The following is a 72,089-nucleotide window of genomic DNA, read 5'->3' on the forward strand; positions in this document are numbered from 1 at the left end:
TGCTTTTCTGCTTCTTTATTGGTAATTGTACCCTTAAAACTATTGATGAGTTGAGCAATAATATGAATTACCTTATGTTTTGCAACTTGATTGTAAATAATAATCTACTGAAACGGGCAGGGATGGATGTTAAGAATATTAAACCATATACAGTGTGTCCCAGATCGGGTGGCATGAGTAACTTTCTTATTATTAAAGATAGAGAATTGGTTAAATTTCCTTGTGGAAATTCAAAATGTCGAATGGTTCGACGTAAATTAAAAAAATTAAAATTAATTAATGTATTATATCATCGAAAGTATACGAGATATCTCGAGAGATATAAAAAAAAGTTTTATATAAAAGTTACTGTTTTTTTAGAATTGTGTAAAAAAAATTCAAGATGGCTACCTTTGAGGAACATTTACCAACTTTCTAAAGTTAAATAGGCGCCATATTGGATTTTTAAATTATTTGACAGGTTTTTTAATTCTCTTTTCAGCAAGCTATCATAGCATAAAATTGAAAATAAGATACCAGTTATATACTTAAACGGTTTTTAAATTTTAATCAAGTAGTCTGTGATGAATAAAAAAAACAAAACAAAATCTATTCCAGGCAACAAAACAATGAAAATAATTACATCAGATGTTTAAAATATCAGGGGCGCACTCACGGGAGGGAGGTTTGGACGTTACAACTCCTCCAACATTTTATATAAGTAGGCCTAGAAAAAAACTATCCTATTATCCAAACTTACATACCTCCAAAATGGTGGTATACAGGGTGGTGCCTAGCGCAACGCAGCATAGGGATTTCAATGGTAATTTTTTTATAGCCAATTACTAGCTCCCCTAATTATTTTAGAGCAAAAGTCCAAATAAGTTTTTTTTTAGAGAAAAAATACTGCATCTGTTCATACTTTTAGTTATAATTTTCCATTTTTCAAAACCGTAGAAATCGACAAAATAAAAAATTACATTTTTATACATCAGTGATGCTTTGGAATCTTTTAACAAATTAGAAGCGCATCGCATCTAAGTTATCGTTGTTTGACGTCGAACGATTTTCATATTTAATTCTGTTTCAACTAACCGACGCAATAAAAGGCATCTTAGGGTATAAGATCAAAATCATTGATGGCCAATTGATTTAACAGTATTATTTGGAGAGGTGATTTCATCTATTAAGTAAACAATTTGAAGTGTTTTTTTAGAGAATGTATGCTGCATCTGCATCAGATACTATCTGTTTATCAGAGAGAATTAGAGTACCTACATAATCGAAGAAAAAAAACTGATTTGAAGCAATTTGTTCCTAAACTTATATTCGGATTTTCCGCTACTGCAGCCAAAACGTTGAATGTATTGTCGTTTTGCTGATGGTTTTGACGGACATTTTGAACGTTATTGCTCTTGCAGTTCTTTAACTAATTTATAAACAAGTATAAATTTAATATACAGGGTGTATCATTAATATTGCGAAAAAATTCAGGGTGAGATTCCTTGCATAAAAATAAGAATAAAAGTTCATATAAACATGTTTCCAAAAATGCCTCGTTTCCGAGATACAGGGCGTTGAATATTATGCAATTGAAAATAAAACTTTTTTGTTTCCTCTGCATCAGCACTTGTCGGATCACTCTATCGAGAGTGCCATTGACTTTTTATATGAAAGTCGTTACTTTACAGCGATTTGACAGTTGTTAGGTTTCTTTTTCAAAATGAATTACGCAAATAGTGAAATGTGCGATATGCATTTTTGTTACATGTTTATATGAACTTTTATTCTTATTTTTATGCAAGGAATCTCACCCTGAAATTTTTCGCAATATTAATGATACACCCTGTACGTCAAAGGCAAATAATGAAACGTGATCGCTGTTTTTTTAGGTAATTCCAAGGCATATCTGATTTATTGTAAAATGAACCTTTTTATTTTGTCGATTTCTACGGTTTTGAAAAACGGAAAATTATGAGTAATAGCATGAACAGATTCAGTATTTTTTTCTCTAAAAAAAAACTTATTTAGACTTTTGCTCTAAAATAATTAGGGGAGCTAGTAATTGACTATAAAGAAATTACCATTGAAATCCCTATGCTGCGTCGCGCTAGGCACCACCCGGTATAACTACAAACTGAACAGTATTTTAAATTTCTAATGTTATTATTTTAATTGTTTTGTTGCCTCGAATAGATTTTGTTTTTTTTTATTCATCACAGCCTGCTTGATTAAAATATAAAAAGCATTGATATAACTAGTATCTTATTTTCAATCTTATGCTATGATAGCTCGTTGAAAAGAGAATTAAAAAATCTATCAAATAATCTAAAAATCCAATATGGCGCCTATTTAGAAAGTTAGTAAATGTTCCTCAAAAGTAGCCATCTTGAATTTTTTTAACATCAATGCTAAATGAAGAGTATCAAAGACAGTAACTATTATATAAAACTTTTTTTATATCTCTCTTATACTTTCGATGATATTAAAGGAAATGACCAATTTTTTTTGAATTTACGTCGAACCTATTCGACATTTTGAATTTCCACAAGGAAATTCTAAATAACCATCTAAGACTGCAAAACATTGTCCATTTAACCAGTTCTCTATCTTTAATAATATGAAAGTTACCATGCAATCCCACGCGATTTGTTGCGATTCTGTTGTCAGTAGCGGTTTTTAAGAATTATTTGCTGTTAACCCGTCAGCTTAACACGCCCTTTTAAATTCATCTTGCAAGATGGGTAACATTCCAAAGGTAAAAAAGACCCTCTATATTTTCTTAAGCTCCACGCTACCATTTCGAGCAAAATTGCTTCATGAACGAAAGCACCACAATGAATGTAGGCACATTTGGTACAAAATACGTTTGCGTGAATGTCAATTCAATAAATTCGAGATCGTTCCTCAAAGAATTCCTTTAAGCTTGAATAATTAATCGCTCGTCTTTTGAGCTAAAGTTTCCTTTTCAGTGTGCTCTTATACAAGTAACTATATATCGACTTTCACATGAATGAAAATACGCAAACAAAAGCAACATCCGGCCTCTAATCCTTTCCAATGAAACGTATAATTTAAATTTTCGAATTATGAAACCGTGACGAATTAACCGACGAACTGTAAACGTCCCATATTATTACTCTAGCCAGTTGTAAACAAATGTTGACTGGCTCGAAATGAACAATCTCATAAAACGTGATACGTGTCCGAAAAAAATTGATGATAAATGAAGGTAGATTACGTAGTTGATGTGTAGAAATAGCTTTACCGGAAAGGAACATGAAAAATGCAAGGGCAAGTACACTAGAGACTTGAGCGAGGAAAATCCCTACAAGAGGGACAAAAATTACATTTACCTTTTGTTATTTTAAAACCTACGTTTGGACATAGTCGACTCGTTTCTGATGCTACTCCTCACTGAGTACAAAATTTCAAGAAATCGAAGTTTCTTTGTTTATAAACTCTTTTATCTTAAAATCGAAAATCAATACTTGCTAATTAAACGGTTCTTTTGTTTCGGCGAATGCAAGCTTAATTACGGGTATTACAGTTTCGTTGATTAAATAAAACAAAGTAATTCTTCAGTTTAGTTGCCAATTCGTTTTTTTCCCCTAGAAATAAATTTGATCAAAATCTCACGTACACCAATGGCAATAAAGCCGGACGTTAGTTGATCATAGGGAAGTTGCGGTTGAAATTCAGAACGTGTAGGGACGCGAAACTTCGTCCCAAGTAAGGAAGGGATGTCACCTTCATTTGGCTTCGATTGTTCCCCACCGGCAACGGCGAAATTGGATTTTAAACAAACCTCTCGCCAAGATACCGCAGTTTCGTTGCAAATTTGGATTAACTGTACACGCTGCCGAATCGGTTGTATTATCAATTAAGCGAGGTATTTAAAACAACTATTATCAAACAGGCCCATGGAAGGAGAAATAAACGTGATTAATTCAAGTCTGCACTTGAAGACCCCAATTCAGCTTAGATGACGTATTATGAAGTCGAGTAGGTTGAATCCCACTCGAAGATTAAGGATTTCATCACTAATTAACTTTGCAGATTGCACTAATCAAATTCGAACAAATTAAAACTGCGTTATTTAACGAACTGTGAAATAGAGGGAGTATTAGCCCTTTGATGTGTGCGAACTCGCACCCCGTTCCTATATAAAACATATGTTTTGTAAAGTACAACATCTTTTGTTGCAGAGTTCTCTAGACAATTTTATTCTCGAACCGACGTGTTTTATATAAAAGTTGGAAGTTGAAAGCGTAATATCGCTTTGTTTACTAAAAATTTCATAATGTTATCTTTTCCAAAATCGCAGGAGATGAATTCTTAAATTTTAGGGAAAAGCTTAGATATTTTATCAAGCTTTATTAACAAACTCCGCATTCTTCGTCCTTACCTACTTTATGTTTATTATGTATTATATTGCCCTTTGTCCATCACACTCTTTTGGACACCCTTGAAATATAAAAAGGGAATGAATGCTGTTAGGTATTTATATACTTACTTTTCAATGTAGAATGCCAACTTTTTGTAAATTACTCTACCTTCTTTCTGTGTTATCTTTTATATTTGTACGATTCCACCTATTCATTTCTGTCTTATTGGCCACTCTTTTCCTCATATCTAGTACGTGGTATGAAACACGAGAATATGTCTTTTAGAAAATCGCAGGAAATGAATTCTAACATTTTAGGGAAAGACTCTTAGCCTCGCTCTTAGCTTTATTAAGCAACTCCACATTCTTCGTCTTATTTTATGTTTATTGCCCTTCGTCCTTCACGAATCTTCAACCGTTGATACATACTTTTTGTTAAATTATTTGACGTCTTCTATGCTATATTTTCTAGTTCCGTACAGTTCCACCTATCTATTTGCTTTTGAGCACTTTATCTACAATGGCGTTTTCATCAAATATGAAAGTTATTCCCAACTGCTTTGGTTTTTTGTTCGTAATTTTTAACGCATTTTCCAGCGAACTTGGGGTCGTTTTGGTCTCGTACCTGAGTCAAGAAAAATCTTGACGATGACTGTACGCATGCGCAAACTGCTCAATGTGAGCTTTCTTATTTATTGAGATATTTTTAAAAATTTAACTACTGTAGGCAAACGTATTCCTTATTGTAAAAATCAGAACAGGGCATCATGCACATAAAATTTTGAAATAAAGAGGTTTAAACCTCCCTTCTTTGAAATAAAAAGGCTCGACATTTTTATAAATTTTATTAAAGGACCGACGACTATAGCTCCGATGTTAAATACGGTTACTTACTTACTAGAAAATTGCCTCTTTCCTAGATTTTTCTGAAAATTAGCTTCAAAAATGTAATTTCGTGAATTACTTGCTTTCTAAAAATAAACGCCGGATTATGATAAAGTTTTAAATACAGGGTGAGTTTTTTTTCATTTTAAGCATTAGGATCTCGGAAACCGTAAGACATAGAGATTCGGTTAAATGAGGAAAGAGTTGTCGTTTTAAGAGCTTATTTAAGATATGCTTTTGTTTTTTGAAAAAAATCCACAGTGTACTAGATATGAGCGAAAAACAGATTTAGCGATTTTTTAAATGGCAACCATAGCTGGCTGTGACGTTTTTAAAAAGTGCATTTTTTTCTGTTTACGATGATATAAGGTTCATTGTACTTTGATAAATCAACATGATACAGAACTGTTTGTATTTAAGAGAAGTAAAAACAGAGTTTACCATGCGAAACATTTTTTTCTCTTAATTACTCAGTCTATTATAATATTTAACTTAAAACTTTAGGGCCACAAATAGAATGACAACGAAAATAAATTACGAGTACTAAATATTACATTTAAATTTCTACTTTGAAGTAATTACATGTAAAAAATGTTCAAAGTGCCCATCATTAATATTTACACACCAGCGGCATCTTTTCGCGATAGAATTTACAGCTTTCTGTATTATCCTACCATCTAAAACGCGAAAGGCTACTACTTTACTTTTAATAGTGTATTGAATATAATTGTTAATTTAACTTCCATAGTGAATTTTCGAAAATGGCCTTTAAATATGTTACATGTGCCATAGTTACACTATTACCTATCTCACTAGATGTTGTTTTCCATGACAAACTCTGTTTATTTACCTCTCAATAATACGAAAATTCCTGCAGCACGATTAGTAAGGTTTATTTCGTTATAACGAGAAAAATTTGTCCTTTTTAAAAATGTCAAAGCCAACTATGACTATCGTTAAAAAAATTAAAGTTTGTATTATAACTCAAAAATTGTAAAATATAGAAAGTAATGGAAAATGTAGTGTTTCGCAGGTGCATCCTCTGCATTCCAAGGAACCATATGTCCTAACTTTTCATACTCCAGCGTGAAGGACTGATTTTTCTTGGCAATTTGTCCTTGTCTTGTGGACAGTTCACCAAATTTCTTACAGGCTAGCAGAAGGTGATTTTCCTTGCAGATTTGGCCTCCTATAAACTTGCTGTGGTGGTATACTCGTGCCCATCGTTTTTTCGCCTGGCCTATGTTGTTATCCCTACCGAAATAATATTACTATTTTAATTTACGCCTCACTGGAGCCTAATTATGAACTAATTATGAGAATTTTAAATTTCGATTTCTACCCAGATCCAAATTTACTTTAGTTTTGAATGTCCCCTCCCCCCTAAAAATCTCCGAAATGACCACCTCCGAAAAAATTCGAAAAATTGAAATGCAAATTTTGAGCTACCGTTACAGTGGGTTGCGTATGTAGAGCAGTTGTGTCTGAATCTCTTTCCTCTTATAAATAATAAAGGCACAATAAATTACAAATAAAACAAAGTTTAAGAGTAATGGATTTGTTTTTAAGGTTATAAGAAGTGTAGAAGAGATTTGTTTTGTCGTTTCTTTGGCAAAATTGGTGTTAAATGATGCTTTTTTTACATGTATCTTCTGACTATTTCGTATTTTTATAGGAGCATTTCCATTCCACTAATAGTCCAGTCAAAATAGGAAAATCAGAGGAACTAAAAATACTAGTTCCAATTTTTTCAGAAATGTGTAGGGAGAGGTTCCCTGAACAAGAAAAGATGAAGTCCCTCCAAATTGCGGTGCCGCTGGGGGTAGGAGGGGGCTTTAAACGATCCATTTTTCAGTTTTTCGCTTTTAACTCAAAAATGGTGCGGTACAGTGAAAAAGTTCTTCAGTACAAAATGAAAGCTTATTAAAATTGCTACAAGTTTGGTTATATACATCTTTACGAAAAACTGAACCGTTTTCGTGCTACCGGTTCCGGAAAGGTGGTAATTTCTAAACAAAATTGTTTTTCACTCACGTTTTTCGTACTGAAGAACTTTTCCACCGTAACGCACCATCTCTCCCTACACATTTCTGAAAAAATTGGAACTAGTATTTTTAGTTCCTCTGATTGCCCATTTTTTGTCTAAATTGGCTGGGCTATACTAGATCAAAAGTTACAGCCATTTGAATTTTCTTTCGAAATTTGTTTCTAGTCTATAACTTTTGATTGAGAAGTCTGATCGAAAAAGTACGAATTGTTTTGGATTCTACGCACCAAATTTAATAAGAAAAAGTGTTTTCCCGAGAAATTTTGGTGTAGTCGATTTTTGGTAAAAAAAGAAGGTTATACACTGCCTTTTTTTGAGGCCCGAAAAAAAAAAATTGTCTCAGATCGACCCGGAAAAAAATTTTCTTATAGAATGTGGCCTGTAGAATCCATAATTTCAAACAGTTCCAAGATTGGGGTACTAGTTCAAAAGTTACAGCCCTTTGAATTTTCTTTCGAAATTGGTTTCTAGTCTATAACTTTTGATTGAGAAGTCTGATCGAAAAAGTATGAATTGTTTTGGATTCTACGCGCCAAAATTAATAAGAAAAAGTGTTTTCCCGAGAAATTTTGGTGCAGTCGATTTTTGGTAAAAAAGGAAGGTTATACACTGCCTTTTTTTGAGCCCCGAAAAAAAATTGTCCCAGATCGACCCGGAAAAAAAATTTTCTTATAGAATGTGGCCTGTAGAATCCATAATTTCAAACAGTACTAGTACTAGTTCAAAAGTTACAGCTCTTTGAATTTTCTTTCGAAATAGGTTTCTAGTCTATAACTTTTGATTGAGAAGTCTGATCGAAAAAGTACGAATTGTTTTGGGTTCTACGCACCAAAATTAATAAGAAAAAGTGTTTCCCCGAGATATTTTGGTGCAGTCGATTTTTGGTAAAAAAGGAAGGTTATACACTGCCTTTTTTTAGTTAAAGAGTTAAAAGCGAAAAACTGAAAAATGGGTCGTTTAAAGCCCCCTCCTTCCCCTAACGGCACCGGAATTTGGAGGGACTTTATTTTTTCTTGTTCAGGGAACCTCTCCCTACACATTTATGAAAAAATTGGAACTAGTATTTTTAGTTCCTCTGATTGTCCATTTTTGGTCTAAATTGACTGGGCTATTAGCTTGGAGTAAAAATCCAATTCTACTCCTAATAGCCAATCCTTAAAACTTTTCTTAAAAGCATGTAGGGTCCCGCAATTTTTTAAATAGATAGGCATTTTATTATAAAGCTTAACACCCAAGTATAATGCATGATGATGGGCATGAGAAGTACTCGTTTTAGGAATTATTAACGTCTTTTGGTTGCTTCTAGTATAATGTTCATGGGCAAGCACTTTATATGTATCTTTGTGCTCAAAAGTAAGAGTAGCAATCTTTTGCAGATACAATTGTCGAATCGTTAATAATCCCGATTCAGTGAACAGAAGATTGGTAGGGTAGCGATAGTCTTTACCCATAAGTATTTTAATAATCCGTTTCTGTAAAATTTCTAATTGATGCAAATAACAATCTGCTAGATAGGTTACAGGTACTGGTGGTATCACGTTATTAATTTCACTGAAATTTGCCTGTAATGTAGAAACTCATTCATCGATTGACGCGCCAAAACCAATCCTGGCGCGTCCAAATAAAAATTTCAATCTCATCCTCGTACTGCGTGGGTCGCAGTAATATATCAGGTAGATCAATGTACAAAGTAATCGAAAAAAAAGAACGATGAGAAACAGTAAGAAAACGATGAGGGAGGTTAAACTTGAGGGTTGAGTATTGAGTGAAAGTAAAACCCTAAAAAAATATATATATTAAGTCCAAATAAATTCAATAATATTGGAGATCAAAGTGGTGTTTTACCGGTGACATCTGTCTATGATTCACATGGTATCTAATTATTGAATTACCACCTTTGACTACAAACCGCGCCAGAACAGTTTCAATGGATGTGGTCTTGCAGCGTCATTGCGCGAAATATATTTATGCAATTCCGGATGGTCTACGAGAACTAATGAGTGACATATCGAGAGAAGTAAGGGTGGTAAGTATTTGCACGTATTGTATACTCATATTGTAATGGTAGGTGTTGAGAAGCCAACCAGAAGATATGTATACTTTTATAGCCGACTATCTAGATGCGTTGATGATAACGCGAGAAAATGCGCGAGGTTTTGTGTTTCAATTTTTATAATAGATACGACTTAAAAATGATTATAGTTGCTGCAAAAACTGTGGAAAACATTACAGCAATAGGGATTACTGTTGTAGAGTTATTGCAGGAAACTGGAATGTCGAGGGAGGAAGTGGATAATCTATCACTAACCGTTCAAACAGCATTTAAAAGGTATGTGACTGAGCAAGAAGAACATAGATTGGAAACTGACTACGGTAAGGTGGAAATTCGATACCGACTTTACCTTGTCAATAATCCATATCCATTAGAAATCATCCAAGAAACGGATTTGGTTACCGAAATAATAGAAGAAGCAAAAGTTCGAGTGGAGGATACTGATGCTGCAGCTGCTATTATACAAAAAGCTTACCGCATGTTTAAGCGAAGCCAGGAGCAAGCCAAAGATTTACTTTCCGGGATGGTCGATTGGAGAATTGCGGCACGAAGTACTATTAGATTGTATCGAAAAACAGACGTGTCGTATGAAGATGCAAATAGAGCGGCAACATTAATCAAAGTTTGTATTTCCTGTAAATCGACACCGTAATTTGAGTCCTTATTTAAGGCAGCTTATAAAGGGTATTACACTCGACGGACTATGAATCGTCTGTTAGCCAAAGGAAAAGAAATAATTGATTTCCCCGAAGAGGAACATGGCTCAGAGTACGTAACACATTCTCACTACATTGATGTTTTAGCCATATTTCAGAAACGAGTTGACCACGCTTGAAGAAGAAGAGGAAGAAGGAGAAGAAGCGAAAGAAGAAGTTGAAGGAGAAGGAGAAGGGGGTGAGCACATTTCTGGTTTTAGCGGAGTTCCCACAGGTAATGTATTTTTGTAATGATTCTTTATTCTTCTTATATTGTCATCAGTAGTAGATAGGTACGTGTGATTTTTTTGGTGAATTATTATATTGTGTCTTTTACCACTAGGCAATGCAGATTCGAGAACTGAAGAAGAGGATGAAGAGCAAATATCTCCCGACCAGTTTTCCAGTGAAGTCACGGCAGGTAATATATAATTCTTTTAAATAAGGTTGTTTAATTGCACAGTTGTCAAACAGAAATTCCTTCCGTGGAAACTGAAATTTCACAGTCGACGGGGGTTGATACGGAAAATGATGAAAGTGAATTAACCGATGCAGAAACAGGTAACATGTTTTTAGTTTATATTGTTGGTTGGCGCATATGTATTATATATTTTTTGTTTTTAGAAGTTGTCTCCAGTAATTTCATAGAGGAGGTCTATGAATCAGATGCTGATGAATACGCTGGATGATCTTATAGCCTGAATATAATTAAATTTTTCTACATTGTACAACTATGGGGATCTTATACACATACTACTACAAAAGTACCACATTAAATATGTATATTGTGAGCGATCGTATTGATAAATAATCAATATTTAACATTTTTATGCGTTTTTGAATTTTTCCCATAGGTAATACAAATTACAATACACTTTCAAAAATGTAATCCAAATTTCCTCTCAAATTTTAGTATTCTTAGTGGACCTGATTATGCGTACTCTGGGAACAATGTGGCAACCAACACAATCTTTTTAAATTTTTTAAATACTAAACGAGTATATCATGGGGAAGGGTTGTACAGTCTTTTTATAATACATGTACAGAACACATTAACTGTCCGTAGGACTTCAATTTTTTATATGGGTAGTTTTGTGGCGTCCACAATTGGGATCTGTTTGATACGTGTAGGGTTGGGAAAGCATAACCCTACTGCAGTGGACGCCTAAACAACTGCAGTTAGGGTAGTTAGTGGACTGAATGCGGAAGTCTTTTTTCGATGTTTGAAATACTTATTCAGATTAATTAACGCGGCTGGTTGGTGTGAGGATGACGATAATGGTATAATGGGAAACTGTCTAACTTAAAATCGTTCCTGCCAAAACTTTCGAACTCTGATAATATTTTTGATATGCAGTGTGTAACGGATGTTACCAATTTACTTTACTCCTCCATCTTCCTATATCTTAATTAAATTGGCTGTGGTTCTTGTCTTGTTATGTAATATAATTATTAATTATATTTAAAATGCCTCTGCTGCTCATCGGTTAATAACCTAAGTTACCTACCCCCAATTACAGACATAAGCACAAGTAGCCAAGAGGAAGAAAGCAGAGTTTCCTAAGGCAGATATTCCAGTGGCGAAGCTGTGGTCGTATCCGTTCGGGTTGGATAATACCCACTACAATGTTTGTGTGCATTATTCGTACAAAAGTGCATCTGATTTAAACACGCAAAAGTTACTGTAAAAACTCAATTTAATTTATCATGTGTATCTGTTACAGTACATTATGTATTCCTTGCAACTGCAAGGATATGGCAACTAAGAGTTGAATTTAATATTCTCTAAACATTCGTTATTGTTACTAGCTTGCATCAAATGAACTCGGTCCGCTTTCGTATCCAGGTCGTTTAGCTGCATCCAAAGGAAAATCATAGTCTGGTATTGAAAATAGTTTCTTTAAATTATTCCAATGATCATCGGTGGTAGCGTTTTCAATTTTAACAGTATTCTGCAGCTCTCCCTTATTGTTGACGTTAGGTTGTAGATCGCTGAACTGATTTCGATTAGACGACGCAGCAACAGTCGGTTTTTGTCTTTTAGAGGCAATTGCAACCGATTTTTTTGGCACTACTTCCTTGTGCTGCGGCCTCTTTACCTTTGGATTATACTTCAGAGCCGTTTGGGTTGTTGAAGGCACACCTTCATTGCTAAGTTTCGTAAACCAATGCGTAGGTAATGAGTAGTGTTTTTTAAACGTCATTGAATCGTTGAGATTATCAGTTTCAATTCCGACCAGATTAAGATTCGTCTTTCCATTTCGAAATAAGCTACCGTACTCGGGAGCTTTCTGAGATAATAAATTGGGTCGAGGGGTTCTATGATTATCCGAATCCCTGACAAAAGGTTTATCGCGCTGCCCTATGAGTAGATTGGCGTCATAATCAACTTCAGATTTGTTGCAATTTACCATGTACCAATGGTCACATATTAACATACGTTGTTGGAAAAGGGTTGCGTTGGGGCATGCGTAACTAAATTGTCTTCCTATTCCGTCGCACATGTGATAAATCTGAAACAGAAGATAAATAGTTGGTTAATTTCTCAAGTTTTCTCAAGCATCATAGAAAAATTCTGTCTGTTTTTGTGCGACAAAGTGGCAGGAAGCTATAACAGGTACATTCCCTACAATTTCAGTAATTTTTCGATGTCGCAATGGTATATTGTGAAAACCAGTCATGCTTGTCGAAAGTAAAACATTTTTAAATACAAATTGGTAGTTACCTCCCTATTAACAAAGAACAATGTACCAAACCTGTACGTGTACTCATTCCATAATACCTACACATTACCTACATTGAATAATATGTAATAGAAAGTTGCAAACAGAAGTTAAATAGCTACCTTGAACTTAGACCATCATTTTGATACACAAGTATGAAATGCAAATGATTATTGTTATTGGTGCCCATTCTTCGAATGTTTGATGCATCCGAAAGTTTCCCCTCGCTCTTCTTGAACTTTTTTTGTTTTTCAGGTTTTATTAAAAGTTCTCACTAATAATTCAATGGATGTTGAGAACAATATGATGCGTGGTACTTATGAAAGACAACTTCATTATCAGCTCATATGAAATACTGTTCTAATAACAAAATACAAAATTTAGTAAAATTTGCATTCCGATGGTCTAGCTTCCTCCCACGCTGCTGAAATTTGGCCTTCTCTAAATGTGCAGTGCATAAATTGTGCACAATTTTTGTGCGTGTCTTTTATGAGTATCTCCTCCGACACTCCGCTCTTGAGTTATGAGGAATAATAACCGATCACTATAAGGGTCGAGGGGAATTGCTGTGATTAGTAGAAATTAATTCCTTTCTTTAAGACCTTTCATTACAGTACCATGAAGAATAAAACTAGCCCCCTTCCAATTTTGGTAAGAAGTAAGAGGGTGAGTTCGTAGAAAACAGTTCTTTTCATTGAGACCTTTAATTAGAATACCTTGAAAGATAAAACCGGTGTCTTGTGCAGAGAAAACGTAGCTGAATGTTACAATAGAACGTTTTTTTTTTTTAAATTAAAAGTGTGAATATATACGATTTTTCTTCAGCAGTTTCGTATTTCAATTATAACCAATGGCTGATATCATTTTTATTAAATAATCTTCTATTATAATACAGTTCTTTCAGTGTAGAAAAGTGTAAACTACATACAAATGTTGTAGAATTATAAACTAGTGCAAAAAAAATTGAAGAAGCCGAAGGAAATGTTTTACGTTGATACGGTAGAAAATCCAATATAATAAATCTTTATTAACTCAACAGTGGCAGGGTATCTGTGTATTTTTTACTGTAATTGGTACCTAATGTCACAGATTTTGTATTTAATCTGTGCTAATGTGTATGGAATGATTTTCATACAGTAAGGCGTAACTTTTTTTTTTATTTATATTATTTATTATATTTTTTTATAACTGTTTAGAGGCACTTTAAGTTTTCATAATGCCAGTAGATACGTCTCGTCTAGACGTTCCACTAGCTCTTTATGAGTACCTTCCGATACTTCGTTTTCGAGATATTCGTTTCGGCCCCACCAGACTTACCTACCTAGCTAGCTCAAATTACATCCTTTTTGTTTCTTTGCATTTTTAAATTTTTCTCAGCACACGACTGGGTTTCGCCACAACATTGTCTTAAAATTCTTATAATTCTTCTAATTCGGGTGCACCACCCTGTTGTTTCCAACTTTTGCCTTCTTTAGTGTGTGCCGTACATCGTTGTATTCGGAATAAAAAATTCTACTCTATTGAGTAGAAATAGTACGTACTTTTGTTATGGGTCATATAAAAAAAATAAAGGTGATGAGGATTTCTCCGACACGAAACGTTGTACTGATTTTGTGTATTGTAATTAAGGTTTGAAATTGACATGTGATTGTGACAAAACGAATATTCCCCGTAGATCCAGGGAATGTTGTAAAAGAATATTCAATACTGAAAAATCAAGGAATATATGTGTTCTCAGTATATTCATAGCTGAATATCCTTAGAATATCCCAATACATATATAGGGTGGCAATTTGAAAACTTACCATGTCCTAGTAAATAAACGAGATATTTAAAAAATCAAAATCCGTTTCGGTAATTGGGAGGGGAAATCACAATGACATAGTTGGCGACGCACACCCTCCAACCCCCCGCGTCCCAGCCACCCCAACTTTTAAATCTTAAATAGTGACCCCCCATGTGTGATACGTCGTTGGAAAGCTCTGAAAAAATGCTAATAGCATTAGATTTAGGTTAGTAATTATCGTGCAAATGTGGTTGCTTGATCTTTTATTTATCGCTATCTGTAGAAGATAGTAGTACAGAAAGCGGATAAAGGTATAAAAAGACACATTCCTTCACCTATAGCAGATACGAAAAATACAAAAAATAAATATTAATAGCCTTTTTTCTTCTTAATTTAACCCATAAGCCAATAATGTAAACCATTTTGAACATTTATTGAAATAAAACCCAACTTTAGAAAATGTATCATATTAGTTTATTTTTTGATTTGCATGACAATTACTAACCTAAATGTAATTTGGAAAACATTGTTTAGAGCTTTCCAACGACGTATCACACATGGGGGGTCACTATTTAAGATTTAAAAGTTGGGGTGGCTGGGGCGCAGGGGGTAGGAGGAGGTGCATCGTCAACTATGTCATTGTGATTTCCCCTCCGAATTACCGAAACGGATTTTGATTTTTTTAAATATCTCGTTTATTTACTAACACATGGGGAGTGGTAAGTTTTCAAATTGCCACCCTGCATATATAGAACATTCTATGAATATTTGGAATATTTACATGGTTTCTATCATGTTAAAAGAATATTCTCAGAATATCCATTGTTATCTGGGTGGTAATACTGTACACAAAACTAGAACTTGCAACAACCACATCTACTCAAATAGAAATCCCTTAATTTTTGATCTTAAATTGTATATCTACTGAGTAATATAAGCGTTCCTTTTTATAACATGTGACCTATACCTAAAGGTATTATCTAATGAATTTCTTATACACTTTTCCTTCATTTTCCCTTTAAAATCACGTTTCAGTTAAAAAAAATGTAGAAGGTCCCGGTATTACCTTTGTCCAGTTCGGCTTTGGAAGGTAATTAGAAATAGGAATTTTGAACAAAAACGTCCAAATCTATGTATGCCCTTTTTTTTGAAAAATAAGAATTGTTTATCAAATATCATGTGTTTTATTTGTAGAGAATGCCGCATTATGGAACGGATTCGGTAAAAGTAAATTTCCTATTTATACCATTCAGATAATTGTGTCGTATACACTGAGAAAACAACTTATTCATGAAAAATAAAAATTTGATATCTCAAACAAATGCTCATTTTGAATACGGCCCAACGAATATTAATTTAAGAAAAGAATAATATTTTTTCAAATAATTGTAATTAATATGTTTGGAATGAGTCCATATAATTTCTCCCGAACGCTTATCAGGCGTCATTAAAACAAAATCAATTATTTACAGTTAATAAATCTTTATTTATAAAGAAGAAATGTTAATTGGTGAAAAATAAAATCTGATTACTCCTAAATTTTCAATTGCTAGATTTATTTATATATAGATTGTTTACCACACTACAATTTGTTTGCCACAATAATATATTACCTTTTGTAGAATATCATTTATTTACCCATATTTATTTCTTCTTAACAAATTTGACAGCGAGTAAGTAGAAAATTATATTTATTAATCACAAAATTTCAATATTGTTGTATTCATGTTAGATAAACAGATAGGTACCCAATCAAACTTTACTTACAATACCGTATTTCGTTACCAAGAAAGAGAGATTTGTCAAAAATTTTGTTTTGCTTTGGAGAAATAATGGTAGATTTTATAAACATGAAACAAAATTCTTGTTAAAAATGCATTTATTATTTATAAATATAATATGCACATTTATATTATTACTTATATATTATATATACACTATAAAAATATATAATACTGAAATTTTATATGATATCAGCGCCAGATAACGATATTATACCTTGGTTGTCAATGTTGGTTTCATCCAGGGTTCCCTCCTAATATATTAATTAACTAAATTTATTACTTACCAACAGGAAGGGGCATGAACTCACCTCTAACAATTCAGTGTCCTTATATTTCTGTCCAAGATATTCCTCCAATTTCTTCTTGAAAGTCAACCGCCTTCCATATTGGGGGATTATATATCATTGAGAATGGTGTCCTGAATTAAAGAAGGTAAAAATCCAACGTGATTTGATGTTCTAGAAATTTAATTGCACACTTATATTCTGGTCAGTACCTACAAAACTTCTTTGAATAGCATAACATCATAACGCACAACGCGACGTTACGATTACGCTTGTTGTGGTAAAAACGCGTAGGTAGGTAAGTTATTGGCAAAAATATCCAGTTGTAATATAACAAGCATTTTCTAAGATTAAAAAACATAAGGATGAGGGAAACAATTTTTTTATAATAACCAAATGTTAAGTTACGGCTAAGCACAGATAACTTTTACCACAAATAAATGTATTCCTTGCAAACGTTATTGAAAATTTAAACATGCGGGAACCGGTCAAAGGCGTTGAAAACCTATATAAACCTCATCTTTCATTATACTAATGAAAATGAATATTTATCAACGAGCTATTGTCCAGCCCGAGGTACAGCTTAATAGTGCGGTGCTTCATAATAAAAATAATATGCATGCAAAGCTAGAAAATTAATGAACTTACCTTCAAATTTTTTACACAAATCACTAAATCCCCACAAATACAGCAGTCTACAGTTTCCACTCTTTCCATTTCGTCTTATTAGTCTTAAACAATCCTCACAGCACTTTCAATTTCCCATGAAATGAATAAATAGGTTTTGTGTATAAAGAGTAAGAAGGAACGTAATAATTGAGCCGTTGAGTGAATATTTAATTACTCAATGAATGAGCCAACTCGGAATGATGCAATCATATGCAAGCTAATGAATGAAACGCATTAAGAAACAAACTTGCACCTGTGCTTGCACATACAGTTTGCTTGTTGGAAAGAAACAATTTGTTCAGGCTAGTTTGGGCCATACACACATAAAATTTTTAAAAACAATAACATGATTCGTTTTACAAGATACTTTCATTATTAATTTCAATTTCAACAACTTCATTTTTATTAATAAAGCTGTTATTATCTAAAACCACATAATGTTTTAATACAAATAATCAATTGTTTACTTATAACAAAGTAATTCTAAAATAGTATTTTGCTACATGTAAAAATATATCAATTACTATAAAAAAATTGCTTTAAAAAAACTTTCTTATTGCCGTAATAAAATCGATTAATGTATCATCAATCATGTTTTTTTGAAACCACAAACATTTATTTAAAACAACAGTATGACTTCCAAACAAACCAATTTTTTTAGGACCACCAAGTCTTTTTCTCAGTGTACCTAAGATTGGAAACACTCACGCTATGGCTTCTCTTTTAATAATCACAACAGTGATCAGATCAGTGGTCAGAGAGTCACAACCTCTTCTGGCTATTTTTATAAGAGCGTTTTGTTACATTTTAGCACAATTTTAGTAAAAAAAATCGGGCGATAGAGGAGACCAAAACAAATATGTTTCTCAAATATGTTCGGGTTTCGTAATTCTTATTTTAAAAATTCCGGATGACACACCCCTAAGGGATTTCGACAAAATTTGGTATTTGGTGTCCTTTTCACATAAAAATAACGAATCTGCAACTAGTTTTTGAAAATTCAGAAAAAAACGACTTAAAATAATACCTGGCGGGACGATCACAGTGATCAGAAACTAACGAAATTTCGTACAAAGTAATTTTGGGAATTATTTAGAGGGTATAACATATTTTTCAAATGAATGGTAAGATGTTCAGTTGCGACAATATCATCTTCTAATCAAAATCGACAGGTTTTTGGATAGTCCACTTTGAGATTGCTTGTGGGTACACATCTTCAATTTGCCACCTTTAAAAACGTTCAATCACTTCATAATTTCAGGCACATCTAACGATTACACATTGTATTAAGATGAATCAACTGCAATTACGTTTATTGTTCATTGTGTCGAAACGTGCAATTCCGGTGTTTTGAAAAGATCACAGAATTGATGCTTTTGATTACAGGGCATGTTGCAAGAAAAACGTATTAGTTGTAGAGCGAGGTCGGAAAGCCTCCACATGGCGAACCTTTCAAATAATATTAATTGGATTAACTATCACAATACAATGCGTTGTAGATGCTGGATGCTGTATTCATAATCAAGGTTGTATGCATGTCAATTCATCCTCATTGGAATTAGAAGAATCTCATGGCAGTCTTTGCTTATACTGTCAATAACTTCGATTAAAAGTGAATGGACTTAATTAATAAACATCATTTTCTTCACGATAGGTATTAAGTAGGTGGGTTTGTTGGATGCTCCTTTTAATCTTTTGAAATGTAGGTCTACCTTCACCTTTTAAACAGACAATTACGAACCACGTACAGTACTCTTTTTGTTACTTAATGAGCATACTTGAGGAGCAAACAAAATAATTTGTAACGTGAGATGAAAGATGATTAATGGTTTTGTGTTTGAATTAATTTAGAAACACTGCAACCGCTCTACTGTAGACAATTAGCGAACAATATAGGGGATTAATTAACAATTTTCAAGGTGCTGGTATAGGGATCTAAATGAAAATCTGGTCAGAAAAGAGGTATTTTACACCAAATCAAGGTAAAAATTAATCACTACTAATTTCTTAACTTACCTGACATCCTCTTTCAACGTCTGCGTAATATCCTGCTGGACGATTATTACAAGAAAACTCTCTTTGTATTTCACCCTGAAAACAAAGTAGGCCACATTACTACAAGAAAACTGCACGAAAAGTATTCTGTACCTATAAATTCTCAAAAGGGAGATATAGTGTGATTTTATAACTTTAAAATGGGGTGCAACTCTTCCCCATGCTAACTATTTTATTAGTTGCTCTTAGCGACTAGTTTCGACTAACGAAAGTCATCTTCCTTACAATGATTTACATCTTTAAATGGTGAAGTTAACCAATATAAAATATCTCACATTCATATTTGTAAACTCAGCAACATTTCTTCTAATAACTGCGATATACCAATGGTGGTTGTATACCTAGATTCTGACTGTTTTCTGTTAGTGTCATTTGGGTGGAATGGTAGGAACATCTAATCCTGCCTCAAGAAGGACGATATAAGATGATATTCTGTCGGATTGTTTCCTCCAGTATTCTAACCTTATCTCCCTTTCATTAACATTAAGAACCTTACTTACTCCTTATATTCCCGTTGTCACGCGGGCATATGATATAATAACATTGTTAAATGCTTTTTAATTTTTAATTGGGAATCAGTTATGAAATGCTGGTAGTTTCCGAGTTATAAGTAACAAATTTTTTATTATTGTTCATAAAATCTGGTAGCAAACTTGAAATTCGGATTGAGGAACCCAAAAATCAAAACTACCCCACAACTTTCTTGGTATGAATTTCGTGTAGGTATGAAATGTTATTCGTCAATGAAAACGACATTTAATTCAATTGTAACAAATTGTTTTTAGGCTTTTTATGGAAGTAATGAGTAATCTAGCAGTATTTATCTTGTTTTGTTAAAGTAAATAGTGACGTAGCCAGAGACACGAAACTAAATAACCCTAAAAAACATAACATTTGCTCAAAAATCAAAAAGAGAATGTACTCCTTTTTTAGGGGATTTATAATAAATTATAGGTAATAAATATTGGTAAAAACTCACCCTGTATTAATAAGTATAAAGAAACTTGTTAGCACTTTGCTTAAAATATTGTTTAGTGTTCAAGCTAAAGTCGATACTATTGCTAATTTAAACTAAAGAAATACGAAGATTTTTTTCTCACGATTGTAATGGTGGACGAAAAATAATTGCACATCGAGATATGAAGATATTCAATAAAGAAACCTTCTGTTTTAAAGAAACGCCTACATATATCTACATCTATTGAACCAAATGAAATTTTTAATAAGAAATCTTGAACACATATTAGCAACTATTAAACTAAAGTTAAAGGAACTATAGGTGATTAAAGTTTTTAAGTTTATTACAAAGAATGTATAAAACACAGCCGGCCTTAAAAAAAAGTAATAAACTACTCTGATTTTGATAATAAAGGAGATTCGAGTCGTAAAAAATTATGCAATACAAGAGACCAAATTTCTCCATTTCTATATTTCTAACTTCGCTAAAGACTAAACGAAATTTTAAAACAAATGAATTAGAGTTAGCATTATTGTTATTTATTATGTCAAACTTTCCAGCATATTTCCGCCTACCTATTAGTTTTTCTTTTTCTTTTGTTTAGAATATCGGCTGCCCGCGCGTTATACAAACGGAAAGACTGCGTAGTTCCTTTTATTTCAGTTCACTGGTGGTTATGTATTAAACATACATACAGGCTGTTTCACGCAAACCGTTATCTAAAAGTATTCACAGGCTTTTAAATATGAATATTTACCAACATAGTTTTTCATGATCTATCGAAAGAAAATATTAACATGATCATTTGACCTCTAGTTTTACCGGATGTGGATAGCAGCTTCTTTATTGTAAATAGAACACCCTGTATTTTATTGAATTTTCAAAAACTACATGAAAATCTACGTTGTTTGATACCCCTATACCCAGCCTCAATGATTTTCAAGTTATTCAAGATGTTTCACGTTTGTTTGCTTTTATTTCCTGTACCTATGACTTCATTGATGTGAATTTCAAAATTTCAAGAAGTAACTTCAAAACTTACAAAGTTGATAACACATGCTTTATTTTTTTTGCACTTTCAAATGTCAAAAAAATTCTATACATCGATCATTTATTCCATCTTCTATACCTATCTGTTATGCTTTCTGCCTATTTTTTTAAATTATTTTTATTATTGCTTTTTTTCTAAAATTAGGACCCTTCTATTATATCAAAGTGGGGCATATTTTATTATTATTTATTATTTCTTAAAATCGCAAAAACGAGTAAAGCAGTGAAACTTGGAGAGAATTCGTCTACCATTTTTGTAATATGTACTTTTTGGATGCGTGGGTGGCTCATTTTGAAAAGCCCTGTCTATCTCGAGGCAATGCCCATAGGTATAGGTTTTGAATATTTGTTTACTTGCGAAATGATAAGATATGCAGATAATCACAGTTTGAAACGTAGTTGTAAATGCGTATTTCGGCTGCTCCATAGACGGGTATTATCATCATATTATATTTTCAACGTGCATTGGCTTATGTTGCTCTCATGTGTGTAGGTGCTGTCTTTTATGATTTTATGCATTTGCGAAGGTATTTGTTGCTATGGAAATGAACTATGGCTCACACCTGCACACTTGAGACCAACACAAGCCAATACAAGTTGAAAATACATGCATTTATACCTACGGCTACGTGTCAAGAGGTGATTATCAGATTATCTGCTTATCTTATCATTATTACAAAGGTTAATACTGATGATTGTTATTTCCGTTCGTAAGTAAACAAGTTGTAAATCAGCATATGCATAACTCTCGAAGGGCGATACGGAGTTATAACCAGAACTCAAAAAATTTGTTCTTGCAACACCTTTGAATACGAGAACGCCTTAATCTTTGTATTGCCAGGTTTTACCCCACTACTTCATTACGGTGAGTTTTAGAAAATTTTGCAATTGTCTCGAATTGATACTGGTATGTATTTCAAAAAGTCCTTTAGTGCATTTTCGAAAATATAGAAGAGCATGAGGTAATATGGGCGTGTTGTCTGTCTGATGTCTACGCGATCTTATCTCCTCATGGATATCTCCATTTTAAACACCTTTTCCACAATCATTAATTAATAGCATGCTCTCTATTTTTGTTTGATCTCTAGTGAGCAAATAGATATTTGAACAACTAGTTTTGAAAGTGATACTTTTGCATGAATTTTCAGTTGCAAAGCCCAAATTAATCAAGCAAATTCATGAAAAAAGACACTTTGAACATTTGTTGTACACGAAATTATTTTGCATAGTGATTCTTAATAATAAACCATAATTGAATAATGTCATTGATCATTGACATTCGCGAATCGCGATTTACCGTCACTCAACAATTGAGCTATTGTTGATAGATAAAAATCTTGGAAAAAAGTACCTACTACTTCGGTTGCTATGAAAATAGTCATAGTAAGTATTTGACATTTCATAAACGTCAGATTTATTTTAATTAGATATTGAATATGATTGTTGAAAATAATATATTATACAGGCTGTTTCACGCAAACCATTACCTAAAAGTATTCATTCACTCCCATTAATAATTTAAATTTGAAAATATGCATAGTAACATAGTTTTTCATGATCAATCGAAGGAAAATATTATAATGATCGTTTCACTTCCGGTTTTACCGGATGTGGATACCAAATTTCTTATTTTAAATAGAACACCCAATATTTTATTGTATTTTCGGAATCTACAGGAAAATCTATGTCGTTTGATACCACATTATCCTATACCCAGTAAACCCAGCATCAAACGTTTTCATGTTTTTAAGCTTTTTCAAAATTTTTGACGTATGACTGCTTTTCTTTACCGCTCTGTACCTATGGCTCCGTTGACTTGAATTTTAAAAATCAACAATACTGACGTGATGCTACATGGGATTGATTTGAATTTTGATCACCCTTCTACAGGGTATTTGAAAACTAATGGTCAATTTTAATAACTTCAACCGTAAAAGTGGATTTTTTCAAATGAAACCTGCTTTATTTTTTGCAGTTTCAAATGTCAAAAAAATTCTACATCGATCAAGTATTACATTCCCTATACCTATCTGTTATGCTTTTCGTTTTATTTTAGTTTTTCTAAAATTGTGACCGTTATGCATAATTTCTTAGGAGCTCTTGAAATTGTTGTTGTTGGTACTAGTTTCAAAAATTGATTAAAACACAAAAATTTAAATTCCTAAACTATACATGCTAGGGCGCCAAGTAAATATCAAATTAAAGGTAGGTACTTTTATACTGTACAATTGTAAATAGAACATAGTGTTACCTAAATATTACCGTTGGCGAGTTATATAAGAAAAACCTAAAAAAGTCAAACATTTTCGTTCATTTTTGCCCACAGAAATTTCTCCCAACGTTAGTCGCATTGGAAAATTTGTTTTTTTCTCGCTCTCTTTACCATTTAAATAAGCCGGAAAAATAAAATCGTCTGCCGAACCCTTTGTAACCATAAAGTACAAATTGACTGAACTATAGTCTATAATTATACGACTCCTTTAAAATTTACCGCATACACTGATCTTTTGCGCAAATCGAAAACATACCCTAGTAGGCGAACTGAGGAAATCATTCTTTGTAAATTTAGATGCAGCCCCGACACTGGATATTGGAACCTATATTTTGCCTGAATTATTTACTTTTGAGTGGAATTGGGAAATTGTACACAGAGCAGTCGAGATCTAAGCATTTCTTTGTAAAAAGTTCTTAATTACCTACTTACTGATCAAATTATAGTATAATCCCTACATTTTTGGCAAAAATATTAGCTAAATTCGTAAAGAAATTTAAAGTAATGTACACAAATTATATTTTCCCCTTAAGGACATTTTTCGTGGGGTGTTTCTTAAATAAAAAAGTTTTTCGTGGAAGGTAAGTTAAAAACGAACTAATACAATTTGAAACTTTTTGAAAGCACTCAAGCCTGTGTCGCTCTTATTTAATTAATGGAAACTTTAAAACTTCATAATTAAAATTAAATTGTAAAGCAAAAGTGTGCACCTCTTTGTTGATCGATTTAAGACAGTAGCGAGAGAAAGTACAAACCTGTGCTTCGTTTTCAATCACCACTAATAACAATATAATTAAAATGGAAGCGAACATCTTCCGAGACACAAAATAGATGCAGACACACACAATTCGCAACTCGCCAAGAACTAAAGGTACACATTTCTCAGGAAGCAGCAACCTTAGATCTGTACGCAAAGGTCAGTAGGTCAATGCATATTATCCGTTCATTCTAAAAAAGCGGATAAATAACCGTCTCGATTACGTTTCCTTTTCCTTGCCAATTTATGCATCAATAACGTAACATTCCGGTTAAATTAAATCAATGCATGAGGGTCAATAAACTTCGAATAACTTCGTTTCCTAGGAGACAATATTGGAATAAAAAATAATAGTATTTTTAAAATATTTTCGCTGTTGGTGCTTTTGTTTCTATTGTTACAGTTTGGAAGCTTTCTTACTTCAACTGTCTCTGAAAAGCCTATAAAATATATTTTGAACATCTTGACTTCGGACTTATAACCTGGTGCATGTTATGATATCTTCTACTTTTTGTAGGCATTGGATTCGATCCTCGTCATGATTATAGTTTTTCCAAAATCAGAGCCAAATAGGAATGTACGTACTATACTTTCTAATTTCTAATAGGAAGTAGGTAATCCAAACCAAAACGTTTAAGTTGCACGCAACGGTACTTATTCTGAAATGTAAGCAATCTCATTTTAAAGGCATATTTTAGTATTTGTTCTTCACACTTTTGGCTACGAAATCTAACTTTATTTGTAATGGTGCTAATAACAGTATCCACGAGCATTACGTAGGTAGTTATGAAGACATCTCTCTGAGGTCCCAAATTTTGCCTTTATTGTTTTTCTTTTAGAAGTGCATTTGGTCCACGTGACTCTAGGCGCGGTTTGTATAGTGGTAAATGTACCTCTAGCTGCACCGTAATATGCATAGGCACACGTAAGATAATGTCACACAGTGGAAAATCAATGAATCAATTTATCCAATTTTGAATGAGTGCATAAGTAGTCATCTTCATCCCAATATTGGTAAAATAACCTTGTACTTGGCAATCGCGTAATTGTGTAATGAGAATTTCTTACCACTGATAGGATTATGTGGATGATCAAGGTTCTACACGAGTACTTTGCTCACCATAGAGTGTTGTCAGGAAGACATGACGCAAAGAGTAAGAAGAGTTAAATAGCTGTTGAGGGATGCTAGGCAGAACAGTCAAGTACATCTGCCATAGTTTGTAGAAGTAATAGTGAGTGAGCTTCATCTGTTACCATGCAAAGGTAGGAGCTTGTTATTATTTGCTTCTGTTTCAGATGACTACGTGGATTTCGTGTGAAATCTCCATGAGTAATTTTAAGGTAATTTCATGTCAATTTATGTTTATGTACTCATTCAAAATTGGGTAAATTTGCCCCCCTCATACTTCTAACTTAACCTAAGTACAATAAACAAGGGAATAATACTAAATTTGATTAAATCTAAAATAGACAAGAAATTCTTGGCTCTACTAAGAAATGTCCTTTTACCTCGGTCAAGGGCTCTTCGGACATTGAAAATATCCAAAAGGAGTATGGCAGGGTTCTGTCTTCTAACGGTATTGATAATAGTGTACGAATTCTTCCCATGTATAATATAGTGGTAACTGGTAGTAGCAATTAAAACTGATTGGTTGTACTGAATATGTAAAAGTTGGAGGGAGAATAAAATAATAATTTTTGCCCATTAAATGGAGGGTTCAAAATAATGATGTTGGAAAGATACATCAAAATGTGTTCTTCTTTAACTGCAAATCGACAGGCACTGTGGGCGTGAGTGGGTTAACCAGTGGGAAAAAGGTGGTCTGGCTTCCAAGTACCAAATTGGAAATACTGATCTCTATCTTATCCTTCTAACAAAAGGTATTCCTTCCACCTCTATTTCGCTCAATCTTTGGAAGTCGAACTTGTACATATTCTGGAGGTGTAACATTTCGGAGACGAATTTTGTGGGAGAATTTGCTTACGGGAGTGTTTTCTTGGGGGCTAATATTCCGGGGGCGACTTTACCGGAAAGAACAAATTCCTACAATAATAATTAATAGCATAAACTGACTGAGAGGTAGAAATCCCTTTATCAAGAAATTTTGAGTACCGCCAACCCACTATACCTACCATCTATGCTGGATGACCTTAGGTCATTATCGATTGCTTTTGGATTTGTAGATACATATATTATTACTAGCAGATCCCGCGAACTTCATATCGCCTTTGGGAAATATCTACATGGGGAATACGCGCTGTTTCGGCAGCTGCGCTGCTTCACCTCGCACGCCTATCCTCGTACCTCGAAGACCTCAACCTCAAGGATTATTGTGTTGTAAAAGTCTAACACACCCTAACTAAATTAATGATTAGGAACGGTAATATTTTAATTGTTTAATAGCAAACTATTGTGTTAAATGTCAATACGACATCTTCAATCTTCTCACACAACAATTTTTCCCAGCAATGGTACTTTACATATAATTTCAATTATAAAACTATTCACTACTCTGAGGAAGTGCGAAGTAATATCAAGGTAAAGTTCAAGACACGACCTATAATTTAAATTTAGTTATTGTTTTAGCCACTTCGAATGTCCTTCAAGGTATTTGGCTGTACGTAAAAAATGAAAACATTATTGAAAGGACCATTAAATCTTTGCTTTGTTACATTTAATTTATTACTTTATTACGGTTACATTTACAATGTTGTAACTGTCTACTAAACAAAAGGTTTAGGTAGATACCAATCGTTCAAAATTTCAAATACCGTAGTTTATAATCCAACTTGAAACAGATTATCCATAACAATAATATATAATAAAACTTTAATATACATAGCGATTGTATCTATATTACATAAACCTCCAAAATTGTTAATAATAGAAAGTACTTATGTTATATAAGTAAACGATTCTCGTGGGAATTATGTGTGATACCTTTCCATTTACAAGTTAAATACTTTTGCAAATTTTAAACAATTCAATGCATTTTGTGGATACTAATCACCATATCGATCATCCAAATTCAGATTATGGAAGAGGTGTTTGACCCGAATTCTGAATTCTAATGAGCAAAAGTATGATTTATTTAACTGTATATTTCGCTCATTTTGGTGTTTTATTTGTACTGTGCTGTTACTTTTACAAAATGCAATCGATGCTTAAAAATCGATCTTTAAATATTTCATTAGTATATTATTTTTGGCAGTTTATGACCGTCAGCAAAAGGAATGCATCCATCCACATCCTAATGATATGTTTTAGACCGAATCTGCATGCATTATTAAAAAAATATCGCATACAAAATAAATAAGTAATAGCGTGGTCCATGGACTAATTACACTAAAATCTATGCGTGGTCAAAGTACACTTATAGCTTCACAAAAAATAAAAACCTCTTGAAATTTAAAATTTGAATATTCAAAAAGGTTGTGCTTAATATGAAAAATTCTTTACGAAGATAGGTATGCAATTGTCGAGTGAAAAATGTTGTTTTCGTTTTTTCACTCTAATTGTTTTAATATTAAATATACGGGAAAAAGGTTCAATGAAAATTTGTAGCTGATTCATTTATCTACAAAATTTGTCTGAAAAGTTTTTCTGTAAATTGAAAAGTGTACGAGATATAATTGATTTCAGCGGAAGTCGATTCGTGGGTGCGCGCGCGAACGTCCCGTGAGCCGAATTTATTTAAAGCTTGATTTAAAAGTTAATAATTTGAAGGTTGTGATGCACTGGAACAACGTACATATTGACGAAGATGAAAATAATGATGACTTCGACGATCAAACAACTATAAATGGTGATAATCAAGACACTCAAGGTTCACATTTTGAGGATAACTTAAGTGAAGATGAAAATGATATTGAGTTATATTTGAGATCGGAAGACGAATGATACTGATTGATTTCGATATGATTAATAAATGAAAACTCTACGTTTCTACGTGTCATTGTTTATTTACTATCTTAAAATTAAAAACTTGAAAATTTATGATGTTTAAAAATACTCTTAGGAAAATTTGGTATATTTCAAAAACTAATGATCAGAAAACTTTTCAGACAAATTTTGTAAGTAAATGCATTGTCTATAATTTTTGATTTGAACATTTTTCTGTATTTTCATTATTTAAACAATTAGAGTGAAAAAACAAATAACAAAATTGTCGACCAAAGTTCTTCCGGAAAATTGCTTACCTACATTGGTAAAGATTTTCTCATATTAAGCACAATCCTTTTAACTACCTAAATTTGAATTTCCAAAAGGTTTTTACTTTTTGCTGCATTTTACGGATATTTTGTGTACTTTGACCAGGCTATAAGTATTTGTACTGTATTATTAAATCCCTACAATTTTTCCCACACTTTCTTTACAGCCTGCAGAGGTACTGATCCATTTAGTTCCATGTTTTGTAGAGGAATCTGATACTTTGTTCATTGCTTATATATTTGGTACTGTCCACTCCTAAAAAATAATATACAGGCAAAGGTTGTAGGTAATTAAGTACGGTTGATTATACTACGTTGGTTTAACTGAAATTGAGTTAAATTTGTAGAATTTGGATGAATAATTTTCTGAATTTTTCCATTCGAATTTTGTAGTGTAGCTGGACACACTCTAGAGGTCCTCAAAGTCGAGGGGATAATATGGATTCGATTTATGAGTAGATAGAAAAATGTCTTTTCTTCCATAATATCTCAAAATAAACAACATAAAATATCCTTACCCGTGAACGTCGGCAAAGGACTTTGATATGGAAATGTCCTATTTTTTACTCAAGTTGATTGATATTAAATTATATTGTACACAGCAATCATTTAGTCACACCATTTCAAGAGTTCACCTCGATTGTACTTCTCTCTTGCTATTTGCCAAATATTGGTATAAGTATAGAAAGCCATAACTTATAGTCGATGATCGCCTACGTTATAAATTGACTAAAACGATAACAGAACGCAATATTCTCAATTTATGGAGATACGATAAACGGCCGTCGTGCCATTTGAAAGTATAAGCTATATATTTATGGAACCAAAGCGTAAACAAACAAAGCTCATTCAGTTCCAGTAGGTACTTACTTCTCTCATAACTAACGAGCAGTGAATTTCTCGAAGGAAGTTCAACCAATATATATGTTAATATCGTTAGATTGAGTTTCTGGTCAATTGCGTACGTTTCTAAACTTACCCTATTAACTTATATACATGCGAGATTGTTATGATGCTAAACAATGCGTTCGGGGATTTTTCCGATCGATTCCATTCTATATGGAAAGCTGTTAAGCTACCAGAGTCATTAATTTCTGGTAAGTAAAATTTGCACTCAGAACAAACTAGTTTCGGAAAACTTAGGGAAAAAGGTTGAAACACGTAACAGTTATTTATAAGAGTCAGGAAAATAACACATTACTAGCGAGGAAATATTGAAGTACGAGACCCGTTTGGAGGCGAGCAATTATTCAAAATATAGTTCCAACTATTGTAAAGGTATCTCTCTTCATCTGAATCATAGAAGTGCATAATCTCAATTGACTTATCCCAAAAACTGCTTTCGAACGAAGATTAATTGCAATAAAAACATTTTCTAATAGGAGAAAGAAGATTTGTAGTATAGGTATGTGCTATTAACTGATTCTTTAAATTAATGCATATTTTCATTAATCGTATCTATTTTATTTTATTTTACTAAAATAACTTCTTAAAACAAATAAAGATCTGACTGTCATATTAATTCATTTGATTATTGTCTTTTTGGCTTCCGTATTTTTCTTCTCGTTATCAGTTCGTGTGTGATTTTGATATTGTCAATTGGTATAGTGCCAGTTACGAAAGCGTAGAACGGACAAGGTAGTTCAAATTATGTAATCCCGAGATATAAGTCGGGATTATACGTAATCTCGAGATGCAAGTGAGGATTATACTTAATCCCGAGATATAAGTCGAGATTATACTTAATCCCAAGATGTAAGTGCGGATTATACTTAATCCCGAGATATAAGTCGCTTTCGTAATATTGTACGAAAGTGTAGAACGGACAAGGTAGTTCAAATTATGTAATCCCGCAAGTCAAAATTAGACTTATCCCGAGATATAAGTCGGGATTATACTTAATCCCAAGATGTAAGTGAGGATTATACTTAATCCCGAGATATAAGACGGAATTATACTTAATCCCAATATGTTAGTGCGGATTATACTTAATCCCGAGATATAAGTCGCTTTCGTAATATTGTACGAAAGCGTAGAACGGACAAGGTATAGTTCAAATTATGTAATCCCGAGATATAAGTCAGGATTAGACAATCCCGAGATATAAGTCGGGATTATACGCAATCCTGAGACGTAAGTGAGGATTATACTTAATCCCGAGATATAAGTGAGGATTATAGTTAAGTATAATCCTCACTTACATCTCGAGATTACGTATAATCCCGACTTATATCTCGGGATTTATTTCTCGAGATTACGTATAATCCCGACTTATATCTCGGGATTAAGTATAATCCGACATTTATTTGTCTTAAGAAGTTATTTTGGGTGCATAAAATTAGGCGCCCTTCAGGCGAGATTTTGTCATTTAAAAGTAGACATATGGAAAAACAATACACGTAAATCCATATGTCTACTTTTTAATAAATAGCACTGTACGTTTTTTCTTTTGTCTTCTATAATAGGTTTCTAATGTAGGAGCTTTCCGGTTTTCATTTTCTGGTCGAATTATTAACAAAACGAGCAAAGTTAGCGTAGTAAGTATAAGAAAGTTGAAATGCACATCTCCTTGGTCTATACACCAAATTTCCATTTTGAACTTGCGTAAATCTATCCTTTTGCCATTCACATTTTAGACTAATTAGCTCTGTTGCGTTTCCTACATAGAATTCTTACCTTTCGTTATTCTTTAGAAATTCCACCTTTCTTTTTCCCTTATTGAAATGGGGGGTTGAGGGGAGGCTGGTTTTATCCTCCATGGCACTCTAATGAAACTCAATAAAAGGAATGAATTTCTACTAACCATATAGTCTTTCTCCTCGACGGCTTATCGTGATCAGTTATAATTCTTTGTATCTCAAGAGCCGGATTGTCGGATGAGGGTCACAAAGAAAGATTAGCAGGACATCTGGAAGAAATTTATCTCTTGGTGATGCTAAAACTTTAAAAATGAAAATCTCCAAAACAGTTTGTCGGAGAAGAGTAAAAGGCAAAATGAATCGTCTGAACAAGACATATCTACTGGTGAAGTCGAAACGAAATATCTTGAAAACGAAGTGTCTGAAGAGGGTACTCATAAAGGGCAAGTGGAACGTCTAGCAGAGACACATCTACTGGTGATCTACTTTCAGTGTAAATATATGCAGAACGGAAACATGGTCTAGACAAGACATCTCCTGGCGATGTGAAAACTTAATTGTGAATCTTGAAAATGAGGAAACTACTTACCTACAAAGGCAAAAACGATGTTTAGGAGAATTCTTGTGAGGACTTAATTATTGTATAGCGTAGATTTTGAATGCCTGTCAAGGGGCCTGTGTAAAGGTTCCCCTCCCCATTTATATCTAGAGAGATAGTAAATTGGACGACTGTTGCGTGTCGGCTGGCTGCTTCTAAAACTGTCTGCTCAATATTTCGGTTGCCGCAGTCAGGCGCCCTAGTGCATTACTGACCTTACGGTTCCCTACAAAAGTACCCCCAAATTAGGCGTTTGGTTTTTCTGAAATCGAATGTGTCAGATGGTTTAAATTTTTACATGATACAATATTATTTTCTATTCTTTAATCAAATTTAAAGATTGAAAATCTGATCGAATGAGTTATGGGAATTGCAATTGGTACGTTTTTTAAGTCACCAACTTATTCGAATTTAGTAATAAATTTCATTTCTAAGGAGCTACATTCTAAAAGCCTTCCTTATATACAGTGATATTTGTTAAGAAGTACACATAGGGATTTACGTGTATGGTTCATTCGTATGCCTACTTTTAAATGGCAAAATCTCTTTTGAAGCGCGCCTAATTTTAGGCAACCAAAATATTCTTTACACAAATAAAGATCTGATCATATTGTTGCTTTAGCTTTATAGAAAATAACTCTCTTACGCTCCTTAAATTGTTACCGGCACTATACGAATTGACGACATCAACTTTTTCTTCAATTGAATACATCGCTCACCAACGAAAATAAAAATACGGCAGCCAAGCGATAATATTCAAATTAATTAATGACCAATCAGATCTTTATTTGTATTAAGAAGTTATTTTGGTTGCATAAAATTAGGCAATTCAGAATAGACTTTATCATTTAAAAGTAGACATAGGGGAAAACAATACGCATAAATCCCTATGTCTACTTACTGAAAATGGTATTACGAAAAACCCTATTCACACCCGTCATTTTTCGGCTCACCTCACAGAGACCTTACCAAATTTGTCTGTAAGTGCAAAGAAGATTCGGATTCCTGAAGTGCCGAAAAAAAACGATTCTTTGACAGTAAGTTATTAGGGGTTTTCCATTGAAACTTTTTAAGAGGATGGAACAGTGTTAAATTACGTACAACTAACTTCATGTTATTGTAGGGAGGTAAAAAGAAGTACCTAGTAATATCAGACGGTTTTTTGAGAACAGCTCTTTGACGACACTGTACATTTTAAAAAGACGTGTCAATTGAGCCTCCTTCGATAAAATCTGCAATCTTAAAAAAAAAGGATTGTTAAAAGAAGATATATATTGTTACTTTAATTCAGAAGCTGCGGTGTAATTTAAATGATTTAATGTAGGGCTTAGTATGTGAAATTTGATCCATTTACACAAACCTACAATTTTCCAAAATAAATCTCACACAACACTATAACAAGCTCTGCAATCTCGGCTATAGAATGTACTATTGCAGGGAGGTGGGCAGAACTACCATTTTAAGGATAAAAAGGGTTTTAAAAATGTTTCGCGCATTTTCCAATGAAGTTTATCGAAATATGTTTTTGAAATTTTAACCCTAGATGTTTCTAGTAAAGGCAAAAATATCACATATTGCAAAAATAAGATGCGCGAATGCGTAGATTGCGCAATGCCAACTTTCTTACTTATTGGGATGTTTCTTTGAAATTTTGATAGTTTTAGTAGAGAAGATCATAGCCATAGCCTCTTAGGAAGTACTGATAAATGCATGGAAAGTTCGCTCAAGTTATTCGTATGTGCGGAAAGAACTAACTGTATGAAAAATATCAATAAAGGGCCGTATACCAACATTTAAATGTGGATTAATAGAAGGGGAATAACACTAATTTGTCATTGAACACTCTGTTTATGGACTGAGGCGATACTGGTGCCGACTTTAATTTAAACTTGACCTTTAAAACTTTGAAACTGGTACCACATCAAAATAAGTAGTTATTTTGTCGTTCTTGCTTCAGAAAATAACTGTCCCCAGTATACCATACATACCTTCATACTACGAGAAAAGTAAGAATAACACATTTTAATAATTACACTGAAATAACAAAACAATATCATTCGCTTTTCAATTTTGCAACACAAGAAAATAGAATATCTACATCAATAATAACACTATTATTTATTATATACAAACAAATCGTATGAAGCATTTCCTAAACCAAACTATGTATTTATTGCTAAAATTTGACGGATTGATGGAACTTTCAAGTGTAGATAAACTCATAATACTTCCCGACTTATAAATAATATATCTATTTAACAACACTATTAATACGTTGAAACACTTTGTGTACTAATCTTTTTTCGGTTTCTATTTGTTCTATAAAATAATTAACATCATTAATTTTCACGGTACGTTAATATTAATTTCTCTAACATTAATTTGTATTGTACAATTACCGGTGACGTCGACGTCATTTAATTTAAACTATGAAGTAAATGATGTTGTATTCATGTTCGTTATAAACTGTGGATGTTCACATTGGCCACTAGTATCGGCGCTTTGAATCGAAAAGTGCCGGTAAGAAAGATACTCCGGAGGTACACGTTGATCCCTTTTAACGGCATTTCGTTGCTTTTGGATTTTTAAATACCCCAAAACCGACACCAAACCGATAAATACGGCAATACCCATGCAGCATCCAATTATAAGTCCCAGTCTTCGCGTAAGGATCGACTGCACTTCAAATCCTTGATCAGGCAATCCACCAAACCCGCCGTGCAAATTTCCAGATATATCCAAGGTAGCCACCTCCTCGCACTTGCTCACTCTCGTATCGATTAAATAAGGAAGAACTGCATCACTCAGGGTTACCCAATCATCAATCCCCGTCTCGACCTTTGGGAATATACCAACTCGACTGATCTCGTCTCTTTGATTAACCCAATTGCCTAGCGCAATAACGCATATCAAATATCTAGTGCCTGGAAACAACGTGAGAAGCTTGACTGATCGCGAAAACCGATCCATAATTTTGCCGCGAATCTACAAAAATTAACTAGAAATGTGAGTGGAAAGTTTACACTCACCTCCCCTAGCTTGTGAACTGCGTGATATGTTATGTGATACCCATGAAGACCGGAATGATTTCGACTCTGCCACGATACCACCATAGAATACGGCTGAATATCTTGCACCGCTATCTTTACAACAAGCGGTTGATCGCAAAATTGATTCGGATTTAAATCAAGAAAAATTCGGCCACGTAATTCGGGGGGATGCTCGCATTGCAGTTTGCGCCTTCCCGTTTCCTCAATTAATTTTTGGTGCTCCTGTAACCACTCCCACAGCTCCTGTGAATCGCAGCTGCACGAGATGGGATTCTCTATAATGGAACATAAAACTTATGTTAGTTAGACCTCGTAATCTCACCTTCCGTTTTCAGACTACGTATTTGAGTTTCCAGCGATCGGAACGCATGTAGCGGGATGTTTTCCAAGTAATTTCTGCTCAAATCGAGAATCCTGAGCTTTTTTAAGGATTTAAATGAGTCGGTAGAAATTGAACTAATCCAATTTCCGTATAAGTACAATTCAGCGAGATTGTCTAAATGTTGAAACGTAGTCTTATTTATTTTCTTTATTTGATTATATGATATGTCTATTACTTGCAACGATTTTAAATCCGAAGGAAATTCTTCTAGTTCTTTCAATTTATTGTACGTTAAATTAAGGGTTCGTAAATAGAAGAGTCCGTGTAATCTTTCTTGTGGGAGCAATTCTAGCTCATTTATGCCCAGATCCAATGTCAGCAGATGAACTAAGCTTGAAAATGCTCCGGGAGAGATACGGGAAATTTTATTCTCTCTAATAAATAAATAGAGCAGAGCTGGGAACGACTCGAAGTCCGTGCTGGTTATAATGCTGAGATTTGTTTGACTTATATGAATTTCTTCTAAAGCGGGATATTTGTGAGATGATGAAACGTCGTGGATCTTTACGAGCGGATTTCCAATTAAGTTCAGCCAGCGGAGACCAGATAATGTAGCTTCTGATAACGATAAACTCGGAATTTGTCGGAAATTGTTAAAAGACAGATCAACTTGTCGCAATAAATGCGAATAGATAAAAAAATTGGCAGGTAAAACACGCAGGGAATTTGAGCTTAAATCTACTGATATTAGTTGTGTTAAATTGGTTACGGTAAATCCCGAAACTGACGATAATTTATTGTTTTTAAGATCTAACTCTTTTAAATTTGGAAGACCGTTTAAGCGAGATATTTCTAAGGAATGGATTTTGTTGGTGGCTAAGGAGAGTGTTTCCAGCGTGGACAAATTTAGAAGAGCCCGATATGGAACGTCAACAAAATCGTTATCGCATAGCTTTAGTTCCTTTAAATTGCTCAAAGAGACGAATACACCGTGGCGTAAATTTTCTAATAAATTTCCGCTCAAGTCGATTTTCTGCAAGTTCTTATTTTTAGAAAATATGTTTTCGGGTAAAGTGTGCATCTGACAGAATTCTATGGAAATGGTTTGCAAGGAAGGTAATCCGTAAAGTACAGAGCCGGAAATGTCGCTAAAATTGTTATGCGAAATCTTTAGTACTCTCAAACCGGGAATGTCCAAATGTTTCAGATCGGCCGATTTCAATTTATTGTTCGCTAAATCTAATTCGTTGAGGTTGTTTAATCCTCTAAAGGCACCAGATTCAATTTTTGTAATTGAGCAATTCATAAGGTTGAGAAATCGGATTGGCAATCTCTCCTGGAACATTGCGTCATGAAGCACCATCATAAGATTGTGGGACAAATCAAGGACCCTTAACCTTTTTAAATTATTAAACGCGCGATGCTCTATAACTTGCACTTCATTCTGTGACATGTAAAGCTCTTCGAGGTTGTGAAGCTCTGCAAAAGTTAGAGCACGAACATGAGTAACTTTATTCAAACTAAGATCTAAATACTTTAGCGTTTGCATCGACTGGAAAGATCTGTCTTCAATATAATTTATGCTATTATTTCTGAAGTAGACGCGCTGAATTAAATGGAGATCTCGAAATAGTGATTTATCTAATTTAGTAAGCTTATTGTTTCCCAACCAAATGATTTGTATGCTAAACTGTTCGTGCAGAGAATCGTTATGTAACAATGTAAGATGATTAGAATCAAGACGAATCGATAACAGCGATGAAGATTCGTGCAAAAATACGTCTTCTAATTCAGACAACTTATTCTCCTGCAAATTTACGTGTTCCAAACTTTGCAAACTATGGAACGCTCCGGGTTCAATTGACGTTATAAGGTTGTTCTGCAAGTGTAATTCTAAAAGAGACGGAAGAGGATAGAAGACATCGCGCTCTATGTTTTGTATTCGATTGTTGTGTAATCGGATTTCTCGTAAATTAGACGCCTTATTGAATGTTCCAGATTCTAAATTCATTATTAGGTTGTTATCTAAACTTAAAGATCTAATATTATAGCTGTTCTGCAAAAGCTCCTTAGGGATGCGCGATATGAAGTTTGAACTAAGGTGTAATTGGGTCAAATTATGTAACGTCCTCAACGCCTCTCCGTCGATATGACGAATTGCGTTTTGTTGCAAATAGATTATGGAAATATTGACAGAGTCCGTGAACGCGTCTGGAGGGATTTCCAATATATTATTTTCCGATAGGAATAGCTCGCTTAAATCGGGAAGCATTAAGAATAATCCGTTGATGTAATGTAAATGATTGTGGCTTAGATCGATAGATACGAGTCTCTTGTTTGTCTGAAAAGAATTGCGATGCAGAAATACAATTCTGTTGTGACTCAAATCTATGGATTCCAGGTTTTTTAAAGATAAAAATGCACTCGCGTGTATTTTTTCGATTGAATTGTAATACAGAGATAAAGTTCGAACCGAAGGAGTTGTTTGAAAACAATCTTCCGCGAGACTTTCGAAATTATTAGAGCTCAAATCCAAAAACAATAGAGAGTCGAGCCTCGAATACCCATCGTTCGGTATTGAATTGATCTCATTCCAAGCTAAACGCAATATTTTCAGCCGCTTCAAACGTCTTAATGACGTTATAGGGAAACTGGCGAGTTTATTATCTCCCATATCTAATTCGGCTAAACAGTCCTCGAGACCGGCAAAAGCGTACTCCGATATTTTTTGTATTTGATTTGCTTTCAAATTGAGCTTAATCAAATGAAGTCCGTAAAAGCTGTAACTTGGCAAGTCGGTTATTTCATTAGACTCCAATTCTAAAGCAATTAGTTTAATTAGACCGGTAAATGCTTTTTGTGGAATTTCCTTTAACTTTCCAGACACCAGACCGATACTTTCCAATTCGGGCTTCAGAATATAAAAGCAATCGTCGTGAAGCTCTTTTAAATTGGACTGAGATATTTGTAGATGCTTGATGAAGACGCCTTCCGGAAATATGTCAGCTGAAAGTTGCGTAATTGATTTATCCAGATCGTAAACACTTAGCGATTGTATGGGACTTGAGATTTCCTGTAGTACCGCTTGCAATGAACTAATAGTAGCCGATGGACACTCCAGGAAAATTCCGTCTTCAAAATTATAACATGGACAGCTTGGGTTGGCGGCCAAATTTGGACATTTATTATCTAACGCTAGTAAGGGCAGTCCCAGAAAACTCGCTAACAAGAGGATTGTAGCATCATGGTATATCATCATGTTCCTTCCATGATCATTGTAGGAAGCCACTGCTCACTGTAACAAAAGAACATTGTTAATTTAGGTACTTCTGATTTCCTGGTTAATAGATAATAAATATTCCAATGATACTAACACAAATATATGGACAAATAAAACAAATCTCAATTTATAATCCACGTTGTTTAAAATGTTCGCATTATTCTTATCTGGATTAATCTGACTACCCCTAATTTTTTATTCATGGGCACGTTTTTTCTTATCTACTCCTAATTTTTTCATAATAATGAAGAAAGAAAAGCTGCTTTAACTAAGAGATTCAGTTTTATTGATAAAAAACAAGCGAATTTCTATGTAAATTACATGAAAAAACCGGTTACTAGGTCCTTAAACAAATACATAGCACATAATTGCCGAATGTTTCATAATCCAATCTACACAAATTGGTGCCGTTTAATAATAATGCAAAATTGGAATCACTATTTTCCATCAATGGCATTTTTTCTCCTTATAATTTAAACTATCGATCCAAACAAAACAATGTATTGTATTGATGGATCCATCATTGTTTGGAATTAATAATTTGAAAAACAATGTACTTTGTACGGGTACATGACGTTATTAAGCCCCCCAGCGACGATCATCAAATTAATAAGAATGGCTAGAGGGATTAATTAATTAATTAACGTGTATATTAACAGTTCATGGAATACAGGTAGTATAATGTACAATACAGTTTTAGGTTTAGTTCAACTTATAGAGAAAATCAAACAAATATAGCAAACGAGCTCCTGGGTATGGTTATAGAGATGACAAAAGGGCTTTCCGTATTTTTTACCCTACATTGCAAATTCACGGATCCACAAATTTGATAAAGAATCCCCCTGCAAAGTTTCATCGTTTTTTTCATTCATTTTCGAGATATCCTGCTAACGAACAGACGGACAGACATTGTAAAATTATGAACTCGCTAAGAGATACATTTGACATTAGCAATAACCTCCCTGGGTGTTCGTTAATAAGCGGCACTTACATGTCACATGTGAATACACTTTAATAAAACACCTTTACAAGCGCATACAGTCTACACTTGTATGTCTTAGGAAAGAAGAACGTCGTAGAGAGGGTTACATTGGCAAGGATCGACTTTTCCGTATCGACCACCACCTCTGGCATTTTGCACAAGACCGATTGTTTCGTATCGACCGCCTATCAACTTCGAAACCCTTTTTCGACCGCCTTATACACTCAAAAGGGGAAGGGATAACGTTCGCACCTTCCATAGGCCGCAAGCACATTAGCAATAACGAAATAAGGTGTTTCTTCTAAAATAATTCCACCAAATTCCTGAGATTACTTACGTTACAACGATTCCATTTTACATAAGTGAAAACGTTAAGTATAATCAGGTGCAGTAGAAAATCTTCACAGGTACGTGTAGGTACTTCTAAAGGTTTTCTACTCCACATTTATGATTACCTTGTTGGTAAGAGTGTGCGTAACATTCCAACTTCAATTTCTTTGTTATGTTTTTTTCCACGATTTAAGAAATGTATTGCTAATAATGATGTATAATGTTTTATCTGCGCCTGTCATTTTAAGTGGGATAAGAACTTAATTACCACACTCAGTGGGATAAGAACTTCATTACCACACTCATTGGGATAAGCCCTTGTCAAAACAATGTATGATCAAAAATCAACTATCAAGATTATATATTGTAAACATTAACGTCTGATGGAAGAGTTCCAGACTCACTCATGACATAAGCAAAGAAATCAGAAGCAAAATTTTTGACGTACAAATTTTCTTGACGTTAGGATTTTCTTGTTTCTATGGCGTCGAAAACTGCTAACTATGCTACTTCGATTGAAATTTAAAAAAATGCATCAAATTTATTTTTCGTTTTTAGCAGTAGAAGAACAGTCGCAGATAAAAAGTTGTATTTAATACTTGGGCTAACGGCCATTAACATACTCATGCTCTTACAATAATAATAATAATAATAATAGTATGCGCAATTGTCGCATTCGTAAGTTAATGAGGCCGTTATCCCACTGATTAAATAAATAACTATTACCTACTCCCGTTACAATATCCCGCAGTATCTAACCCGGACATGATAACAGTGCCGCTTGAAGATGTGGCCATGGTTGTGTCGTTTTCCAGNTAAAGTTACACGCCCTAGCACAGTTAAAAAACACATAACTCCTTCTTCACAGAAACACACCACATTTTCACAACCCACTCGTATTCAACCGCAACGCAAAAACCTTAACAGAACTACAGGCTCACAACATACTAAAATATCTCCACCAAAAACCCAAGCAACTTCACAAATACAACCTCAAGAACAAAGAAACATCATAAATACAAGTAACGCAACATGCACTACAAAGACATGTCCACCCAATAAAGTTACACGCCCTAGCACAGTTAAAAAACACATAACTCCTTCTTCACATAAACACACCACATTATCACAACCCATTCGTATTCAACCCAAACGCAAAAACCTATACAGCACTACTAGCTCACAAAATACTGTAATATCTCCACCAATAACCCAAGCAACCTCACAAATACAACCTCAGAACAAAGAAACACCATAAATACAAGTAACGCAACATGCACTACAAAGACAGGTCCACCCAATAAAGTTACACGCCCTAGCACAGTTAAAAAACGCAATACTCCTTCTTCTCAGAAACAACCCACTCGTATACAACCCAAACGCAAAAACCTTGACAACACTACTAGCTCACAAAATACTGCAATATCTCCACCAAAAACCCAAGCAACCACACAAATACAACCTCAAGAACAAAGAAACACCACAAATACAAGTAACGCAACTTGCACTACAAAGACAGGTCTACCCAATAAAGTTACACGTCCTAGCACAATTAAAAAACACAAAACTCCTTCTTCACATAAACACACCACATTGTCACAACCCACTCGTATACAACCGAAGCGCAAAAACCTTAACAGCACCACAGGCTCACAAAATACTGCAATATCTCCACCAAAAACCCAAACAACCTCACAAATAGGACCTCAGGAACAAAGAAACACCATAAATACAATTAAAAAACACAAAACTCCTTCTTCACATAAACACACCACGTTATCACAACCCACTCGTATTCAACCGAAACGCGAAAACCTTAACAGAACTACATGCTCACAACATACTGTAATATCTCCACCAAAAACCCAAGCAACCACACAAATACAACCTCAAGAACAAAGAAACACCATAAATACAAGTAACGCAACTTGCACTACATAGACAGGTCCACCCAATAAAGTTACACGTCCTAGCACAGTTAAAAAACGCAATACTCTCCTTCTTCTCAGAAACAACCCACTCGTATACAACCCAAACGCAAAAACCTTGACAGCACTACTAGCTCACAAAATACTGCAATATCTCCACCAAAAACCCAAGCAACCACACAAATACAACCTCAAGAACAAAGAAACACCACAAATACAAGTAACGCAACTTGCACTACAAAAGACAGGTCTACCCAATAAAGTTACACGTCCTAGCACACTTAAAAAACACATAACTCCTTCTTCACAGAAACACACCACATTGTCACAACCCACTCGTATACAACCGAAGCGCAAAAACCTTAACAGCACCACAGGCTCACAAAATACTGCAATATCTCCACCAAAAACCCAAACAACCTCACAAATACGACCTCAGGAACAAAGAAACACCATAAATACAATTAAAAAACACAAAACTCCTTCTTCACAGAAACACACCACGTTATCACAACCCACTCGTATTCAACCCAAACGCAAAGCCAAAGAAACACTTACACAATAAAGTCTATTTAATAAAATTACAGGAATTATTATAATGATATTTTTGTTTTGTTTTCTTCTTTCCTGATAGCGTTGACTATTGGGGCCATTAATAGCTATGTTGGTAAGTGTGAATTACATACTATCTCTAGATTTCCAATGTGAGTGTGTGAATATTTATTTTATTTTTTATTTTTCTTTAGAACCCTACATAACTTCACCAGACACAGACACAGACACTAATCGTTACTTGATTTTAATCCGTGCGATTAGTTAACCAGGCTAGACCTGAGTTCTCACAAGAAACACCGACCATAATAATAATCATATTTATTCCAAAAAAAAAAATTTTAACAATAGCTCGGGCTAACGCCCTCGTATGCGCAATTGTCGCATTCGTAAGTTAATGAGGCCGTTATCCCACTGATTAAATAAATAACTATTACATAATTCATGTGTACATTGGAGAGCAGCAATTTTCGAGCTTGAAATCGTGGAAAAATAACATAACAAAGAAATTTAAGTTGGAATGTTACGCACACTTTTACCAATTTAAAAGTAATCATGATATATGGAGTGAAGAAGTTATGTGAACTTTGTATTAAGATTGTGGAAAATTTCGGGCTTCTCCCCCAAATTTTTTTGAAAACTTTTAATTAATGGTGCCCTTTAGCCATTCTTATCAAGTTCATGAGGGTACCCGGGGGCCTTAATAACGTCATGTAACCCAAAATTGAATCGTATTCCTTTGTGAAATGAATATTTCTTAGATTACCCCAGCTCGAACGGAACGTGGGTCTTATTTGGATAGCCGTCTAATGTCTTAAAATTCCTGCGAAGATGGAAAGGACAATGAAAATTTGTTGGATACTGAATCGCTGGTGGTTTTTTATTGACTACTATATAGTCAGAAAAATATCGTCACTTTATACACTTGATTCTCTAATAATCCAAACCAATAATGTTTAAAGATTCATTTTTTCATAATTTACTGCGCGAACTTATTCTGCATTAACGAAAAATCTCCGACTGTGATGATTATTGTTTTTTTTTTAATTACTGTCACCTTGAACTGTATCAACGTACTCGTCTTGGAACGTCAAACGTAATATTTCCTTTCCGGGCGAGTCCTTTAATTTATTCGTGTTCTCCTGAAACTTGGATTCCTTGTAGCGCACCGCTCGATTTTCATACCGGAATTTATGAACACACCGTACATAGATGTCCGATACCAACTTAATCACCACCCGGTATTTACGGATGAACAATTCGGCTTTTCGTTACTAAGAATCCGAAGCTTCCTGATTTATTTATTTCTTCTAGGAGTGAAAACAGAAGGTAAAAGTAGTGATTCTATTTGTAAAACCGTGTAACCGCTGATAAGGAAACTCGTCACCGTATATAATTCATCAGTTTTATAATAATCGTTCCCATATGGATATGTCAATTATTAGTGTAGTATCCTACAGTCCTTCGCATGGGGAAGCAAATGGCTGTTAATTAGAATTATGAATTTAACAATTTCATCTCGCCCATTTAAGTAAGTACAAGGTTATCATAAAGTAAGGGATATATTTCAGATCATTATATATTTTTAACAAACTAAGTTAACAACGGCATGTGTGGCGCAGTTCTGTTAAAGTTCAACTGTGGTGCTAAGGGTCCCTGGTTCAAATCCGAGTTCGAGCATGGATATTTGTAACTGTATAGTGGGTTGGGTTGGTAGAGCAGCCTTGGCTGAAACCCCGCCCACTCAAAAATAAAGGCAAAATAAAATAAAATAAAATAAATTTACGATTGATTACCAACCGTTCCTCCAAATATTACACAGCGTTATTTAGCATAATCAATCTATAAGTTGCGATGACAATTGTATCAGTAGTTGACACAACAACTCTTTTGTTTTCCATACATACAGTACAATCCAATTATTAAGGCAACTAGATTCCATTTACTTTTTGCTGTTAGCTTATTTTTTTAAAGTTATATAACACTTTAAAGTATACCCCTTACTTTATGATGACCCCGCATAATTAACTATAGCTAATTCATTATGTTACCACAGATGTTAGCCAAGCGAGTCGTATCGTCGTATTAATTAAGAAAAAATGAAAGACGGGTCCCAGATTCTTTTCATGTAAGGGAGAGGCGTAATTAAATAAGTTTTAATTTATGGATGTAAACACGGAATACATCGGTCGGCCGATTCTCCTTGATCTCTGAAGAAGCAACCCCAATGAAATATTAGCATTCTACTTATAAATACTCTCCACTGGCAATAACCCCCCCCCCCCTCATGTTCAGTAAACCATGTGTAACTATTCGGTCTAAATTTTCAAATTTTGAAATTTCCTTTGGGTGGTACCTATTATGAATGTGGAAAATCGCTTGTACGACCCCCCAAACAATTGGTTTTGTGATTACATAAACATAGATTTCCGAAGTTTGTATAGAAAGTTATAAGAGGACGCCACTGGTAGAAAATTAGATTTGGAAATTTATTCTATATTCTAAAAAATTGGATTTATTATTCCCAGTGCGTAGGTTCAACTACTCCACAGATCTAACCAACACCTATAACGAAGCTACCTACAGAAGAACTTTTTCAGATACTTTGTAACACCGCGGCAGCAATTTAAACTAAGTGTGCCTCAAGAAATTACTACAAGATGCAATCGATTCCAACATTTTAGCAATTCTCATGGATGCGCTTAGTTAAATTTAAACTTTCTCGTGTCATTATTGATTATTCAGACAACAAGCGGGTCATAAAGGTAAGAGCTTTTATTGTTTCCCTTGGCAGATACGAGCACTATCAATGTACTGTTACTTTTCCCACTGGTACATATTTCTAACTTTATATGACCTGATTTAACTCGTAAAGGTGTCAATTCTACTTCGATTCTACACTTTTACCCTATTCGATTTTTATACGTGATCAAACTGAAAATAGCTGCCAGCTCCGTTTTACGCACTTCCTCCTATAGTCGTGCAAAGATGAATACTTATTACATGTGTCCAGATATCTACAAATTTCATTATTTATAGGGTTGTAACAAATCGTATTTAAAATATTCTGCCACAGATTTATGTTTCTGTAGCATTACGTTTGTAGAATAAGATAATTTCACTTTTTGGTACTGCTACTGAGTTAAGTTTATGTTCAGTTAATTTTCGTAAGGCGTCATTGCAGTTTCTTCGGTTAATATGGCTATGGCATAAAAACTAGCATTAAAAACAGTAGCAATATGTTGTGAAATCATCAAAATTTTGCTAGGATCACTAGTGAACAGAAAACTTTGCAAATCCCGCAGGTTATAGCAGCCGTACCTTACAAATGAATAATTCGCACACTTCATTATTTATACTAATTATTACTCCAATTAGGATTGAGTATCTTAGGGGAGCCAAATGATATAGTCTCCGGAAAGACCAAGATAGGTACCTAAAATTTATAAGAGAAAGTCCTCGGTCACAATATCTATTTCATACTTTGTTTTCTTCAGTTCCTGGACGATTTCATTAAATTTTGGTACACAGTCAATCGTCTAAGCAATTACGACAATATTGACTAAAACCAAGCAATATTTCAATACCTAATACCAAACTAATTTGACTATCTTAAACTTTAATACCTACATGCGGTTATATTGTTGCAGCTAGTATGATTTAATGGAATATTGTCTTTGTTGACTTTACGTATGCTTACGCTTAGACGCCCACGTTTGCATTGCAAATGGGCACCTAAACTGCAATTGCTAAATTACTCAATTCCACAATTATGCTAATAGTGCTATTTTATATTTATGAGCTTTCGCACTAAGTAAACCGCATTACCTGCCTCCCATTTCACTTTGACATCTTCCTTTTAATTTGGGTGATTTAATCGAATATATTTAAATAGGTTTGAGCAATAAAATAATAATATTGAAGTAAAAGAGGATTAAAAGTGTTGCGCCTTGGAAAGAAACGATTGACAAATTGCGTTTAATGTCCAGAGCGTTATCATAAAGCCGTTCGCTAGTTAATTTATTCTATGTGAAAACGGATTCATTACACAACCCTGCGATGTTTAATTATTCAGGGTTAAGTGACGAACAAATCTTACAGTTGCTAATTCCACATGTAGACCCGCAATATAATGTTTACACCTTTTACAAATTAAAAAGCGTTCTTCTAGGCAACGGCGAACGATAAATTATATTGCTGTGTCATCATCATTATAGAGGGTGAATTTTTTTCGACGTTAAACCATCTTGAAAACAAGCCGAATTAGGGAGAGAAAATTAAATGGGAAAAGAGCAGTTTTACGATGCGCCCTTAGTTTCTCGGAAGAAATGAACGGATAACTACATAGCTAGGTATATATTTCAAAAACGATTTTGTAGCGTTTCGTTCGATGCCTATAATAAATTTTGTTATTATGGATCATTTGTGCTTGAGCGATAATTTTTGAGTTATTTATCCAATGGAACCACGTTACTGAATAGGCCCTTTTTCAACGAGCCTTTTGATTTGCAAATGGTCCATGTAGTAGGCAATGACGATGGTATTTTTGTCAATTGTTTCTACTGCATCTTCCTGGAACGGTTGACAAAAATTAAAACAACAGAGGTTATAATTTATTGATTAAAAAAATATCTATTGCTATGTGAAAGAGCAAATGGTCACTAAACTATCCAAATTAACACCTATCCAGCTAGCTCAATTAATCTCAAACTCGAACCACAATTTTTACATGAAGATTTTGATTATAAAATTTTTCAAAGCACAAAAACTCAGCAGCCTTAGCCCCTATCCCACAATTCCAAAGAATTATATTAGAAATTTTGATTCACACACTTAACATAACCCTGGGTTGGTGATTTTGGTGGGTCGGTGATGGCCAGCGGGTTGTAGTTTGGAGATCCTAATAGCCGATGCTATCTCCGATTTTCTTTAGCGGACAAAAACACAACCACCAACTAACGTCACTTCAGAATCTTCATTTGTTTCCTCTCTCCTAATTATCGACTTAAAGTAAGTGAGAATCCCCTGTTGTAGAAAATAAATTTTAATTTCTACGGCACTGGTTGTAATGATATAATTAATCCCACGGCTAGCTCAGTAATAAATAAATGTTGTTTTTTTTGTACTTCATATATGTATGGAATCAGTTGTAATGTAGCTAATAAAATACATTATTATTATTATTATTAAATATCAATTCCTGTTAGCTTGCGATAAGTTGGTTCTTCATCTCCACTTATAATCTGGAAACTAAAACCCGATGCTCTAGTTTGTCAAATAAGTACCTACTCTGATAAATCCAATTTGTTGAAAATAATCTGGTTTCAACTATAGTTTCCTTTATACTTTTTGTAATTTAAAAGATGTATGCACTTCATGTAATTAGACAAAATAAAGTAAAACTCTGTGTCGTGATCACGTTTTCAATCTAATTAATTATCTAGATCTTTGTATTCGTAGTTAATTCCACACCTAGTACAAAATTTTGAAAAATTTCCCATGTTCCGTAGTATCGATATATCCAAAAAATAACCTTATAACTTAGGATTTCCAGCTACCGAAACTTATTCGGACTGTTCACGATTGATAATGATATCGGCCGTCTATTATTTGTACCACCTCGTATTAACAAATTACTTGCACAACTTTGATTAATGAATTGGTTTTCCAACGTAATTAGCCGCTCCAAAAAATAGCGCAACGAATGTTTGCACTTTGGACTCCAACGCTTTCGTGGTAATGTATTTTAATACGAGCACCTTGATCCGATCGAGCACTGACCCGCAAATATTCACGTACGTTGCTAATGTGTTTAACCTAAGATCGTACATTTAACTAATAACAAAAAGTTCATTAGGTATACTATTAATTAAAACATTTTTGATATAAAAAATCTTTGGGACACTGTAGATAATCCGTAATTGACATAAAATGAACCTTTAAGAAACTAAGGTAAATACTAAAAAAAGGGATTTTTGTAGTTTGGGCGGACCCTTTGCAGTAATGGTCATTTTTAAATCGCACATCAGTTATTCATGCCATTACCATCTGTTATCTTGTAATAAATAACTCACAAAAAATGTTTTGTTTTGCTATTTTCTGCCTACGCATAAATATCAATGCTGTAAAGGGACTTTTCACTCACCCTGTATTCACTAATGTATTGGAAATCTCATAAAAATTCAAATACAATTATAAAAAGAATTATACAAAATCATATCATTCGAAATCACAATATAACCTGATGCGCTTTTTTCCCTAAGTAGCTAAACTCTGGTAGATTTAGTAAATGGCCAAAGATGTACTCGCCTTTGAAGAAGAACCAGAATGAAACAGGAAACAAACACTATATTAAGAAAAGTCAAACTAATACTATGATTTTTATGGATTAAAATGACACAACGAAACATTGTCTTGTAGATAATATTTCGGTCTAAACATCAAAAATAATGATGATGCATCCTATATGTGAATATATTTCAATTTTATGAAGTAAATCTTGGGGGTTATTTACGAATAAACACAAAGTTGGTTTCTTTTACTTGAATTTGTATCTCAGTGTTTGTATCTCCTCTTAGAAATTTGTTAAATGCATAATTTTTCGTAACTTTATCGCTTTTGTAAATTCTTCGGTTTGGATGGGGTGTTAGAAGTAGAAGGAGTCGCCTTTACCTTTATAATTTAATTAAACTCCTATCTGGTTTGAAATAGAATTAATATCGTCGATCATTCGTTAATGCAAGCGTTACCGATAAGTAAAGTACGTCATAACGGGCAGCATCAGAGGATAAGGATAAGGAGAAAGCGGGTTTTATTCTGATAACTCACCTAACAATAAATTGAATGTATAAAGTCGGTTATTGTCACAAACTTAAACTGTGAAGTTGGGTGTGCTTTTGTGGTATAATATACTGGCAGTTTTGTGGTTATAGATTTCCAGAAATGTACTCAGTCCCTATGAATCTACTTGATGAAGTGGAACTTGAAGAATCACTAGCAAAAGTGAAACAGGACTGTAGCACCTAAGGTAAGCAGTCAAAACCAAAAGTCTATTGTGAAATGATGTTACACGTATTGTCCTTGGCACATTTTTAAGGCGAGGTTAAGAGGGGTTTTTCCACCTCAAAAGTCCAAATGGTCGTACGTCGAATGAAAACCTAAAAAAGTCATTACGGAATAGATATTTATGTAGAAACTGACGCGATCGTTGGATAGTTGGTCATGATCCTCGAAAGGGACATCAAAAAATTAAATATCCACGCTGGCTTTGTGGCATATCATATGCTCATACTTAATTATACATGATTGGATTATTTGCTACTCGTAACATTTTTGATTAAGGGATCCCAGTAAAACAAATAAGGGGCTTGGGCACAAATCAAATTCATTCGGTTAAAAAAAAATGCCTTTATAAAGGAAAAAGCTCTAAAACTCATCATCTATTTTTGAGGCGTTCATAAAACTGACACTTTAGAATTTCTTTGCTTCAGAGCTTCCTTAACAATAACTACCGGAGCTCGCGTTATTACATTTTACGTTCTAAACAAAAACACTGGTCGCGACGGATGTCTCAAAATAGTATATTAAGATACAAGTGTATAATCAAGTCTTTAAAGCACGCGCAACGAGTTTAAGGGCACGACGCAAAGCGGAGTGCCTTTAACGTTGCAAGTGCTTTAAAGACCAATTATACACGTGTATCTTATAGTATTTTTTATTATACCTGCAGTATAATTTAAAAATAGGAAATTCAATGAAATCATATTGACGTTATACTCGAATACATGTCTAATTAAGTGGGCTGGGTGTTCGTAATTTCACGATTGCCATGGAAATGTCACTTGACGTTTGCTTATAAAAATCATCGTCTTTGTGAATTAAACGATTTCCGTTGAAAAAGATAATACACCGTCCATTAAATCGATTGTTGTAAAATCTAAACAAACGTTGGTAGGTGTAAAATCCAAATCCAGTAAAGCCTATTATAAAGAATATGAAAAGTTGTTTCCATGGATGGAATAGGAAGTTACTTACGAATAAATGCATCCATAATGCTGGCATATATGAAGGAAATGTCAAAGGTATTTAAATCTTCTATATTTTGGTGCATTCATTCAAAACTTTAAAGCCATACTGCGATTAAAAAGTGGAACAGATTTGGAAGCATACCCTAAATTACGCGCGTTTGTGAAAGCTTCAACCAAAGGATAGGTACAAAAGCCAAAGAAATGTTCTGCATTTACAGAAAGCGACCTAAGATGATTTTTTATTTCATCCAGATGACAGTTTCAAAAGTATCGTTACTTAGCAACTTTAAAGCACGTGTGTTTTAAAGGCCCTTTTTCGCACGCATTTGAGTGTTTAAAACGGAGATTGTGATTCAGGTATAATAAAAAATCTAATTAGGTGTCATATATGACGATACGCCCCGTTATTCCAAACATAAGTTAATAAAAAGACGACATTTGTTCGAGACAAGATCACAACATACTTTCTCAAACAAGGACCAATTTTATAAGTAGGTATAATATACAAGGCGATTTCATTACGCGACCACTTCTGGTAACAGTGTTAGGAGCTTGCATAACGGCTTCATTGGATGTTGTCACGGAATTTGGGATTCCATGTTCTATCTTAGTTGTTACTGATGAAGGTTGCGAAAAAAACCAGAGTTGTTCAGAATTTGATCACTACGAAAATGCGTCTGTTAACCTTGTTAACAATGGTCACTGAAATTTGCAATAAAAGTCGAAACTTCTGAGTAATTTTTTAAGCCCAATTATTAATTCTAACTAGAGGTCTTATCGGGAATTGATAGAGATATAGAAAGTCATTAAATGTAGCGATTTATTTTTTTGATAAAATTATTTAAGTCGTGTATAAATGATAATCTTGAATTTACTAAGAACGCGAATACTAGCCTTAGTAAAAAAAATATTTAAAAAGTAAATCCGCACAATTTATTTAGTAACTAAGTGGATTAAAAAAATATATTACGAACTGCTTCAAATTATGAAATAAAACGTAATTTTTACTCAAAAGTTTATATAAAATGTAGCGACGGAAGAAATTGCAATACCTTCCATACAATGACGATAGGCAACTCAGGTAGCACTTTTACCTGGAAAATATTAACACCTAATACCCATTATACGATAACAATATAAATTACTCCTTAGTGACGAGTACAATGATGAAGCTTATTAATCGTTAGCAACCATTAATGGTTAGCAACCAACCATTATACGTTAGCAACCATTAATCGTTAGCAACCACTTATACATAACAACCATTTTATTAAAGGGAAATGACAATTATGTAACAATTCACTTTCGGCAACAGCTGAGAACTTCCATCCACCTAACCATTTTAATCTCGGTTTTAATGTAGTGAGATCAGCAACCAGTATGGTCGCCAAACGATCTCAGCAATGCATATCCTGATGTATGTATGTGTAGCTCCTCGGATAAGGTATTGTTAAGGTATTCAGTTACTTTACCTTCAACATTGAGTACGTCGACCACAGGGATGAACATTTCCATACTTTCACTGTTAATACACGTACTTTAGTACAGTTGCAAAAGAATTAATTACATTCTAATTTCACATAGGTACCTTTTCAAGGTAAAATGTCAACGTGACATTTTCGGAAATATCTCCTTACAAATTCATTGTATTCCATCAATTGCCGAACTGATCGAAACCGTTCCAATAAGTTTCTTTTGATTTGAGTGGATATAATGTTAAAATCGCCTCCGCAGCAGAGCAAGCAACATCTCCCGTCCGAAGGTAAAACCTAGTAAGTCAATTTTTGCTTAAAATTAGACTTTGAGACGATCTGAAAGTACTACTTTTTTCCTTTGTAGAGGTATAAACTTTGTAGATCACTTCCAACTAATAAGCATTCTACATTCAATGGAATTTTCGGGTACGTTACGCTAACAAGCTCCCCAGGTATGATCATGAAATTGATAGAAATGGATAGAGGACACTTTAATAACACGTTTAGAATAAAAAAATTTGCGGAAGAGGGCCTAAATTTTCCACAATCTTAATTAAAAGTTCACCTCATTTTCTGGAAATCTGGTGTTATTTTACGTATATTTTGTAATTCTTAAGTTGGCGAAACTGAAAAATTTTATGTGACAACTCTTTTTCCACTAATAAACACAGGTGACAGTAAATTTGTGTAGGGGGTTATGTTAACTTCTTCGTCTACTAAAATGAAATGTGCTGGATTTAACGTGTATATTAATAGAATGTAATAAAAGTAGTACAACAGGTATAATATACAATACAATTTTAGGTTTTGTTCGACTTAAACACCAAATAAGCGACACTTCCATGTGACTGACATTTTAATAACACCACTTTTTGAAACTTATACAATCTAAACTTGAATGCATCAGGGAAGAAGGATGTCGTAGAGAAGGTTGCATGTGGCAAAAATCGATTTCTTGGTATCGCCCACCGAGAGGGGAAACCCGGGCACTTCCTGCATGTTTCATATGAATCGCTGCTTAGCATCCACCGCCTAATACGTTCGAGAGGGGAAGGAACATCTCTCGCATTTCCCATGGATCGCAGCTACGTTAGCGATCGCCGCTTAACTTGGAACGCCTTTTTCGTATCCATCGCCGCTTAACTTGGAACGCCTTTTTCGTATCGATCGCCGCTTAGCATCCACCGCCTAATACGGTCGAGAGGGGAAGGAACATCTCTCGCATTTTCCATGGATCGCAGCTATGTTAGCGATCGCCGCTTAACTTGGAACGCCTTTTTCGTATCGATCGCCGCTTAACTTGGAACGCCTTTTTCGTATCGATCGCCGCTTAGCATCCACCGCCTAATACGTTCGAGAGGGGAAGGAACATCTCTCGCATTTCCCATGGATCGCAGCTACGTTAGCGATCGCCGCTTAACTTGGAACGCCTTTTTCGTATCCATCGCCGCTTAACTTGGAACGCCTTTTTCGTATCGATCGCCGCTTAGCATCCACCGCCTAATACGGTCGAGAGGGGAAGGAACATCTCTCGCATTTTCCATGGATCGCAGCTATGTTAGCGATCGCCGCTTAACTTGGAACGCCTTTTTCGTATCGATCGCCGCTTAACTTGGAACGCCTTTTTCGTATCGATCGCCGCTTAGCATCCACCGCCTAATACGGTCGAGGGGGGAAGGAACATCTCTCGCATTTCCCATGGATCGCAGCTACGTTAGCGATCGCCGCTTAACTTGGAACGCCTTTTTCGTATCCATCGCCGCTTAACTTGGAACGCCTTTTTCGTATCGATCGCCGCTTAGCATCCACCGCCTAATACGGTCGAGAGGGGAAGGAACATCTCTCGCATTTTCCATGGATCGCAGCTACGTTAGCGATCGCCGCTTAACTTGGAACGCCTTTTTCGTATCGATCGCCGCTTAACTTGGAACGCCTTTTCCGTATCGATCGCCGCTTAACTTGGAACGCCTTTTTCGTATCGATCGCCGCTTAACTTGGAACGCCTTTTTCGTATCGATCGCCGCTTAACTTGGAACGCCTTTTTCGTATCGATCGCCGCTTAGCATCCACCGCCTAATACGGTCGAGGGGGGAAGGAACATCTCTCGCATTTCCCATGGATCGCAGCTACGTTAGCGATCGCCGCTTAACTTGGAACGCCTTTTTCGTATCCATCGCCGCTTAGCATCCATCGCCTAATACGGTCGAGAGGGGAAGGAACAAAACATGTAGGGAACTGCTTACTACTATTATGATATAATTAAAAACACATGTAGAATACTTGTACATCATTATTTAATGTTTATTATATCGTGAAAAAATAACATAACCTCTTAAGAAATTAAAGTTGGCACCGAGGAATTTTAAGAACACTATAACCAACTTAAAATCAACAATGTAATTTGAATAATATAACCTCACTTACGACGAAATGAAGTGAACTTTGAATGAAGATTGTGGAAAATGTAAGGCTTCTTCCGCAAATTTTTTAACTGATAACGTGTAATTAAGGTGTCCTCTATCCATTTCTATCAATTTCATGATCATACCTGGGGAGCTTGTTAGCGCAACGTAACCGAATTTTCTAGTAAGTGTCATAATTTATATCTTTTCAAAGCAAGAATATAGTAAATCCGATTTGCAGTGGAAGAACCTATCATTTCACTTAAACTATGGCATTTACTGAATAAACAACCTCACCTCCAAATGGAAAAACACAGCATTCATTCTTACTAGTTATTTCAATAGCGTTTAATTAAATTGAAGTTATTTTGATTTCTGCCGTTCAATGGAAGAACCTAGCAAAGCAATCTACCGATGGTCTTGCTTCCCGCCAAAAAGTGTAAGAACATAGTAAAGTCATATATTTACCAGAAATTAAAACCACCAGTAAGCATGATACCATTGGAAATAGCTAGCAAAGTACCTTACTAAATTTTTCATGGCTTATAGTGCAACATTTTCAATATTAATAAAACCGTAACTTGACATACTACATATTGGTGTAGTAAAAGCATCATAATTCCTGTTAAAAAACATCGTATGTTCAATATTTTGCAAAATACTAAATATATTATAAAAACAATATAATAATCACAAACATAGCGACCTAAAACACCATAATGCCCATACTACAATTGTCAACTTTAATAAAATTGTCAACGTTATGTCAATACATTGTACTATTAATTGCTCTCTTGAAAAGTTCATAAAAATGAGTTACTGGGTTTTACCTTTTTACGGGAGACATAATCTTCCACTGTGATTACGAGTACTGACGGTACAGCATAAAACAACACATTACTATAGCAACGACAATAGCTGTAATTTAGTGAACAATCGTACGAGCTCATAATTTCGTTTGTAATTTCTTGTAGTTGAATTTAAAATTACCTACCCCAGTGAAGTCGACGAAAAAACGTTGTATGCAATTCATGTATAGATCGGCGATTATTGCTTCGTTCGAATTTAGTCCACTCGCTGCGCTCGTGGACTAAACATCTCACTCACCAATAAAACGCCTCATTTATACACTCATTGCATAAATAACTATTATGACCCTATTAGACCAGTAACAAAAGAATTTCAATGCCTTCCATATTCGTCTATTAGTACCAACGATAATTGACCGATAATTAAAAAAATATTGTACGTCAATAAATGTAACATTCAGGAGTAACAACGTTTTCATTTTTTAGAACCGTTTCATACATTTTTTTCATACATTTGATGTAGGTATATTGTTACCTACTTATCAAAAAACAATTTAATAATATCGATTACATAAAAATTATGTACAATTTGGACGATGTATTATAGATAAACATAACGAAGTGTCTGTTGTCGGCACCTTCTTGAATCTTGCAGCTCTGTTAAAAAACTGTTCATACAAAAATTGATAATCTTGTGTCTTACATACTTTAGGTGACAAATCTCAAAGAAAATTTCAATCAGCAATTTTGTCGACCAATGAAATGCGGATTTCGATTTTTTGACGTAAAAAGCACAGAAAAAGGTAAAAATGTTTAAAAGGTCACTTTTTCTTTGAGGGTCACTATGGTGTGAAATTTTCTTACGGAATACTCGCGTCCGACGTCCCGTGCATCCCCAATTTGCGTTTTACTCCACCATCAGTAAGATCATGGCGGGGGTCACCACATTCCCTTTCTCGGTAGGTACCCACTTCCGACGTCTCGTTCACCTGCAATTCGAGTTTGAAGATTGTTTTCAAAATGGTGCCGTTGGAAAGATCTTGTAAACGGACACAACAACTGCATGGCGTGTTTTTTTCCTGGGTACGAAATTAACCTCATTTTACAAGGCGCACGTCTGCGAGGGGTAGTTGACTTAGGGCGCCCAAAAGGTATCTGCCTCTGCGAATTTTGTTTCTGAAAGCTCGAAGCGCGATCTCTCTTTCTCGTGTGGCTAATAGTGCTATGAGAAGTGCCCCAAAAATTGAAAACTATTTTGTGGAGAGTTTTTAGCAAAATTCATCTAAATGCGAATTGTGGCTGAACGGGACGTCGGAAGCGGGTACCGACAAAGGGAATGTGGTAGCTTGCGACAAGATTTTCTTGATAGTGGCTAATACAATACTGATCTGCCACACAAAAATGCGCTGATCTTCCTTCGATCTCACATGAGGACTTTGATAATTTTTCATCTATTATACCTATGCTTTCGATAATTCCACTGTAGGTTTGACGGCTAGCCAAGTAAACTATTTTCGTAAAGCAGACGAATGTCGTGTTGGTATTAGAAAATTTCCAAAAATCTATTAAAACATTTTTTGTAATGAAAAATGAGTCATTTATTTTGTTGTAAATTAGATCAGAATTCAGATGTATAATTTGATAAATGGGGGAAGGTTGAAAACGCAGCAAATACCGGACTACATTGCGGAAGCCATGCGAAATATCGAAAACTCTCCATCTAATTGAAGAAAACTACCATTCTTACATCCGCGCATCTGTGAAAATCGTTATCATTTAAATTTAGAAATCTATGAGGCCGTAGTTTGATCGGATGTCATAATTGTTTAAATAAATTTGTGCTATGAACCACAAAAACTGAAGACCAGTTTTTTTGTTTGGGAAGTTGTTCCCTTCATTACCCAAGTCCAAATCTAAAAAAAATTGTAAATCCCTATATAGGAAGTAAGTATGTAGGAATGTTATCTTAGAAAGTAATACATTAGTAATATTTTTATATATGTAGAGCTTCCAGCTTTGATTTCCTATTGTATATTGAAAGGTTTCTAGTATTAGTAAAACTGTAAAACATCATGAGAAAGTTGAAATTCCATAAATGAGTTACTTTTGTATGAATGAGATTAAATTGTCTTTGTTGTTGAATAGCCGCTAATGAGGGTCTGGAATCTGGTTTTATTGTAGGAAGATGAGGTCATTTGCAGGTAACTTATGCCTGGTGAAACTGCACGAATTGCACGATTGGTTGCCTATATAATTATTTACGTAGGCGCAGCTCAAATTTTGAACGACCTGTCCCTAGCCGCCTTAAACAGACAGATAATTTCTATATATAAGCAAATCCAATCACATATATAGATAAATTTAAGTATAACCATTAAGAACCGGTCCTAAAAGGATAAATCTCTCAATATGAGGTGATTTGACAATTATTGGCGCTAGAATGGAATAACTTGTAATAACATTCGGTCAAAAAGTTTCAATTCAAACTAGATTCTGTAATTTCGCAATTAATTTCCTCAAACAGGTAGTATTTATGCTCCTAATATAGGTAATTAGTGAAAGCTGTATAGCTTCGAATCTGAAGCTTTAATAATTACACTGCTTTAAGTTAAGAATCGTCGAAGAATAAAAATTCCACAACAAATATTTGAGTTCCGAAAATTTTGTTAGCACAATTTCAAATAAACCGTGAGCAACTGTTTGCAAAATTAACTTTTCCGACAATTCAGCATAATTTGTCTTATACATTTTTCCGAAAGGCCCGCTTTATAAGTTGGCCCTTAACGTAAAGATCAATAAATCGTCTTCCGATGTTCTGTATACTCAATAATGAAATTTCATTACGGAAAAATGGATTTGCTGGAACAATTTGCCATTTAAATTACTTTACGTGTTTTCATTTATGCGCGTTATTCGATCTTTAAATGGTGCCTGTAGTAAAAGAAATGCTAGTAGGTAAATAGCTCATTTGGTAGTAGATTACAAAATTAAGCAATTTATCTATCTGACCCATTACAATGGTCTAAAGCTGAAAGCTTGTCGGAATTGCTTCCTTTTCAACTTTGTGTCGCATTTGGGAAGGCCGGGTTGTATGAAGGATACCCTCGCGGATTGGGGGTTATCGATTTTACTAATCTAAATCATTAAACAAACAATAAGGTGGTAACAAACGGGCACAAACATTTTTCATGCATTGCGTATACTGAAAGAGCCAAATTTTCGTAACTCGCCGATGTTTTACAAGCATGAAATTTGTACTGTTAGTGAAAAATTAATGCATTTTTGGGTATCAACAGGAAAGAGATACACATGAGTGCATATGTATATTTGAACGTACCACATCCCACACTCAAAAGCCAGGTCGTGCCAAATGGCGTTAAGAAATGCTCACGAAATTTAACAGAGAACTTTCAAACTTAGTTTTACAATATCGCTATACTGCACTCTATTCCTAAGAACTCGAAAGTAAACGACAATACATCGTTTGGATACCTATTTTAAAATGAACTGAAGCAAACATTGCCTGCAGTATTCACCTTATTTATCTTGGTGTCAGTTCTTTTCATTTGCAAACATAAAAATAAAATGCATCTGAGGCAACCGTTGAAACATTCAGGACATTAATTGGAGAAGTACCCGTTTCAGAGTGAAAAACTTCGCAAATTGTTTCGAGTGAATGTAAAAGTGTATTGACATCAAAGGCGGATAAATCGAAAAGAATAAAGCTAATTTAATTGTATATTTATTTTTTCATATCGTTTCCAGAAACTTTTCCATCAGCACTCAGATAACACTAAATTATCGTACTTTGGCAATACATTTTAAATGAAAATGTCTTCTTTATTTAATTTAGCTGATATGTTGGGCTACTTCATGATTCAAAAGGTATTTTATGTAGGTAAACTGTATTACGAAAATGTTGACTTTTAATGGTAAATTTATTTGTACACAGTTTTCGATGCTGCTTTTTTATCGTTTTGTTAACTTTAAAATCACTAGAAAACTTCAATATGCGTCTTCGATAAACTAACACCTGTGTTGAATTACGGTGAATACCTCCCTATCTTCAAATTAATAAGCTTCTGCGAAGCGAGAACGAACTCTCGCAAGATCGTATTTAAATGAAACTTTAAAACACAATTACTTCCATAAGTCCCTAGTCGCCCTTAATCCACTAAACAAATAAAAATCAAAATACAACGCATTATTTAAACAAAAGTAAGCATCTAACAATCCTAATACAAAACAACATTGACCTCGTATTCAAATATTATGATCGAAATTCTCTCAAATCCTAATTAACGACCACATTTAACCTTAAAAAATTGACATTCACATTATACAGTGTGACCCATCGTTACTATATTTAGGTGCTAATGCCAATAGTTTCTTTGATGACGCATAAGAGGATATTTTTACTTAGCAGTGATGATATTAAACAAAAAAAATGTTTTTCAGTTCTTCCTGTTGGTAACATTTATAAGAAAAATATTTACCCTAAAAAATTGATAAGCGTTTTTAAAATTCAACTCTATTTTCCATTTTTAACCTGTTCCAATATACAAGGATGCCGAAGATCCGATTTTTCTCTGGATCTTGTCGTGCATCAGACTTGAGCTTTTAGATAGTGGAGTGTCATATTTAAGTTCTCTGGTCATTCTTACTGAATGCCGATTCCCATTTCTACGGCTGCTTGGGCTCACTAGCAAAAAGTGTAACTTTCATAATGCTTTTTGCACGCATCCCGTGTTTTAGTTTCATTAAATTTAAAAGACACACGGAGTAGTATAATCATTGCGTTGCAGATGAAACAGAGTGAAATCAAAATGTGAGCAACGGCAATAAGACGATACAAAATAAGATCAATCAATTCCGAAATTGCAAAAAAAGCAAAATCTTCATCTGCGACATTCTAAAATTTTAGTAAGATAGCAATAACGAACTGGCACACTAAACTTCAGGATAAAAATCTGAAGTCTAGGTAACAATGCAAAAAAAAAACATTACTCTGACGTAACTAAATTAATTAATTTGGAATTTCTTTCTCCAAGGGAAGTTTAGATGAGAACAGAAAGCTCTAAATAGGCGCACGAAATATCAAAATCCTTCCCTAATTTAGCATTAGGACGGATGTAGCTTGTTGTTGTAACGACATCGTCTTGTGATATAGTACCAAGTTGCTTTTTTTAAACTATCGTTTTTATACACGGAGCTATTTATATAGTGGTGTGGAAAGAGAGAAGAAAACGCAACTGTAGAACTTATTCGATTTTGTTAATTTTCGCATATGGCGCGTTGCAATAGGTAGTAACCTAATGTGTCTCCTTTCAAATTTACTATCAACAAAAATTAGAAATCTGTTTAACTTCATATTTTTACGGACCCAGTTGTCGAATACTACTTGTTACGGCTACCTAAAATTGTACTTGATTGGTTTAGGCGCTTACTACAAGGATTAATCGTCGACTCTCTACAGTTTATTGTCTCTAGAAATACAGGGCTCTTGTGTACAGTTTATTTTACGTTTGTAGCGACTTTTCAAAATTAAGGGTAAGAAAGCACCATTTCAGAGTCTTTAAATGCTAATTGGTTTGGACAAATTAGCGCCACCACTTTCAAATGGAACTGTATTTGGCAACTGCATTTCTCGCCCATAAAGTACAATCGGTTCAATGGCTATCCGGTTAGGTTCTCTGTACAAGCACTCTTAACTAAAGAGGCATTGCAAACATAAATCTAGTTGAACCACGCTCAGTGTTGCACTGTTTGTCAGTCGAGCAAAAAGAGTAAGTTAATTTACAGGGAATGCCAGCACATAACGTATTGTGGGAATGCAAACAAACATGCATGATAAATGTGAGAACAAAATTCTACTTTCGTTTCATTCACAAAGCAATAACGTCACGCGTTTCTGTCCAAATTAACTTTTAGGCAAGATCTTCAATCAAAATGAACTAGAGTCTAAAACGATATTGGAATTCCTGTCACAAAACTTCTAAACAAAAGGCTCATTTTACTATAGCCCCCTTTCTTTTCTAAAATAAAGTTTTAAACTATAGGTACGGTTCATATATCTTAGAAGTTCAAATAAGAATTTGTTGTTTCCTAAAATTGTCTGGACGACAATATAATTTATCAAAAAAGCATAATGCTGTACTTCATGGTTGTGTTATAAGTAAAACTATCAACTGTATGAGAGGCAAGTAAGCAATAAATTTTACATTTTTTTAACGATGCAACTGACTATATTTTTATAAGACATAATAGCAATCAATTTTGCTGTACAGCAGCATTAAATATGCAATATTTTAAAAACTTATGAAATCTAGCATGCCGTGTGACATATCACACAGAAAAGACCTACATCAATTTTGCGCGATACGATTTACTCATGCATCACAACAGACGCCTCGCATCATGACAGCACACTGCATACCGGATTGCATGGGATTTCTAAAGACCGAATCACAAACGTCTGCATTTTTTGTATATCAACGGCATGCACGTTTTATGCTGTCGTACAGCAAATTGATTGCCCTTTTCAAATATAAAAAAAAGTAGGCATTGTATTTGAAAAACAAAACTTGTATCCATTTCCAGTTTGAACACAAACATTAATATTGACGTCACAATAAGGTTTAATGAATTTGAATGATCTCAAAAATCGGGCACTGTAATATATAATAGATCTCCTATGTCAATATTTAAATTAAATTGATTTTTTGAAAAGGAAGATCAATACGTAGTCAAAGAAAATATTAATTAATATTAATATTTCTTTGCCTACGTGTTTATCTCCGTTTTCAAAAATTCAATTTAAATTTAAATATTGACATAGGTTTTGATAAACAGGCTTCCGTAGAAAACAGCGGAGCTACGTTAGCCGAAGTTCAAGCAAAGAAAGTAATTACAATTCGACTGTGTTTAAAACCAGTATGTAATCAAACGTTTTAAAGGGATTCGACGAAAAAAATTCACCTTTGAACTTCGGATCGCAACTCTGGAAAACTATGCTAATATTTAGGAGGGTGATTCTTGGGCCGACTGTAAGAAAATTTGAGCAAATTTGATGTTCTGATTTTTCTTTCTCCGACGCCGCATGGTTCTCGTTTAAAAAATATCAATCATTCATTAAACAAAAACCATGCGTCGGACAAAGAAAAACCAGAAGATCAAATTTTCTCCAAAATGAATGAAGATTAAAAAATAATTTTTATTTTAAGAGAAAGTGGTGGCGTAGTATTTTTTTCCAAAAATATTCAATGCAAAAGCCGTACAGATGTCACTGACAGAGAAAATAAAAACTTTTGCACATCAGAAAATGCATATTGATGCTCAGAAGAAAATTTCGTAAAGATGTATACAATATTATCTCTGTTATTATTAAAAAACTAATTTTTTTAAACTTTACCACCCTGTACCTCAAAAATTAAAACGCATAGGAAGTTTTTTTTCCTAAAATGGGTCCAAGGATCACCCCCTTAAATATTAGCATGTCTTTAAGGAACACCCTGTATACGCAAATGCGTCAGCGAAGTCTCGAAAGCAAAATAACAAGAGAAAAACTTATACAGCCACAATATATTCCAAAAAGGCAGACAAAATTTGTCGAGTAACAACTATTGCGTATACGTTCTTCTACAAGTAATGGTTGAATCAAGCTTTGACTAAAGAAGTGCGTGCGCCGAAAAAAATTAAAAAGAATCCTGCACGACCTTGGACGGCAAAACAAAGAACTATTGCAATAAGAAATCTATAACACTTGAAACAAATCTATTACAGGGATTAACTTACATTTTAAACTATTCTAGTGGATTGCAAAGTAAATACCTCGATGGTGTAAGAATAAGATTAATAGCCTTTCAGAAGAGATTTTTTTCATTTGAAAGTACACATAGGGAAAAACAATACACGTAAATTCCTATGCCTACTTCTTAATAAATATCACTGTATAATATGCTCTATTAAATTAAATAGATATTGTGAGATAGCAAACATCCGAACCAATAAAGAACATTATAAGCTAAATTAGATTCAGGAATACGAAGTGAGTATATGTTCTGTATTTTCTGTTATTAGAAGGATCTAACATCAACATTTCGGGTTGCATTAAGTAAAATTGATTCTTCCTTATTCTTTTGTTGGATCTGTCAAAGTTTAATGAAATTCACCCAACAAATAACCAATGCGCATTTTCGCTGTATTTTCTTTTATTTCAAAAGGCCATCTCTTAGCATTTCAGGAAATTGACTGTGTGCACAATTTGTGTTTATCTTTAATTAGAAGAGCACACCTTTTAACATTTCAGGACATTCACACAAAAATGAGGAAATTGACTTTACTCTTACTCCCTGTATTTTCTTTTACGAGAAATTCGTTTATTGGAAGCAAAATGGTATAATTATGTTTTCGTATGACCGTCAAATTTCATATTATGGAAATGGTCGATGGATAATTTTTTCTATGAAAATTATATAGGACATTTCTACTTTTTGTTGAGCAAAATACCTAATTATTAAATTTTCAAAAGAGAAACAGAACCTATAAATTCTACACACCTAACAAAATGGGGCAAATAAACATGTAACTACTACTGCTATCAATTAAAGAAGAAGATAACAAACTGACTATAGACATATACAACTTGACAACCACAAGGAAAAAATAAGTTGTATATCTTTCTTCCTGCATGTTGCAAACTGTTGTGAAAAACATTCTAATTTCTCTTAAGAAAGGAGGGTTGACTTCAGCTTAAAGTGAAGGGCTTGACCATCAACGCAAGTGTAGGGGTCGATCATTTTTTTCGTCTGTATATCTAACATCTTTTTCCTGTGAGCAATGGAATGCAGTCAACTACACCACCCACAAAGCAGTAGCCTCGATCTACTTCCGAAAATTCCAAAAGATTAGATTAAAATAATTTGAATTGAGATTTTAATTAAAATAAATTAATAAATGTATTTCAATTTTTAATAAACTTTTGAGATTCCTTCAATTCTTTGAATCACTCTGATTCGTCATACTCTTCAGATTCTTTACATTTTTAAAATTCTTTAGATCTACACCATTTTTTAAAATTGGATTAAACCGATTCGAATTTTTTCGTTTCTGCACATTTTTCTTGGATTCGTCAGCATCAACGCGGTATCGAGTTATTGGGATTTTTATACGTGTTGTACGTTTATATTTTACTAAGAAATTTTTGTAATTCGTGTTGTGTTATTGTTATTACACGTGCAGGTCTATTAACCTCTGAACCATCAAAAACTCTATCTCGTTCGCACAAACGGTTCGAATAGACATACCATTAATTGATTGACAATGACAAAAATGTATACCGAAATACCTACATGAAATGAAAAATTAAAACAACTTTCCTGAAAGAAAGAAAAGCTTACAAAGCTTTGTTGGACAAATTACCCCTCACGCATACGTTCGCCACGTAAAATAAAAAAATCTTAAAATTACAGTTTTTTCCTTCTCTTAGGATTTTTAAATAACACCCTAATCATAATTACTGCTAACACACAATTTTATGTTTTACAATTAAATAAACAATTTACAAAAGCGATAGGCAAATTCAAATGGCACGAAATAACTCTGCGTTTATTCGTAAATAATCCCCCAGATGAACATTTAATAAAATGAAATATTTCCACATACAAGGTGTCCCGTCATTATTTTTGGTGTTTAGATCGAAAGAAGGTCTACATGCCACTTTTTTTCTTATAACAATCGCCATTTTATATGTTTAATAAGTTTCCATCAAAAAATCATACCCAAAGTTACATACATTTTTATTAAAGGTTTAGGTTTCGGTCGATTCTAGAAATGATGCTTGTTGGAACGATTTAACTTCATACTTTTATTATTTAACCGTTGCTATTTAAATTAAATCCCGGCGGAACGAAAACTTGCCAATTAAAAAAAAAACAATAATGTGTAAGCTAAGCAAGAAAAGGTGTAAGCAATTAGAATCTGTTCTAAATTTAATAATAATGCGGTGATACGGTTCCAAACAATGCAAAAAGGCAGTAAAATTTTTAATTTACTTCCTAGGGCGGTTAAATGAACGCACCCACAAAGGAAAATTAATTATAACTTAGTAACTTTGAAAGTTTACACTAAATATATTTTGCTACACTTTTTGGGTCATTAAATAGTGCTGAAAGCCAAAATCAATTTCAGCGCGAACTGTTGCACTAATATTCGTTTTTTACATTAGCTTACTAATCTAATCATCATATTATGATTCTATAATACAGTTCAAGTTTAATCAGATTATAAGTTCTATCTTTAACAAACAGCATAAATCCGTGAACAGAAGACTGAGACAGGATTACAAGCCATAATTTCAGTCTGTTGTGGTACAGAAATCTGATTACCCAGGGTGTTATGATATTCTTGCCGTGGCCAACACCAATACCGGCGTGTCAGTTATGAAAATGAGTTTACCTCCGGTTTCCACTTATTTATTGATAGCTACTGAGGTTTTTGGTGCAATGCCAAAAGCACGGCTTCATTTTACTTTACCCATATATCTACCATTACGCAAATGGCATTTGAGAAAAATTCTGTTTGCAAATAATGTGTAAAAATGATGATGGACTCGGAGTCTATTCAGTATTTTAATCAGATTATTATTCTACGCCAAGATAGACTCACCGCTTTCTAGGTGGGCTAAGTTAAAGCTGAAAGATTTTATGCATCTGCATCATAAAAAGCTGCATTCTTTAGCTCCAGACGATGGCTTAATAAAAGAAATTTCTCAGCGTTGCATAAATGAATGCTGCAGGTTTTATAATGAAAGTAATTTTAAGCTGAAACTGAGATCAATAGTAGAAAATTCGCGACACGAACGCGTCCTCGTGGCGTAAATATCACGATGAAGTGTCTGTAGGTTTTTATCTCGGTTTTTATAATAAATTTTTTTGACAGTGTTGACAGAAAGGTATGTCGACACTGTCTGTCTAATCGCCAGTTTCTCAAATTACACTTAAAAAGAGCCTCAACGCCTAAATAAATCGAGCTGGACGTGTGTGTATCATTTAAGTGTCTTGAATTTTGCGGACGCTGTAAGAGATTATTTTGTGTCAAATAAATGACACAAATTAATGTTAATAAGTCATATTATAGAATTTCAATAGATTCAGGACAATACACACAAAAGTGGCAATAATTTCAACGGTACTTGGTAGGAAATTTAGATAGATAGATAGATACTTTTATTTCCACGTTCATCATTCTATATACACAAAAACAGACAAAAAATAACAATATGTTCTAAAAAAAAAATAATAATAAACTAAAACAAGTAAATAAGACTAGATGAATCGCAGATAGGTACCTCATTAAACAATTACTGTTGTGTTGAGGTTACCATCACTTAAAAAAACCAAGTTAATATTAATTCCAAATGCACTACATAAATTAAACGGAGAAAAAAGAACTTAAAAATTGCAGTAATAATGATATCAGTAGCGAGAGATTTGTAGACTGAAGTAATTTAAGATGTGTATCATAAGCAAACACCATAATTGGCACTTATCATAAATACCCCTATTGAAAACTGCAGCAATTTGGATTAATATTGATATGCAGCAGCATAAGCCTGACTAAAATGGTTTTGCTAATTATTTGAGTTTATTTGAAAGTTTTTCAAAATTTACTCCTATATTGTTGTGTAAACTACGCCAAGTGGACGTTTTATTTAGTTTTTTAGTTAAAATTTGGTTGTAATTTGATATTGGACACAAGAGTCGATCATATTGGTATATTAGTTGAATTCGAGGTCTATTTTGTGTTGTATGAGAATGTTAATTTTGTTTAAACAAATTATTTTTTTATTTGTTCAATTTTATTTCAAAGACTAAACTTAAATATCTGGAAATATTTTCGTAGGATTTGTGAAAGATTATCTCCGGTCGTAGATAGTGAAAAACATAAAACTGGGAAATTTCCTGTGAAAAATTACTTTCCTCTTTTTTCACGTTTTTTAACGTATCCTTATGTATACTATGTGTTCCAATCCAAACTGGTACCCATGCTGGTACCATTGCTAAATTTCTTATGAGAAAGTCAGTTAAATTACAGGATTACAACGGTAAAGTAAAAAAACCAAAATTTGAACGTAAAGCCGGCCATACACGGTCCAACGCCGTCGTACGATCTTGTCGAATTCGACTAAGTTGTACGATTTTTGATTGTGTATGGGCACATCCGACTAAGTTGGTTGGATGAGAATGAATATCAAACTTGTCTGAGTGCTGCAGTACAATCGAGTTGTATGCGACGCAGTTGGACGAAATTGGATCGTGTATGCGCGCTTACAATCAAGTCGGTCAGACAGAATCCGTGTACACAGCGAAATTAAAAACCTTTATTATTATCATATTAAGTTAATCTTAATATTCTTAATGCAGTCAGTTAGAGTATAAATAGAAGGTTAGTGCTGTTGAGTACAGTGTGAACGATCTTTTAAAAAAAATCACATCCAACTCTATCGTACGACGTTGTTGGATCGTGTATGGTTGTATTCAATTTTCACGATTTTCGTACGACAATTCCATCCGACATTGTTGTACAACGGCGTTGGACCGTGTATGGCCGGCATAAGGCCGTAAATATTATTATTTTAACGACTATAAGCGGACTTTCAAAAAACGTAATAGTACCGAAAATATTTAAAAAAAAGCAAGGTTGCACATTTAAGGAAGAGATGTGACTCTGTATATCTCGTAATTTGCTAGTAGTTCCATTTTACGGGCGTTAATTAACTAGCAAATATAAATAGGAATTAATCGGTTTCTTGGGGCACTGTACCGTTGGGGCATCGCCGTTGACCAAGGGCATTCCAAAACAGAGATTTTGTTTCTAGCATTTTAGTGTTGAGCTGTATTTAGAAGTCAAGAGAAAATATTGTGTTTTTGTCTGTAAATCGCGAATAAATGGAGTCGTTCGGAATTATAAAAGCTGTCGGCGAGTTGATAAACAGGGAAATATAGAAAACTAAAAGATTACCTGTGCAAATTAGAAAAAGCAAGTAAAAGCGAAGTAGCGAGTTAGCGACAACCATGCGCCAGATTCCATAAAGGAAAGTTAGTTCAATACGGTCTAAAAATATACTTATTGTACGTTCGAGGTAAATTACGTAGGAAGGTACAAGATGACAGTCTAAAATAAATCAATCTTAATCGAGTTTGAACATTTCCGTTAAATCAAAGCAAATTGAGTTGTGCAAATTTAAACCTTTCCTTTTAGAACTTTACAAGTTTTGGGGTGTAGGGAGCAATACCCGCACTGAGTTGGATTACGCGATAAATAAGTTTCAAAAGGAAACAAACGTCGTCCCGACAGTAAACAATAGTAAAATGATCGCGAATTAATAATCGCAAAACCCCATCACCGGTTAATCCAAGGGGAGCTTAACGAGCCCTGTCTATATTCGCATTCTATTGAATTAAAATAATAATCTAGGACGAAAAAAGAATCGTTCCAACTTAGGAGGAAAAGTTATTATTAGAGAGAATTGAGTGTTAAACGGTACTAATTCGTGTAAATAGTCTTATTAAAGCTTTAGGGTATCCGGTGATGTTATTATTTTTAGAACCCATTGACATAAGGTTTCTATCGCATTTTCCAACTTGCTATTATGGCCACTTTATAGCCCAGGAAAAATAGGTTTTAACCCTCAACTAATTCGCAACAAGCTGATTTATGGCTTAAAATGTGCTGTATTCTTTAAAATATGAAAAGTCTCTAAAATCTAGGCGGAGCTTCAGCCGCCATTTTAAAAAATGGCGACTATATTAAGTTTTTTGCAAATATCTGGCTCCCACATATTTTACTGACCTGGTCAGAACTAGTTGACGTCCTCGAAGACTGAGCGCATCACGGTCCACTCTCCTTCTATTAGTAAATGGAACAACCTCGGTTTTTTCCGGGTCAACGGAAAGGCTATGGTTACTGCACCACCACCACACTCTGTTCCCGTTCAGAGTACGGAGGAGCCCGTCTAGTACTAGGTACCACAGTAATGGAGACAACAGCCCATCCTGCGGACATCCTCTAGTAACAGATGACCTCATTTCCATTGTCCCTATCTCACGATTGACCTATCAATGCCAAATTTTTCAGCAGTCTCACTAATGTAATCGAACGTGGTGTTGTTACACCCACCCTCGATATCTAGAAATGCTCTGCACACCAGGTTGTGTAGAGTCGTCTCCGTGGACATACCAGCCCTGTAAGCAGGTTGGAATGGATGTAGTGACTTAAGGACCAGTACTCCATACCTTATGTATGCATCCACCAGCTTCTCCACCGTTTTTAGAAGAAACGATGATGGCTGATGGGCCTGTACCTACTCCTTGTCATATTTAGCGCAACCCTTGCTTTTCTCCAGATTTAGGAGAAATACCCTAAACCAATGGAGGCCCTAAGCCCTAAGACCTATTCGTTTCAAGATACCGAGGGTTAATACGAACATATCTTTATAGTGGGGTACTTGTGCAATTTTTTTTATTGTGATTTGGGAGTCCGAATCCACAAGGAGCGTTACAGGATAAGGAGTCCCTTTACAAAATCAATAACCCCTGTCGTTGCACGAGGACGTTTTTCTTACTGCGGCGAAAAAAGAACAGATCAACAAGAATTACTTGTAAAAAATGTTTGTACGTTGAATGAAACGGCGGGCGGAGCTAATTGGTTGCAGTTGTAGAAAATTCACCCAAAGAGAAAAGAAAAGAAGCGAGTAACGCGTTTTTAATACACCCTTTTGATAAAATAGTTGACGTTTCGTCCGTTAAGACTCTTTCAAAACGTTGACATATGTTAAAATGTTGGTTTTATGTGGAGATCTGCAAAACACAATTTATTAGGTGAAATGAAGAAGTCCAGGAGAGTGCTTTTTTTCTTTTTTACTTACCAAAATGTGAAAAATTGAAAATATACAAAAACTGGTGCAAATTATTGAATTAAATACGATTAAAAAGGTTTATTTTGCTTTCAAGTTGAGCTAACAGATCAGCATAATTCATAAGTGAACCTGAGTTCCACAAAGGTGTCCTCTATGTTCCTCGAAAGGTCCGAAGTTTACAGCTGTCCTCATATGATACTGTTATGCCGTCGCTTTTCCAAGTCATCCGGGAGCCTGTGTAACACAGCCATAATCTTGGAACTTTTAGAGATGCGCCATCCTAGGGCCTCTCCAACCAGTCCAAGGTCCACTGGTTCTCGCATTCGGCCATAATGGAGGAAAGGGCCCAGTTTCATCATGTGGTCCATTTAAAAATATGCTCTGAGGATTTTTACAAACCATTTTTAGATCACACATCCGACTTAGTTAAATTACACAAAACTCTAAATTTACTGGGTTCGTAAGTACCCGTACGTGGCAAAATTTAAAAGCAATAACGAACATCTTAAATCTAAAATTATACCTTGTCTTTCCCCAATACCACCTAAGTTAGATCTAATTGAAATAAATTTAGTTAATCAAACAGCTGATACGACAATAAAAAATCAATGAGATCTCAGAGGTTACACAAGTTGTATCTGCTAAATTGTGTTAAAATAGCGCCCGTTTCCGAAATAGCGTTCCATAAACACTGTTTAACAAGAAACTTGGTAACTGGGGCGCACTTTTGATAACTGTACGTGTCTCTCAATTTCGTAAGATTTGCCTCCCATTAATATTTTGCCAGGCTGTGTGCTAATTACGTAAGTGGATAAGTGCGGAAATTATTTAAAATAAAACCCTAAACAAACTTTCTGCTCCTTAGCATTTCACTTAGGTACGTAAAGTACAAGGTGAAAGAAATCTCTCGAGAAATCCTTTTTTTAATACACCATTGTTACGATGAGTGTGAATTACACTTTTATTCAACCCATCGTCAAGAAATAAGGCTCTTTGTCATTGTTACGTTTTATTTCGCAAACAATAAATATATAAGTATGAGAGCTGTGAATGCTTTCCTTTTTTGAGCTGTTACATAAAAACAGAAAACCTCAAAGAAATATGATGGCCATTATTTATATTAGCCTTACATTTTATAAAAAAATCCATATAGTGTTTACGTCGTAAGTGGTAATAAAAATAGAATTTCCTTTTTTACCGGATAATACCAGCCAGAAGGCAACTTTTGCCATATTCCGGATTGTCATTAATGAAAATACAAGCCCGATTATACGAGGGTCTCGCTGCATGCGCTAATCTGATTGAGTATGTTAAAGTACCACAAGGTGACGGTCTGTGTAATGAAAGTTAAGGGGAATTACTTGTATAACGTATGTAACGCAATTAAACGACGGAGTGCACATTTCGAGGAAATGATTGCTTGCAGTTTAGTTACCCAGATTTTCTGACTATATAACAGCTTGCCTTTAGCTATACATACATGAACAGGCTTCACTCATTAACCCAAAAGTTAATTTGATTAGATAACAAATCTGCAATCTGGTATAGTTTCAAAACCGGGTCGCAGCAAGTAGCCATCGGACAACCGTCCCCTTCTCTTTTCTGTAATGTCACGTGGCTGCTGTGAGTGTACAATTTAGGTAATTGTGCTAAATTTGAAATTGAACAGCGTAAACTGTGACTATCAGCCATATTGTTCCGTCGTGATGGTTCGACTGAGTCTGACTGAGAATGTCTCATGAGTAAAATCCGTTTTTGTCTCTGTACGATTTACTGAGGTTTTGTGCACGTGTTACACTGGACAATTATTCAATGTTTGCAATGGTTTTCGTTTCAGGGTATTATTTCCTTTGTCAAGCCAATTTGTTATTTTTTAAGGCCTACCTAACTGCTTAATTAGGCATGCAATGTTTAAAATGCAAATATATTTCGTGTAACGGGCAGAGATTCATTTACATTTCGGAATATAGAGAAGCCGTCCACGTTATACATCTTATTCACTTTTCGAGAAATATGTGTATGCCGCCGTAATTTCGTACCTAAATCTTGTAACGTAATTATTAATATGTCGTTTAATATATAATAAGGTGGATTACATATAGGTATAAACAATGTGTTAATAATCAAGATTGTTGAACAAGGCCTCATTTGGTGCAAGTCAATTGGGAGCCACTATTCATGG

General features: G+C 34.3%; 3 protein-coding genes across 6 annotated transcripts; 1 reads left to right on the plus strand and 2 right to left on the minus strand.

Moving 5' to 3' along the window:
• The first annotated feature begins 8,396 nt into the window (after positions 1-8,396).
• On the plus strand, positions 8,397-10,836 carry LOC116164446 (apolipoprotein B receptor). 2 transcript variants are annotated; one of them, XM_031478630.1, is made up of 9 exons: positions 8,402-9,315; positions 9,367-9,451; positions 9,501-9,671; positions 9,726-9,973; positions 10,022-10,119; positions 10,166-10,281; positions 10,390-10,467; positions 10,521-10,607; positions 10,671-10,836. In XM_031478630.1, exons 1-9 carry the CDS (start codon positions 9,226-9,228, stop codon positions 10,733-10,735), a joined length of 1,038 nt encoding a protein of 345 aa, XP_031334490.1. In that variant the 5' UTR covers positions 8,402-9,225; the 3' UTR covers positions 10,736-10,836. The 2 variants fall into 2 exon arrangements, with proteins under 2 accessions (XP_031334489.1, XP_031334490.1); XM_031478629.1 differs by having other exon boundaries at positions 8,397-9,315; positions 9,501-9,973.
• Positions 10,837-11,774: 938 nt separating this feature from the next.
• Positions 11,775-29,293, minus strand: LOC116162629. Of its 3 annotated transcripts, none has more exons than XM_031476279.1 (3): positions 29,115-29,293; positions 19,309-19,383; positions 11,775-12,559 (listed from the first exon to the last, which is right to left on the minus strand). In XM_031476279.1, exon 3 carries the CDS (start codon positions 12,548-12,550, stop codon positions 11,852-11,854), a length of 699 nt encoding a protein of 232 aa, XP_031332139.1. In that variant the 5' UTR covers positions 12,551-12,559; positions 19,309-19,383; positions 29,115-29,293; the 3' UTR covers positions 11,775-11,851. The 3 variants fall into 3 exon arrangements, with proteins under 3 accessions (XP_031332139.1, XP_031332137.1, XP_031332138.1); XM_031476277.1 differs by lacking the exon at positions 29,115-29,293 and adding an exon at positions 24,383-24,473; XM_031476278.1 differs by lacking the exons at positions 19,309-19,383; positions 29,115-29,293 and adding an exon at positions 17,272-17,636.
• Positions 29,294-33,840: 4,547 nt separating this feature from the next.
• On the minus strand, positions 33,841-38,497 carry LOC116164632 (protein artichoke). The gene is made up of 3 exons (XM_031478831.1): positions 35,206-38,497; positions 34,863-35,158; positions 33,841-34,818 (listed from the first exon to the last, which is right to left on the minus strand). Exons 1-3 carry the CDS (start codon positions 38,462-38,464, stop codon positions 34,261-34,263), a joined length of 4,113 nt encoding a protein of 1,370 aa, XP_031334691.1. The 5' UTR covers positions 38,465-38,497; the 3' UTR covers positions 33,841-34,260.
• Positions 38,498-72,089: the final 33,592 nt, after the last annotated feature.

This window comes from Photinus pyralis, unplaced genomic scaffold, assembly GCF_008802855.1.
Source record: "Photinus pyralis isolate 1611_PpyrPB1 unplaced genomic scaffold, Ppyr1.3 Ppyr1.4_LG2, whole genome shotgun sequence".
Lineage (NCBI taxonomy): Eukaryota > Metazoa > Arthropoda > Insecta > Coleoptera > Lampyridae > Photinus > Photinus pyralis.

Bases quoted from the DNA above. Each gene is read 5' to 3' on its own strand.
- LOC116162629 (XM_031476277.1), bottom strand. From the start codon at position 24,439: ATGTTCGCTTCCATTTTAATTATATTGTTATTAGTGGTGATTGAAAAC. The intron at 19,384-24,382 runs GTTTGTACTTTC...CTTTGTTTTCAG, and splicing joins TGATTGAAAACGAAGCACAG to GGTGAAATACAAAGAGAGTT. The intron at 12,560-19,308 runs GTAAGTTAAGAA...CTTCTGTTTCAG, and splicing joins ACGTTGAAAGAGGATGTCAG to ATTTATCACATGTGCGACGG.
- LOC116164446 (XM_031478629.1), top strand. From the start codon at position 9,226: ATGGATGTGGTCTTGCAGCGTCATTGCGCGAAATATATTTATGCAATT. The intron at 9,316-9,366 runs GTAAGGGTGGTA...TTGTAATGGTAG, and splicing joins TGAGTGACATATCGAGAGAA to GTGTTGAGAAGCCAACCAGA. The intron at 9,974-10,021 runs GTTTGTATTTCC...TCCTTATTTAAG, and splicing joins GAGCGGCAACATTAATCAAA to GCAGCTTATAAAGGGTATTA.
- LOC116164632 (XM_031478831.1), bottom strand. From the start codon at position 38,464: ATGATGATATACCATGATGCTACAATCCTCTTGTTAGCGAGTTTTCTG. The intron at 35,159-35,205 runs GTGAGATTACGA...GTTCCATTATAG, and splicing joins ACGTAGTCTGAAAACGGAAG to AGAATCCCATCTCGTGCAGC. The intron at 34,819-34,862 runs GTGAGTGTAAAC...TAATTTTTGTAG, and splicing joins CAGTTCACAAGCTAGGGGAG to ATTCGCGGCAAAATTATGGA.